The sequence below is a fragment of the Dermochelys coriacea genome, chromosome 7, assembly GCF_009764565.3.
Source record: "Dermochelys coriacea isolate rDerCor1 chromosome 7, rDerCor1.pri.v4, whole genome shotgun sequence".
NCBI lineage: Eukaryota > Metazoa > Chordata > Testudines > Dermochelyidae > Dermochelys > Dermochelys coriacea.
This window is the reverse complement of record NC_050074.1, coordinates 98,576,483-98,648,571: the sequence shown is the minus strand read 5'-3', so window position 1 is coordinate 98,648,571 and position 72,089 is coordinate 98,576,483. Positions and strand designations below refer to the sequence as shown.

At 42.2% G+C, this 72,089-nt stretch overlaps 1 long non-coding RNA gene across 1 annotated transcript; it reads left to right on the top strand.

Annotated features, from left to right (window-relative positions):
* Nucleotides 1-14,154: 14,154 nt before the first annotated feature.
* On the top strand, nucleotides 14,155-55,709 carry LOC119858945. The gene is made up of 4 exons (XR_006282809.1): nucleotides 14,155-14,218; nucleotides 51,874-52,020; nucleotides 53,449-53,563; nucleotides 54,145-55,709. It is a non-coding gene; the product is annotated as an uncharacterized LOC119858945 (long non-coding RNA).
* The last annotated feature ends 16,380 nt before the right edge of the window (nucleotides 55,710-72,089 follow it).

Genomic DNA, 72,089 nt, shown 5'->3' with positions numbered 1-72,089 from the left:
GTCGCATAGAATGTTGAGGTTCTTAAGGATTGGCTTGTTTTGGTCTTGTTTTGAAATGGGATTAGTTTGATTTTTTTGGCCTATTGTGAAAATTGGGGTGCTTATTTACCGCATGAAAGTTGGCAACTATGTCTAAGACCTCAGCTGTAATACATGCATTAGTTTCTCATAAGAAAATCATCAAGTGACTACATATTAAGGCACTCGGAGATGATGATGATTAAAGGATTGGAATGGAGGATTAAAGGCTCTGAAAATTTGTGGTTGGAGGAGTCGGAAAGAAGATGCTGAGGAAGTCCTGAGATACTACAGGAGAAATACAGGCCCAAGGGTCATGAAGATGCTGAGAAACACATTGGTGGGAGGCTTCTGGGTCTGACAAATAGAAGGCCTAAGGTAAATAGCACAGGAACTGAGAGACTCTTGCTTCAGCTTCTGAGACAGGCACGGGGGAATAAAGAACACAATAAAGATGGGTCTGTCCTGAGGAGCTGAGATATTTTGGCTGAGGTAGCAGGAAGATCATGGTGTAGGCAGATGAGTGACAGGAGCTGAACAAAATTATTAGAAGATCTGAAGCATAACAGATGAGTTGGGAAACATAGATAGGGCTACCTCAGGTGGGGGGAAGATGGGGGAGGGGCAGGGTATTTGAAAAAGGCAGGCAGCAAAAGGGTTATAAGTCAAGGAGGAGGATGGATCAGTGTGAAACAGGCAGGAGAACTCAACTGAGAAATGACCTACCCTGCCACTTTCTGAATGCTGGCTAGGAAAACTGTTAACCCTGAAGAGTCTGGAAAACCACAACTTCTTTGGGTTGTTGGATTGTAGGAATTAAAGTTTGAGATGTGGAGGCGCCAACAGACAGTGCAGCCTGTACATTTTAATAAGCACTGTCAGTGCTAATCCACCTCTGTTTTGATGTGGAGTAATTAAAATAGATAAAGGGAGTTCTTGGCTCTGTCCTTTCTCATACTAGAATAGAGGTTTCATGTCACAGTGTAAAGCAGCTGTTGCCATGAGATTATTAAAGAAGCCTGCTTTATATTTCCATAGGAAATTCCTCTTTCTGCAGAGTCAATTCATTCTCGTATGGCTCATTTACACTTCAGACACGCACACATTCCAGCTAAGGATGACATTAATGACAATAGTTTGGATGCAGCGATAGGACTGAAATCCATTCCTTCCCCACAGCCCTTCAAACCACTCTTCTAATTCAATTCATAATACAGTGCTGTGAGACTACGGTCACGGTAAAAACAATTGTTGAGAGAAGATTTCTATGGCACAGAAATTGATGACATGCCATATCAGTCATAAAACTGCCATGTGCCTGGTATACTTGATTTAATTACCCCTTTGATTCAAGGCAAAATGTGGCCCTTTATATCCCAGTCTCCAGGCAACCCAACTGAAGTCCATGTGCATACCTTCAGAAAGAAGAGGAGGATGAAATATGGTTTCCCAAGGGTGTAGGTTTGGGCGGGGAGGTTGCCACTCCATTTCTCCCTTCTTTCTATTCTTCTGCTGACCTAACCCCTCAGATCAATTTCTCTTCTTGCCAGTCACGGCAGTAGGAAGGGAAATTATGGAGAACAATGCTGAATGTGTACACAGTGTTATCAGTGGGAAGGGAAGTGATTATGTGTTGGTTCAATACATTGCTTCCTACTCTCTTGTGGACAGAATTGATGCCATGTGAGGGATTCAATAGTACTGGGACCAGCTGGCAGAAAATCAGGAGAGATGCCAGTCGAGGGTTTTGGGGGAATCTGGGATCATCTAAGTTAGCCATCCCCAGTTCCTATCCTTTTTCACACAAGTGGCTTCAGGCCAGCTAAAAATTCCTACTCATCATCCTCCAAAGCATTTTAAAGTGCTTGGGAGGAGGTTTTTGTCACCCACAAAGTGTGGGTGAGTTAATAGCCTTGCAGAATCTGGCTTTGAGAGTCTACAGGAACTACAGGTCAGAGCCTTGTCTCATCCAAACTTTTCAAAAAGTGTAAATGGCATGTCTTCTCACAGTTAATTTCTAACAGCTAAATGGTTATACTAGCTCAGGGAAAAGCAGCAAAATTGCTGGCGAAAGACAAGATGGGAGTTAATGGCTTCCATACATCTCTTGGATTCATCTAGTTGTTTCTCATTTTTGCCAATTACTCACGCTATTTCCTCTGACCCTCTCTCCTCCCCTCCAAACATCCACTCAGCATCACTTTCCATTCAGAAAGGCTGTGAATTTTGTTATATTTGAAGTTCTTCCTTAATCCACTTGTGGCAGATATAGTACTCCTGTTCATTCTACACTCAGTCCCTCTGGAGCTAAAGGGCAGAGCTGGGCTAAACTAGATGATGGTGAAAAACACCAGAGCTGGTCTACATTAACAGTCCCACCATTGCTACCTCAAATGGGGATGCAACAAGGCCAATGCAACAGTGGGAGATGTAAAGAAAAATGTCAGTGTAAAACTGCCACAAGCGACTGTAGTACTGTTGACATTGATACCATGAGAGACGAGACTGAAAGCTGGCCAGAGCCAGAGATTCTTGGTCATTGTTACAAACACACAAACCTCCCAAAGTTGGGTGTGTGTGTGTGTGTGTGTGTGTGTGTTTTATGATAATACCTATTTAACTCCAAAGTCTAATAAACACTGGATTGAAAGGATGTCTTTGTTAATGTTTCAACATTTTACCACCTATTCAATTAAAATGTGTGAAAGCTCACAATAAATTGTTCTGAAGCTTCCACGAAATCCTACTTGAGAAAAAACAAGGATGATCAGACTTGACATTCTTGATATTCCTAAAGTAAAAATATGTAGGGCAAGATCCCACATTTTTTTTTAATTTAAAAAAAAAAAAAGCATTCTGGCTTTCCGTGTACATCAAAAAGAACCAAAAAAGAAGCACAGACTCAACTTTTTTAAACAGAATTTGCAGATCTCCTTTAATAGTTGTTTGCTTTGTTTTAAAGCAACTCTCATTTTACAGACTGTAAAAATTGAGGTGTAACTTCCTCAATTATTATTTTTCCTGTAGAATCTACTTATCAATCTTAATATATAAAAACTCCAAATGCCTACATAACACTTTATACATGCTTTTTATCACAGGCAACCAGGGAGGGACTGATTCTTATTTCACGTAGAGATTTTTGTAAATAAAAAGTAGGCTTGGGAAATTCAGTAAACTTTCAGTATGGCTAGAGTCCAACTCAGTCCTGCCCTAAACTGCCAAACTAAAATAAACACAACTAAAATTATACTGTCACCCATATAGTTGATTTCTTAGAACTAAATGACATTTTAAAAACACATTACATAGCAAATATAATTGCCGTAGATTATGCTGAATATTATGAAATTTTCTAAATTAAAAATACTCTTGGCTTCAGACAATGAAATGCTCTTAGTCATTCTACCCAGGAAACTTGCACTGTTTCAGTTTGTGTGTTCAGCTGGTCTCAAAGAGCAGAAAGTGGGTGGAAGATTAAAACCTACATTGGGGGATGGCCTGATAATGCTCTGTTCTGTCATGCAGCAGGCCTAAGTATGATTTGCCTACGCTCCCTAGGTGGAGACTGACCTGAAAGTCCACAGATTGAGTTTAGTGGGACCAGGATTTCATCTCATGTCTACAAAGTGCAGAACTCTTTGGATTAAACTAATTTAAGATAAAACTGCTCTAATTTCAGATCTTGGCACACATTAAGCAGAGAGATGATCTCTAGGTAACCAGGACCCAGCTCCTTTAGGGGTTAGCTTTCTTTTTCTGCTCTAGTCTGTGCAAATCCCTCTCAAAATCTTATGCAGCTAAAATGCCACACAACATTTTCAGTACTTCTATTTTTGTACAGAGTAGTCAAGTTTGCCTGCAGGGTGCTCTGTTCTGAAGGTATGAGAAATGATGCTGTATGTCAAAGTATCAATACCGCTCTGCATATGTTGCCAAAAAAATCTTGTGCTAAATTGACCAGCAGTGCAGTAAGATTCTCCCTGCCCCAAGAGGCCCAACTTCTCCTAAAGTTCTTCACAAACTTCTTGCTGAAATCATGGTCAGCTTGTGTTTTTCCAGTCTTGATTCTATCCTTGAATACACTATTCCAGTAGAATCTCTGGTTTCAGAGCCGTGTTAGTCTGTATTCGCAAAAAGAAAAGGAGTACTTGTGGCACCTTAGAGACTAACAAATTTATTAGAGCATAAGCTTTCGTGAGCTACAGCTCACTTCATCGGATGCATTTGGTGGAAAATAGAATAGAGTAGAATCTCTGTCTCCTAGAACTTAAAGTTCACAGATCTCTTTGCCATTGGCTATTTTCAGATAGATAATCCTAGAAATGTAGGGCTAGAAGGGAACTCAGGAAGTCATCAGGTCCAGCCCCATGAGCTGTGGCAGGACCACGTAAACCTAGACTATTCCTGACACGTGTTTGTCCAACTTGTTTTTAAAAGCTTCCAATGATGGGGTCTCCATCACCTTCCTTGGAAGCCTTTTCCTGATCTTAACTATCCTTATAGTTTATTTTTTTCCTAATATCTAACCTAAATCTCCGTTGCTGCAGATTAAACATTACTTTTTGACCTACCTTCAGTGGACAAGGAGAAGAATTGATCACCATCCTCTTTATAACAGCCCTTAACTTATTTGAAGAGGTTATCGGGTCACCCCTCAGTCTTCTTTTCTCAAGACTAAACATGTACCCTTTTATTTTTTTATAACCTTTCCTCATAGGTCAGGTTTTCTAAACCTTTTATCATTTTTGTTGCTCTCCAGTGGACTCTTTCAATTTTTCCACATCCTTCCTAAATTGTTGTGCCCAGAACTGGACATAGTACTCCAGCTGGGGCTCACCAGTGCTGAGTAGAGTATGTACCTTATGTACAATGCTCCTGTTAATACAGGTATGTTCTTGGCAAATGAAAATAACTTTTGTAAAGCTTTAAAATGATCAGTGATGATTCTTCTTCCACGGAATAAACTCCAAAACAATGGCTGCTGGGTAATATGATTAGATATAAATCTGTACGTGAAAAAATGGGTCATCTTAGCAGCTGCCAGACCATGGCCTGGAGTTAAACCAATGAATGGGAGGAAGGACTTGTGACACCCAGTATATAGAAGCTCTTCTAATTTGGGTGCGCTACAGTGTGGCTGTAATTGGAGCCATTGCTATTTGTCTTTGTTTTGCGAACAGAGTATTAACACAAGCCTTTAGGTCTTAGAGCTATCCTGTGCCTGTCTCATTCAAGCTGCGTTGTGGTTTTTTTTCCCCCAACTGTCATATTTCTTTAGTGACTTCTCAATATTACAGCTTTCTTTCATAAGCCATGATATGGTGATGCAGTTTCTTCCTTCTATAGCTAAGGTTATGTACAAGCATCATTTTTATTATTGTGAAGATTTATTTACACAGAATTTAATTTATAGACTTTAAGGCCAGAGGGGACCATCATGATCATCTAGTCTGACCTCCTGCATACTGCAGTCCACAGAACCTCGCCTACCCAACTCCTGTAATAGGGGTTTGTAGAAATTAAGTGACATTATATAGAAATCAATCTGAAAACATAACATTTAAGAGAATGATATTCTTTCCATAAAATGTTTCAAGCATCCTATGGGGTTTAATAGAGAGTTATAGCTCTAAGTGATTTTAAAAATTCTTTAGAGAGGTGGTCATTCTCTATTAAATTCTATATGGCTTTTCCATAAGGGTTGTGCATTCTCATTACCTTTTAGAGTAAAAGGCCACAGTAGAGAAATTGCTAGTAATTCCTCTAGCATTTGTTGAAAAATTTCTGCTGATACATAGCAATAGCGATTTAAAATAAGTGTGAGTTTTGCAAAAGGACTTGGGCCATTCATGAAAAGGTTCTGAAATCATCTAAATATCTGTTCCAGCAATGAGTCCTTGCATTGCTTAGTCCACATTGTAAAAAGGATAAACTGTTTCTGTTCGCTCTCACTACTGCACTTACCCTGAATGAGTGGTGGATTTGTTACAGAAGTGCTTGTGTAACACCAACAAACCCTGGTTGTCATCTGTTGGCAGGCAGGATTGAACTGGGGACCTCTGGGGTTTAGTGAATGAGCCTCTACTGCATGAACTAAAAGCCAACTGCCTCTTAGCTAAGGCTGTAGAACAAACTCATTTAACTCTCTCTCTAAGTGGTCTCAGTGCCACTAGATGGGCAGAACACCACACCCAGGAGGTATGTGGGTTACACTTGCTTTCCACAGTTTGCTCACATCTACCCCCATATCAAATAGAGTTGCCAGGTGTCTGGTTTTTTACCAGACAGTCTGATCAAAAAGGGAACCTGACTGTATCCAGTCAGTACTACTGACCAGACATCCAAAGTCTGTTACTACAGGCAGGGGTGGCAGGGAGGTGTTGGGTCATCACCTTTACCAGCCCCTGCTCAGCTGGGGCCACCTCCTACCTCCACTGGGCAGCTAGACCTCCCAGGCCCGGCTCTGCAGGTGAGTCCCTCCTGACCCGGGTGGGGGGAAGAGGGAAAAGCAGCAAGCAACTGGGGGGTGGGGGAAAGAGGAGCAAACGGGTGTGGGGCTTTGGGGGGAAAAGGTGGGGCCACAGGGGCAGGGCCTTGGGGCGAAGGAGCAGGGCAGGGGCAGGGCATGGGAGGTTCCAGCACTCCTGCTGGAGCATCCAGTTTTTAAATATTACAAATTTGGCAACCCTAATGTCAAATCATTTAATTCCCAAATGCGGAAGTTGTTTTTGACTTAACTTTCATAACTCCTCTCTAGACTCATTTGTGGGGATCATGTTAACTTGTTAGTTGCCAAGAACAGTCTGTCCTTTTTAAATATGGTGTAATGGACTATAATATTTCATTAAACTGCTTGTTCTCTGGGCTTAGCTGGCTCTAACATCAGTAAAACCACCAATTAAATCACTTAAATCTGCTCTTGACATTGGTCCATTTCTTCTTTGGTATACTCATATTCTTGTCTTTACTATCTGCATTTCAAATGGCTTATTCACCTTTATAAGGGTGGCTTTAAAAAAAATAGCCCTTATTTCCTGTTTCAACACAGAGAAAAAAACAGCTCATAAGGGAGCTTCAGTTAACTGCTGACTAATTACTGCAATTTATTTGCAGATTCTGTTTCGTAGTTTTTGATTATTTCTCCAGGCCTGTATTGAGGCTGGTGAATAGATTATCAAGCTGCCATTCCTAGCCACCAGGATGGTTCTAATCCTTTCTTGCTCCTTTTTATTTTCTGATGCCAATTTAAATTTTATCCACCTCTAATCAGAAATAGTGGTGTTATCAATAGTTGCTATGGAGTGGATGAAGTGAAATACTTGATTTATGGAGCACCACCTTGTATTAGACTTACCACCCGAAGATATTCTCCTAACTATCTTTCCCTGTAATGCACCGCTGAGCAGAAGTGTCTCACAATGTGTGTGCACTCTACTCCAGAGCCCATTGAAGCCTATGGGATTCTTTTCATTGACTTCAGTGGCCTGTGGATCAGGCCCTAAGGACAGATTTTGATAGGTATTTAGATGTTGCTCCACTCAATGTTGCAATAACTAATTGATTTAGGAATCTACGTTTTATGTACAAAAAGCATTTAGCTACTTAGGATCCTAAATCCCATTAGGCTTCTAAATCAGTTAGGTGTTGCATAGATGAGTAAGGCAATGCCTAAATATCTGTTTTAAAAAAATAAAATCTGAGCCTAAGAGACTGTTTTGTTGTGGGGTTGTGTGGTGTGTGTTTTTTGCTGCTGTTACTCATCTTGAATAGTACATACTCACACAGTAGTAACAGAGGCAGTGTAAAGTCTGAGAAAATTTAAGAGGTAGGGAGGAAGGAGGGAGAGGTTGGTGGTGAGGAAGTGGGCTAGAAACTAAGATAGCAAAGGGTGGAGGGCAAAGGTGGTGGTGGGGGGGATCAACTGGCAACTGAGTTTAAAAAATGGCCAAGTGCTTTTGTACTCGGATAATAATCAAGCCAAACTGCTTATCACCATCTGCTTGTTTGGAGTTACATGGACACTGCCTGAGGATAAAAGTACCTGACATTCCTTAAGGCTGGATCTAAGATATTAATAATCAAGAACAAGGAGGTAGAATATAATTAAGGAAACCTCAGCCCAATGAGGTTCACTGATAAAGAACCAGTTTTAGCCCTGGGACAGTGTGGTGCAGTTGTGTGCCCCATATAGATCCTGAATGGTTTAATGTGAGCCTGAGAAGCCAGTTATTTTATCTGGCTGCACCTGGAAAGAGAGCCAGGTTTAACTGACCATAAAGCACAGCTGGCAGGACCAAGCTGGTGAGCGTAAGGAGAGGAAGTTTGTAGCAGAAGGGGGCTGCAGGAAGAGAGTCTGCGGTCACATTATGGGAGAGAGAGGTGATGAGGAGGAAGTCCAGGGGGAGAATAAGGCCTGGGATCCTAGCCTGACTAGATGCCAAGCGGCCTGGGAAGCCATAAAGCAGCCACTGGGGGTGCTGCAGGCCCTGGTGATGTGCCCTTGATTCAGGGCACAGATTTGGACTGCCAGGGAGAGGGCAAGCCCTGGGAGGTGTTCTGTGGAGGAATAGAATAAGGAGAACTTAAGAGGCTTAAAGGGCAAGGCTGGGTAGGAAAGTGCCCAGGGAAACCGCAGCAAGGAGTGGATTTGCACAGGCCTGGGCCAGGGGCTCCGGAACAGGGGAAACCTGGGGGCCATGGCACCGTCACTTTTAAAAGTGGGAGGGCATAGCTTTTCACCAGCCATAAGGGTGAGTGATGGGGGAGGAGGGAAGTGAGTGCAGAGGGGAGAGCAGGGCCTCAGTGGAAAGAGGCAGTGCAGGAGCAGGACTCAGGGAAGGGACACTGTGGGGGGCCTGGCCCATTGTTTGGGTTCCCGTTGTCCCCCACATTTAGGGAGCTTCTGCCACTTCTGGCCTGAGCTGCTATTTGTAGGGTCCATGGGCTGGAACCTGGTGTAGTGAGAGGGATTGGGTTCCCCTACCAGTCACTGGTAATGTGGCCTGAATCTGGAGAAGGGAACAAGGACACTAGAAATCCTTGAGGCAAGTGAATGAAGACCAGAGGCAGGGGCCAAAGACCCTCTTGTGAGGACACTGGACTCTTTATGTTGGGCTTTCTGTTACCCCAAAAGGGGAGAACTAAATCGTGACCTTAACGGAGGGCCAAGTTATGGGAAGAGGAACCACCACAGCAACAGAGTGACCATTGGCAGGCGGTGGCCAGACCGATGGCTACTATGCCCACCTGGACAGAAGGGATAGAGTGAGTGAACCCCTTAACAGTTAGGCATGTATAATCCCATTTCAAATCAATGGGTGTTTGTGTGTGTATCCAAGGTAAGAATTTATCCCAGAGGTTTTTCGACTGTCATGCCTTGCTCTGGCTCAGAAATTGTGAGCAACTGCTCTTCATGCAACACAGTTTATGAGCACTGGTAATTGCCAAAATAAATATACAGGAAAAAAAAAGAAGTCAGTTGAAGGCTTGAATATTGAAGCCTCCTATGCCAGAAGGAGTAGATTGGCCAATTGAAAAAGGATTTCTTATTGTCTGAAAGACAAGAAAGGAATTTGAAACAATGTGGTCTATATTTCTAGCTAGATCATTATGGCTAATAAGGGCTTGGAGAAAGTGAAGTGCATATGTTGTTCTTTTTTCCCTTCAGAATATCAGAAGTTTGTTTTATCTTGTTCACAGTGTTACTGAACGTAGTATGTATTAGAGAGGGGCCCGCTGCCACAAGTTCCCTCCCAGCCAGCTGCCTGCATCTGTGCTTGTTCCTCTACAGGGTAGCCTGACCTCAAGTAAGGCATCTCTGCAATATGAGATGCACCATGGGCTGCTGGGCTAAGCCCAGGACTGAGAGGAAGTAGAATGTGATCTCTAATTAGAACTGGTCAAAATTTCTGGCACAAAGTTATTTCTTTAAAAAATGCCCCTTTCCCCAAAAACTCTATATAAAGAAGTAGACATTATCAAAAGTGTGCATTTTCAACAACATTTTCCACAATATTCTAACACCTTTAACCAAATTTGTATCAAAATAGTTTTTTAAATAGTTAGTAACTTTTTTAATTTACCCAAACCCATCTTTTCTTACTGAAAATTAGGGTTTCAGTAAACAAAAGGTTTCAAAATAGATGTAGATCCTTCCATATACAGACTTTTTTAAAACAAAATCCGTTAATTTGGGGTGTTAACTATCAAATAAACTTGCTAAATGTCTGCCACCACAGGCCAGCCTTGTATATAGTGGTGAGATCCTGGTGTCTAGATTCAGTTATCCTTCAACTTGGAGTAGTCAAAAATTATTTTCACAGGTCCATCCAGAAATGGAAGGTTAGCTCTAGGGATGGGGGACTAGACCAGGGGTTTGGCTTTGGCCCCATCACTAGTATTTTTTTAGTACATGTGTGTTTATATGTAGGTGTTTCCTTCTGACTTCTCTCCTTCTCTCTCCATCAACAAAACAAAATATTTTAAAAAGACAAAAAGATGCTTCTATCAATTTTGTCCTTTTGCCAGTTTTATCAATATGGCCCCAAATCAACAGAATGGCTGCAGACTGTGGAAGATCTCACAAAATTTTCTTACAGTGAAAAATAGGTTTTAGGGAAATGGCTGTTGTTGACTGTTTTTTCATTGCTATAAAAAGCATACAAAATATTTTCCTTTGGTATGTCTACATCTTTTTCACTAAATAACTAATTTCCTTTTTCTTTTTGCTGAATAGTAGATTCTTTGCTTTGAGGTCTCAGAAAAAAATCTAATTAGAAAATCTACAGTGAAGAAGAAACAGGAAACACTGTCATCTATATAGGATTTACAGTTTAACGCTTTGGCTTCACACAATTTTCTACTGGTTAGGAAAATGGCAATGTGCAGACAAAGAATGGATACTGTAATCCTTTTTTTTTTTTCTGGAAACATATTCCATATCTTCTTCCCAAATTATCATACAAAAATCAGCATATAAAATTAATGCTCAGTAAATTTAGAACAAATAAAAGGAAATCTTCTCGCAGCCTATAATCAACCTGTGGAATCACAGGAAAGCCTCAATTTAAATACTATGGATGGATTTTTTTGTTTTTGTTTTGTTTTTTTGTTTTGTTTTTTTGAAGGGATAGGTAATTTTATAGTCAGTTATAAATATTCTTTGCTATAACCAGCAACAGAAATTAAATCTCAAGGCATCAAGTTGATTGTAGGGGTCAGGAAGGAACATATATTTTTGCACAATTCACTAAGGGCCAAGTTCTACTTCAATTTATGCTGGTGTAAATCAGAGGAACACTGCTGAAGTCAGATTGGTGCAACAGAAACCAGAATTTAGAATTATGTGAATTGTACATGAGGGCTTCACATCTGTCTGATGCATCAATTCTTGTCCTCTATGGGGAGGAAGGCAGACATTATGAATCAATGGGGTAACTAACTATAGAAAAACCTATGCTCCTATATAGCTGGGAAGTTTTTGTGGGAGACTGTGAAATGTATGCAATTTCAATACTTGGTTTTAAACCTGAACATGGACACCAAGGCCTAATATGCGAGTCCAGCCCACCTTTACAATCTCCCATTTCCCTAAGGCTTCTGAGGTCAGTTAGGCCTCTGGCACAAGCATCCATGAGGCTGTGCTAACTATTGCTGGCTTGCAACAGTTCCCAGGAACTTTTTACAATGGCTGCTGATTGCTAGCGCACAACAGTGCTCTGCCATGACACCTTCCCCATCTATGCCCCAAATGCCTCATATGCTGCGGGGGAGAGGACTGAGAGAGGTTAATGTGGATCCGCTATGCTGGCTGTATACAAAGTAGGGATTCCCCCCTGCAGGGGGAATCTTCAGATTCCTGAATATGTCGGCTTTATAGCTCTTTTGCACAGTCAGGACCTGGCCCTGAGCATGAATAAAACCAGATGAAATAATTACAATCCAAGCTGTCTAGCAAAAAAAACTCTCCTGAACACAAAGGAAGTCCACATGTTAGACATATTTGGAGTTCATCCCTCAATTCGATCAGATATAAAGTGCTTTTCCTCCTCAAGGAAACTCGGATGGAATAGGTCAGCCTAATATGAGTGTTTAAAGTTAATGAGCAGCACATTCATAGCCTTTGTATTGTTACATTCTGAGAATCTTTATCCAATAATATGGCAGAGGTATAAGGTTCACTCGTGGTGATCTTTTTTTAAACGTGTTAAATATCAGCATAATTCTTCTGTATAATGATCCTAAGTCCAACAGGGAATGATTGAGGTCTGGGAAGCATGGGCCATGTAAATACTGTTCCAGGGACGGATTTTCAGGCACTCAGTACTCACTCTCAGGGCCAGGTTTTTAAAAGAGCTCAGCACATGGGTTACTGGTACAGGTTTTACAAATGAGGCTTTATTTAGGTGTCTGTGGGAGAAGAGTTCTTTTGAAAAACTGGCCCCAGTTGAGGGTGCTGAGCCCTTCTGAAAATTCGAGGTCCAGTGTCTGTGTTTGCTTTGGCCTGTGTCTGTGTTTGAGTATCCCTGCCGTGATCTAGGAAACGCTATTTTATTCTTGTGCTCTCTGTAGCTTGCCTTGCACAAAGCAGGTGAGAGTTCTCCTTTGAGGCAGCCAGAGGGAATCCTCCTGCAGGAGGGACTTGTAACAAATATCTCCCAGGCACCTCGTACCATCACAACCCACAGCCACTGTAACACAACTGTGCTCTATTAGCTACTGGGAGAAAGAGACTCTGACTTATTCCTGTCAGATACCGATGTTGCAGCTCTGGCATTAAGCCAACATTCATTAATAATGAATGCTTTAAATGCTGTGACAAGGGTAAAATTTCTGCATCTGTATGTACTATTGTAAATTTTTTTCCATATCCTTCCATTTAGCAAACTCTTTAGCTTGTTTTATCTCTGCTACAGATGTATTTTCCCCTCTCCTCGTATCTTTTCAGTCCAACTCACTGTGGTCAGTAGAATAGGGTTATTTTTAAAAACCCGATTAATTTTTTTCCTACTGCTAGTGTTAAAAATGAATGCATAGAGAGATCAAACAAGGAGAGATTAAAGAGAGAGAACTGTAAACAGATCTAAAAATAGATCCTTGTCTCTTTAAGTCTCATGAATCTGTTGCACACAGTACAGCTTAGTTTCTTTAAAAGGAACAAGCCCCTTCATTTCTATTGATGATAAAAGCGCTGTTTATAAATCTCCTGATGAAAGCAGAACATAGTTTAAACACTGTACTGTAGAAGATGTTGGCATCTGTTAAGGATTTTTGTGTGAGAGAGTGAGTGTCAGATGTTCTAAGACTTTTTCCAAATTTTTCAAAAGTTTATTTCCAAGTCACTCTAAGCACATGGTACATTTAACATTTTTTTCAGGATTGTCTGTCTGGTTCTGAATTCCACTGCTTTATTTATTAACCAGCCATGTGTGTAGAAGAAAGAATTTTAAAAATCATAGCTCACATTTTTTTAGCCTTACCCTAATGCTTGAGAGGTATCTGTTCTATAAACAATATGTGGCAGAGAGCTCAAAGGAAATGAGTAAGCCCCTTACAGTGAAACACATTTTAGCAGCTTGCTTAGCTGAGTGCTTTTTGTTTATTTGTTAAAATGTATTGCCAAATATGGAGTGAAGCTTTACTCAGAGGAAACTGCTTCACCAAGGAATTGATTCTGTCTCACTGACTCAGGGCTGTGTAGAAGAGATAAGTAGTGTCTTGGCTTCTTGAGTTATCAGAGTCACCAAATCATTACTTTTTTCCGATGACTGTCTCAGCTCCACGGAATACCTTGTCTGAACTAGCAGGGGAAATAAAACAATGATAGGCCCTGACTCTTTCATCCATTTTTTTTCAGTTTCTCATTTCCTTTTCTCTATCAGCAGCAGTGAGAAGCTTTGCTTTGCACTCCCACCTATAAGGACCTAAAAAGAAAAGGAGTATTTGTGGCACCTTAGAGACTAACAAATTTATTAGAGCATAAGCTTTCGTGAGCTACAGCTCAAATGCATCCGATGAAGTGAGCTGTAGCTCACGAAAGCTTATGCTCTAATAAATTTGTTAGTCTCTAAGGTGCCACAAATACTCCTTTTTCTTTTTGCGAATACAGACTAACACGGCTGCTACTCTGAAACCTATAAGGACCTCAAATTCTTTTGGAGCACAGACTTGGGAACCCTGTTCTGGGACCTGATCCCTGGTGAGTTCATTTGAATGGAGGGTGCTGATCCTGACAACTGAAGAGAGACTCATGAAATGGCTAAAGCATTGTAGGGGGAGGAGGGGCTCACCTTGAATGCATCCCTCTTCTCCCCTTCTACTCGCTTTGTTATTGCTTGTAAAGGCCTCATAGAGAACAGTGGTATTTATGCCAAGCACCACTACAGGACATGACATTACTTTTAGATTCTGGTTGTTCCCCTTTGACATATAGAAGTGTGATAGAAAGAAAGGTGTGTAGGAAAAAAAGTACAAGATCTATTGTGCGTTTTACCATTCCTCCATCCTCTCAGAAGAGAACACATACTTAAGTGTGGAGGTAACAGTGTGAGTGGTTTAAAGGTATCACTGCTCCAAAAGGAAAAATATAGACAGTGGATGAAATCTTGGCCTTTTGAAGATAATAGGAGTTTTGTCATGGACTTCAGTGCAATCATCCAGTGACATCAATTACATAAACTCATGTACTTTACTGCTCTGGGTGGAAACATAAGCTGCACCACTGATGTCAGCTAGTAACCAGCCTTAGTTTACAAATGATGCCTACCATCTGCAATGTTCCAGTGGTCTGGCACTTCACAAATAAGTGAAGGCAATGCAGTAGGACTTGTTCTGTTGAGCAGTTAGTTATGGAGAGGTAGCACAGCTGTGCATCAGTGGAAACACCACCTGTCAGTGGGGATGCAAGTCTCATTCTGCACCAACGTATAACAAAAATTTTGACCACAACACAATCACGGACAACACCCTTGTGCCAAACAGATGCCCTCACATGTGTGATCACAACTCCCATTGACTTCGGTGTGTATGTGTGTGTATTTGATGGGAGGATTTGGCCATGGAGGGCTTTCGGCACAACTGTAAAGCTCCAAAGCAAAGTCCCTGGCACAGGAGTCCGATAAATATTATTCTAGGTTAATTAACTAAAGGCTATCAGTCGTCTGTGGGTATTCACAGATGAATGAAATACCCCCCCCATTCAGGCAAGGGACCTAGAGATCAGTAGCAGGTGAAGATGTTTTATGCCATTGGAAGTTCCTTGGAAGCCGTTTACTGCACAAGATGCTATCTAAATACTTGTTACTGTTGTACAGTTATTATTTATTACCCATGACTGTGTATCCATACATGTTTCCCACTGAGCACCACACCTCAGGAAGAGGCAGACATTTTCATGTGCCTCCCAGAGAGCTGCTCAGAAATTCCAAGCTACTTGCAGATGCAAAGCACACTACCATGAGCTGTAGCTCACGAAAGCTTATGCTCAAATAAATTTGTTAGTCTCTAAGGTGCCACAAGTCCTCCTTTTTTTCTTTTTGTGAATACAGACTAACACGGCTGCTACTCTGAAACCTACCATGCTCAAGTCACTTTTTGATTGTTGATTGACTAGAGTGAAGCAAGGGGTTAAATTATGCTGCCAATTTTGTTGTTTATGATGCAACTATCTCCTTTGCCTTCCTGAAACTGAAAGGGCTTAATCTGGTGTAAGTGTGGTAGCTCAAAGAAAGAGAGATCAGAGTTTCTGAACAAGACCCATAGGGGAGGAAATGGAAAATTACAGATTAAGGGAGGGTAAATCTGATTTCAGAAAAGGAAGGTTATACCTGAATAATGTAATGGAATTTTAGCTGATACCATGCTGCTTAGCTAGACAAAGCGGGGGGGGGGGGGGGGGGGGGAATAGAGCAGACAGGCACTGTATGCTATAATTAGAGTACATGTAGTTCCCTATCAAAGGCATTAGCAAAATATAAGGTGTGGAGTCATGGAAAATATGGAAAGCTGGCATGCTGGATTCAAAACTGGCTAAACAAGGGATAATCATAGCTGCTTCTGCAGGTGTATAATTGAGAAGTATCAATTATATATAGCTGGTGCATAAGAGGATTATTGAGTCACAGAAAAGCTTTCTTTGTTTGGAAGAATTACCAGTTGATGATAGTTATTCCCATCCATTCCCCATTATGTAAACATTATTTGTGTATTTATGTTGGCTTTTCATTTTTGAAGATGGAAATGCATTTGCTAAGCATATTCATGTTTCAGGACTGCAAGCAGTTTAACCACTTCACTGCTGGTCCTTCATGCCAACTGCTATTCTGCTAAGTTCCATTGAAAACAGAAGAAACAATCTCTTGTTTATCTATTCATATGTCACTAAGAATACTGTTGGTACTCAACAAATAATAAATCATAAGAAAGCAGCCGAACAAAAAGTTTATTCTGCCAACATGCATTCTGTTTTGTTTCTCCAAGCCTGAATATTAGTACAAGTATTACACAAAGACTTTGTTAAACAATTAGTATGCTTTACTATTAATTATTGAGTTCTTTGTGGTAGGGACACAATTTTCCTATATGTGTACAGCACTTATCATAATTTAGATTGCAATAGCACCCAAATTGTATTAATTTAATAGCATGACAGTGTTAGGCCAGACTGCTTACATTCTGGTTTCTAATGGTCAGAGCAGAAACCGGAATCAGGAGTTTAGCCAAGGATCAGAGGTGTAATTGGAGCTGATGGTCAGGAGCAAGGCATAGGGGCAGGAACCAAAGACCAGACAAGGATCAGGCATGGAGCAGGAGTAAAGCAGGAACGGGGAGTTGGGGCAGGAGTGAGGCAGGAACAGGACAGGAGCATAGCAGGAACAGCATTAGTTACAGAACACAGGAAATGGGCAAAGAACAGGGTCCAATGCAGCAGCAACCGCGAGTCTGTGTGGTTGCTCAGAGAATCCACCCAGATCACGTCTTGGCTTAAGTGGGTGCAAGCCAATCAGGTACTCCTGGCTTTGGGTGTTCCAATAGGACTTCCTCTGTGGCCTGACCTTCCAAGATTAGTGAGGTACTCCTTTGTCTCCCTTGGTGGCAGCGAGGCAGTATCAGAGACCTAGGGCCCAACGGTTCCAGTTTCTAGACCAACAGAAACCAGGGACCTGCACCCTTTGATCCTTACTCTGCCCACGCTCTCCTCTGTGGTGGCATTGAGCCTGGCTTGTTGGGATGATATCAGTTAATCTTTTCCACTAGCTTGGGGACATGGATATAGGCACCCAGGATCTTTCCTTGGGACTGTAACCTTCCTAGTCTGTGAGATACTGAAGGCAACCTTGCCTCAGATGGGATTCAAGGATTCCATGCACTATATAATCTTGTGCCCCTGAATCTCGACTGGTGGAGGGCTTTGTTGAGACTGATCCAGAAAGGGATTCTTTATATAGGGCTTGAGGTGTGATGTATGGAATACTGGATAGATGAAGTGGGACTATTGAAGTTACAACTTAAAACGCTACTGGATTCACCAGCTGGTAGATTTGGAAGGGACTGAGGAACTGATGGTCTAACTTCTGAGAAGGCTTGCTTGTCCCAAGGTGTTCTTTGGAAAACCAGACCTTCTGGCCCACAGCAAATGCCTGACATTTGGGGTTGCTGGTCCAGGAATCACTTGTAGGCCTTTTTATCCTCTTCCAGGTGACTCTGGAGGAAAAGTATCTTGGATATAGTGAATTCTGGACCCAATTGACAGCCTCCAGATAATGCAGTGTGGAAATGGGGATGATATCCATAATTTGAAAAGAAGGAGCTCTGTCCTGTGTAGATAAGTATTACTTTTAAGAGAATTTGATGTATTGTATCAGGGAAACTCAGTTGTCTTGATGGAAGTTAATAAAGCACCAGTACTTGATTGACCCTCACCAAATGCCTGTCAATATGGCTGTGATATATGGTAGAGGTGGACGCGTTAGGCAGAGTGTCTCCTGCCAGAAGCAAGAGACAAATTGTTGCTCTCGATCAAAGATGATTTGGTCTGAAAGCCTTTGGAGGTGGATGATGTGCACCACCAGCAGCTGGGCTGCTGCTTCATCCAAAAGCAGATGGCTGCAGGAAATGAAGTGGGCCACCTTAGTTAGTTGGTCTATGAGCATTCGGACTACAGTGTGATCCTTGGAGTTCCAAAACAAAGTCCAAAGTGATTGAGATCCAGAGTCTCCAGAGGTTTTAGGATATCAAGGGGTTTCCCATGAGGCATTTTAGTACAAACACATGTAATACAGGAGTCTCAGACTTCAGTACACATACCAGGACACCAGAAGAAATGAGCAAGAGTGCAAAAAGTCTTGAGGTGACTAAAGTAGCCTGTGAGCAAGGTGTCATGGCATATGTGTAACTGACGTATGTCACCCTGTTCCATGTGGATTGTTGCACTTTGGCCATTCCCTTCTCTGGGAGTCTTCTCAGCAGAGGTGGCTGTCTGCAGGCATGTCCAGAGAGGTCATGATGTTAATGAATTTACAGTCTTCAAGATATATGGGGTGGTTCCAGTTGGGCTCTTCATTTCCCTGGTAATATTCCCCTTTATGTGATCGGGCATCTGCTTTTGCATTTCTGGTTCCTGGATGGTATGAAAGAGTGAAGTTAAATTGGGAGAAGACTAGTGCCCACCTGGGCTGTCTTTGGTTCAGTGCCTAAGCCATCCAAAGATATTCAAAGTTTTTAGGGTTGGTGAAGACCTGTACTGGGCATCATGCTGCCTCCAGATAGAATTGTCACTTTTGAAAAGAGGATTTCACAGCAAGCAGTTCTCTGTATAGTATTTCATAGTTAATTTCAGCAGATGTGACCTTGTGAGATTAGTATGTGTAAAGGTTCAATACCAATTGGGGCCCAACCCTTTGGGACAAGACAGCACCAAGAGCCATGCTTGAAGCATCTGCTTCCACCATGAATGGCTGAGTGGCACCCAGATGTGTCACAATGGGGGCTGTTATGAAGGCAATCTTGAGCTAATCAAAGGCTCACTGTGCTTCAGGTGACTAAATGAAGTTGGCAGACTTGCGGAGAAAGGAAGTTGGGGAGGCCTTTTGCCCCAAGAAATTCAGAATGAACCGCCAATTAAAAAATGTTGAATCCCAGAAAGATCTGCAGCTCCCTGATGGGCTGGGATGCTTTCCAGTTGTGGATTGCTTCAGCCTTCTGAGGGTCCATATGATATCCTTCAGGGAGATGATATACCCCAAGAACTCAGTGGAGGGCTGGTCACACATGCATTTTTTGAGTTTCACATATAGTCCACATTTCTGTAATATTTCCAGGATGAACCAGATGTTTATTGTGACGTTAGGGATCCTCATAAAATATCAATATCATCCAGGTAGATTTCCCTGAACATGTCATACCAAGTGTTGGAAGCGGGTGGGAGCACTTGTTAATCCAAATGGCATGATCACCTACTTTCAAAGTGCCTCCAATGAGTTCAGAATGCTATCTTCCTTTTGTCCTCCACTTAAACCCTCCCCAGTTTGTAAACCCAGCAGAGGTCTAATTAAGTAAAGATTTTGGTGGATCACATTCAGTCTAATAGCTCTGAGATTAAGGGCAGGGGCTGTGGGTTTTTGATTGTTATTTGATTCAAAGCCTGATAATTTACACAGAGGCATAGCATTCCATCCTTCTTTATCACAAAAAGGACAAGGGTCCCTACCAGGGAAGTGGCTAAATAGGTTTTCTTGGATGTGTAGGCCCAAAGGGCTTTCAGTTATGGTTCTGACATAAGGTATATCCACCCATCGGGAACATGGTTGTGGATCTATGTGTCAATCATAATTCCATTGTGGAGATAAAATGTCTGCATTTTTCTCTTCAAAGACTTCCAAGAAGTCTTGATACTTGTTAGGGAGCTGCGGGACGGTGTCCTGTGGGCTAGGCCCCAAAGGCCTGGCTTTTCTTCCCAAGTGTCTCAGTCCTGGGTGTAGCTTTAAATATAGGGCTAGAGAACGGGACTCAGTGGGTTGCAGGCAGTAATTGAAAGAAAAAACCATCTTTTCCATCAGGAAATAATGGGGTCATGCTGCACCACCAAGCAATGTCAAGAATCAGGGAAAGTGCAGTAAGTGGATTGCATTTAGTTGCATAACATCTCAGTGTCCCTAAAAATCAATATCTAAGGGCACAGTTTTGTAGGTCACCAACCCTGAAGACAAGGAACACATATAGTTTTGACAGGATACAGCCCACTCTTGGGCTGGTGGGGGCTGCACAAGGCTACCTCGGCATTGCTGAAATTTGCTGCAGCCCTGGAGTCAATCACTGGAGGTGGAAGGGTGTGGCTAGATCCAGGAGGCACATCTGTATCAGAGCTTAGACATGAGGAGAAGCCCCTCTGGTCTCAGATCACGTCTGGGTACCCTGTCAGGAGGTAGTACCAGGATCGTACTGTGAAAACTAACAGCTCCCTTTACCTTGCCCTTCCCCAAGCCAGCTCCCCTTACCTTACCTGGCCTTAAGTTTCCAGGCAGCTTTCTGATCAAGCAGGAGGTGAGCATGTGTCTAGATGCCCCACAGTAGATATACAAGTTCATGCAATAGATATACAAGTTCCCCTAATGTCATCAGTGCCTTTCTTCCAGGGTCAGATGGCAGCTTAGGTCAATCAGTATTGCCTCAGGGGTTGATACACATGGCTTTGGTTCAACATACAGTGATGGGAGTTGACCCACACTCTTCTCTTTTCTTTCTTTCTTTCTTTCTTTCTTTCTTTCTTTCTCATAATTGGGCATCAATGCAGAGAGCTATGTCTATGAAAGCATTCATTTGGGAGAGGCTCTTGACATGGGTCAGTTAATCCTTCATCTCTTCACTCAAGCCTCACCATATCTGGTGTGATTTGGGCTGCCTTATTCCTTTCCACATCTGCCACCAGTCACTGAAAGTGAGTGGTTTATGTGGTGGCGGGTCCCTGCTCTTGCCAGAACTTCCACAGTGCCACTTCAATGGTATGGGCTCAGTGAGGGTCGTTGAATATAGCAGAGAATGCTTGTATCAAAGTGTCCCAGTTGGTGAAAACTGCGCTAAGAGGGACGAAGCCCAGTCCAATGCTTCCCTTGTAAGTAGGCTCACCACCAGTCACCATTGATCAGAGATGGAATCAGAGTCAGGAGTCAAGGCAAGGATCAAAGCTGTAATAGAAGTCAAGGGTCAGGAGAAATGCTCAGGGGCAAGAACCAGAGACGAGGCAAGGACAGGCATGAAGCAAGAGTAAAGGAGGAATTAGAAGTGGGGGCAGGAGTGGAGGAGGATTCAGGGGTTTGACGCACATCCTAGGAGACAGGCAAAGAGCGGCATCTGATCCAGCAGCAACAGGGAGCCTGCACAGTTGCTCAAACAACTCATCTGGGTCACTTCCTGGCTTCAGTAGTGGATGTGAGCAAATCAGATGCCCCAGGCCTTAGATGTTCTCATAGTGCTTTCTGTGGGGCTTGACCTTCCAAGATTAGTGAGTTGCTGCTTCATCTGTCTACATTTGTGGGGGTGATGGAGTTTCGGTGACCTAGGGATCCCACAGACCTAGGTTCTAAGCCAGCTGAAACCAAGGACCTATGCACTTGGATCCTTTCAGATAGATCTTGTATTTCTAGTGGGAGCTCCATTTTCCTCCCTTGGTGCTTACCCATAACACTGGAAACAAAGGGTACAAACTTAAGAGGGGTTGACTGCTTTCTTTAAGCAAGAAGAAAATCCCTCTTCCTGAAAACATTACTTTAAAAGTTCTCAAGCTATTTCCAAACAGATCGGCCTTTACATGGTAGCAATGATAGAAACATTTAGGAATTAAGGCCTAGTTTTTTAAAGGTATTTAGACTTTCTGTGAGACTGAGGATCCTAAGTGCCTCTGTCACTTTTGGAAATGAGACTTAGGCCCCTAAATCACTTAGGCCTTGCAAAGCTTAGCGGCACAATGACTAAATACCTTTAAAAAGCTGGGACTGAGTCTTAGTAAAGAGTAGGCTTCTGCAGTCATGACCTGCTGTGGTAGCCATGTTCCTCTGCAATAATTAAACTACCAAACACAAGAGTGAGGCTAGTGAGTGTGGGAGACAGATCTCTTGTAGCTGGCTCATGATTCTGGAACTAATTGCTGAAAGAGATCAAAATGCCCATGTATTTCTCTGTCTCCAGAATTATTTGGTAATATATTTTTTAAAATCCTCGTAATAGGAGAAAGGTGAGTAGAGAATAAAACACAGAGATCTGTGTATGTCACTTAAAATGTGTAAAGTGATGAGTTCTCAACTCCCACTGATATCAAAAATCTAGTGGTTGATGGGGCTGTGTATTTTATACAAGCTCTTTGCAAATAAGGGACTTTAATAGTTATCAGTATTTTGGAAAATTATTTATGGATTTAATATGCAGTCAGACTAGATTGTCATGATGGTCTCTTCTGGCCTTAAAGTCTATGAATCTATGACATTTTAGAAAATGAAACTCTTTTAAAAAAATAAGTAATAAAACAATTAAGAAATGTTGCTTGGCCTAATTTAACAGAATGTTAAATCCAAGATGACATGTGTCAACTGAATTTCACACTGCTACATTTTTTCCATGCAAGTTATAAATTGTGGTAGAAAATAACCCATTCAAGCTGGCACTGGTGGTCTAGAATCTGTAGCAATGAGCTGCCAGTTGATGTGAATGACACATAAGGCAGAATTGTAACTTTCTGTCACCTGTAATTTTGTTTCACATGTAAAATCCAAGGTCCAGCTGAGTTGTAGATTTCAAACTGTGAAATATCTTCCATAACTACATCTTTTTAAAAAAACCAGTGAAGTTCTGCATAGTGTCTGAATGATTTACTATTCCATTCTAGATGGGATGGCGTGGCTTTACCCACAACTGCATAATCAGAAAAGGAGTATATGTATCTAATAATCTGTTACACTAAACAAAACAAACAAAAAGTAAAATCTAAGCACCAATTCTTCCTAAAATAGAAAACTATATGGCATAGACACTATTAGATGCCAAATTTTAAGTAAATCTGATATGCTGCAGAAGGCCAGACAGGATCAGGATCTATAATAGTTGTGTTCCTATCTGATGGCAGTCTGGAGGCTGTTAGTTCATGGGACTGAATGTATTTATTTTTTTTATTGCTAAAATTCAGCTGTTTTACAGCTTTAGTTATGTTGTTACTGTTTACTCTTGCATGTATTTGAATGAAAGGGTAACTCAATGTCATTGATAATTTAGTCCTGGCAATTGTAGCCATTTTGTATTATCACACACAATTGAGCAGACCTGTAAGAAGGTAAATAGAGAGCCGTACATTCTTAAATGTTTTCTGTTTCTGGCCTTCTCTGCTCTGAAGGAAATGCTGAATGTAGTCCAGCTTTGTCTAACTTCCCTCTGGATGCTGTTATCAGGGCTGTTACTAGCAAATATTATTAAATTGCAAGATTAAACAGCTGAAAAGTTTCTGGATGGACCTTGACCAGGCTGGGGCTATTAGGAGTTTTTCAAAAAGGCATTGAGGGTAAATGGTGAGATTTTCACTGGAGAAATAAAGTGCATTGCCAAAGTCAGAGTCAAGACTTCTATGAGCCTTTTAATAGGAAGTTGGCTAAATTTAAAGGTATTAGTGTAAAAGGGAACTATGCAGAATACTGAGTCTAAAATTAGAATTATTAGCTTTTTTTTTGGTTCATGAGTACACATGCTGTCCCTCTGCTTTATCCATTTTGTGTGAGCAGGGATGATACTGATATACTGACTCACTTTAGGGTTGTCAGTTTTCTAATCGCACAAAACTGAACATATTAGCCCTGCCCCTTCCCTGAGGCCCCACCCTGGCTCACTACATTCCCTGCCCCTCAGTGGCTTGCTTTCCCCCACCCTCACTCACTTTCATTGGGCTGGGTTGATGCAGGAGGTTGAGGTGTGGGATTGGGTGAGGGCTCCAGCTTGGGGTGCGGGCTCTGGGGTGGGACCAGGGATGAGGGGTTTCTGATAAGTATCTCTCCTCACTTGGTGTCTGGCTGCTGACCTAGCATTTTTCTCAAAGTCCTCACAGCAGAAAAGGAGTTCCAGGGCACAGAAGGCATTTTTAGTGCACAGTAAGAATGTCCACATAGTGAGTTAGTGCAGAGTAGTCAGTGCACTGTAAATTCACACCCTAGCTTGAGGCACACTAACTTCACCATGTAGACAAGCCCTTACTCTCTCAGCCACTGTTCTCTGAGAGTCTCAGTTAAGAGTTGGGAAAGAGGGTAGGCAGACGTCTATTGCTCTTGCCAATCTGAGGATGCTATTGCCTTGAGTCCCAGTCTGGGAGTGGTTGCTGGTCAGAGGTCTGAGGGTGTGGCAAGGAAGGGAATTCTCCTTGAGTGACTCACCAGAAAAGCAATCAGCAGTGTCTCTCCCTTAAGAGTTAGTGTTTGTAACAAGAAAGTAAAAATTTAACACATGCAGAAAGTAAAACTGGAAAACCACCTAGACTGGGGTTCATCTAGTCCAGTAACCCCAGGGTGGAGAGCCTAAAGCAAACTCCCCTCTCTTTCCCATACAGCCATTACTATGACCCTGAGCTAAGGCAGAGGAAAGCTGACCTGAGTAACTCCTCATTCACTGGGTACCAGGCAGTGCCCTGGCATGCTGTCACAGCTTCTTCATCCAGCAGCATGGCAGCAGTGGAACAAGCTCTCCATACATGCTGCTTTCCTTGGCAACATGACTGATGGCAAAATACTGCTGTCTCGGGCCTCTTTCTGACACAGCTCTGGTGTAAAAGAGAGGGAGGGGGAGCTGGTGAGAGTACCAGCCAACACCTTCAAAAAGAGGAGCATGGGAGTAGCTAGGGAGCCTTCTGTGAACAGGGGGGAGAAGGGCATCTTCTGAGAGGCAAGCACTTCCCTCAGTTCCTGAGTAGCTCTTGAGAAGCAGCACCCAGCTACCTGCAGCTGTGTTTGATTTGTTTGGATGAGGGAGTAGTAAAAGTAAAAGTTGGTAAACAAACCAACAGTTGGTAAACTATTGGGAGGTTTAGCTCAAAACTCCAAGATTCTCCGTGTCATGTTATATAAGTGAACATCTACCGAAGTCTTTCTAACCCTAGATTACATGGTAACAACTGAATGAAACTTAAAGAACACCCAGAGTTCTTTCAAAATAGATTGTTTAAACAGTTAATGTTAAAACAACCATTAACTCCCTTCCTTTTCCCTAAAACAATACAGTGGCCTTCAACAAGCCTTTGCACAATTGCTGCTTTAGGGTGAGGTCTTGATCCATCTAATTATGTGCAGAAGAATTAGGGGGCATAAAGCAACTACATATGGCCCTATTCATGGGACTTGTAGAAAAGCCACAATTTAGTCTTCCTCCTTCCTCCTGACAAACCATACTCTTAAAACTTTTATTTCTCTTATTTTGAATTTTGATGAATGGTTCCAGTGTTAATTGCTGATTTTCAGTATCTGTTGGTCCACTGAATATATCTTCCAAATGTGCTACTTTATCTAGGCACACAGGGCTGAACTTTGCAAGCCTCAGTAATAATTCTATGGTTAAGATTGTGGGGAGCTTTTTACTTGAAACAGAACCAAAATCCCTCTCTCACACACTGAATTTAGTCTTCACATTTACTACAACTTCTTTCCAGAGGCAACTGAATTTTCTAAGATGTTTTCTAGATAAAATACTTCCTAACCGTTGCTAGAGAACTTTAAAATCATTCATATTTCAAACTGAGCCCCATGCATCTGCTGTTCCCCCCTCACTATTGCCAAGCAACCAAACAAACCACTCCAAACTGCATACCCTTTCCATTTTAGTATACCAAACCTTAATTCTGATGTTAGACTTCCTCATGGAGAAATAACAAATTATACACTTATACAGGTGTATCTATCTGTAAAATATCATCATCTGTCTGAGGCTGGAGTTAAGATTTTTCATTTGAATGTGGGTGTGAGAAAATAGATATGTGCTTTGTGTGGTGGCTTCAGATTCTCAGAGTGTATTTTGGTATCATGATGTTTGGATGAAAAGGAACGGGAGCTGAGGTTAGTGTGCGGGTGACTTAGTCTAATGCAGGGGTGGCCCGAGAGACATATCTGGGTATGGAAATTGTATGGGAGCGGGCCATGAATGCTCATGAAACTGGAAGTTGGGGTGTGGGAGGGGGTGAGGGCTCTGGCTGGGAGTGCAGGCTCTGGGGTGGGGCCAGAAATGAGGAGTTCAGGGTGCGGGAAGAGGCTCTGGGCTGGAGCAGGAGGTTGGGGTGTAGGAGTGTGTGTGCGTGAGGGCTCTGGCTGGGGGTGCAGGCTCTGGGATGGGGATGAGGGTTTGGGGGTGTAGGAGGGTGCTCCAGGCTGGGACCGAGGGGTTCAGAAGGCAGGAGGGGGATCAGTGCTGGGGTGGAGGAGGGGGACTGGGGTGCAAGAGGGGGGCAGGCTCCAGGCAGTGCTTTCCTCAAGCAGCTCCCAGAAGCAGTGGCATGTCCCCTCTCCGGCTCCTACATGGACGTGTGGCCAGGTGGCTCTGTGTTCGGCCCCATCTGCAGGCACCAACCCTGCAGCTCCCATTGGCCGTGGTTCCCAGCCAATGGGAGCTGTGGGGGGTGGCACTTGGGGGGGGCAGTGTATGGAGCCCCCTGACTGCCCCTAAGCATACGAGCCAGAGAGGGTACATGCCGCTGCTTCCGGGAGCCGTGTGGAGCCATAGCATGTGTGGAGCGTGGGCAAGCCCCAACCCTGTTCTCTGGCTGGAGCACTGAGGTGGGGCAAGCCCCAAACCCTGCTCCCTGGTGGGATCTTGAGGGCCAGATTAAAAATATCTGAAGGACCCGATGCGGCCCCCGGGCTGTAGTTTGCCCACCCCAGTCTAATTTTTGCTAGTGTAACTCTCATATCAGAAACCATAACCCTAAGTTACCAAAGTTTTTTGTTTGGTTTAAGATTGAGTTTCAGTCTGAACTCAGAATGTTCTTTAACATCTTGTTTTTGAGGTTTAATGCCAAGTTTAATTATCTTTTAGTTTTGTGGTTTCATAGAAATCATGAAAGCCTTCTAGCCACTACTGTCGTTCTTAAGACTGGAGCAGTATCTGATAAAAAGTGCAAATAGCTCCAAGTGCTGCTAAGAGACTCAGACGTTTCTCAGCAACTACCTATCTGGCCCATTGGAATGGCAGCAGTATCACCCTAGGGCTAAGGAACTCCTTTGGGCTGGGAAAGAGTGTAAACTTCCCCTCTTCTTGTCCATTTCTTCTGGTTGATCCATGGAAATAATACTTCTCCAGTGGATTTTGATGATTAATAATTGGTTAATAATTACAAAGTACTTTGAGATGAAAAGCACGACATGCTAAGTATCAGTATCATTTCACACAAAAACCATAGTTTCCACTAACCACATACTGCCAGCATCTGAAATAGAACTCACAATGGTTCCAAAAGAATCAGTCTCTAAAAGAGAGTGACTTCTGCTAAAAGAAGATCTCCACTAGCTATAGAAAGAACACCTGTGGAGATCTGATATAGTCCATCCACGAGAGGCCAGTGGTTGTAAACAGAGACCATTAAACTTTTCTGTATATTATATCCACTTTCCTGCAGGGGTGGATTTACACCTTGCGTGCCCCTAGGCGCAGCATCTTCAGCTCCCCTCTGCCTACAGCTGGCCTTTGTGTTGCAAAAAGTTTTAGAGCAGTATGGCACCCGAGGGCACATGCCTACCGTGCCGAATTGGAAATCTGGCTGCATGAGTTTTTGTTTGATGCAGAAGAGAGCAAATGAAGGATTACTGGGATAAGGAAGACTGTCTAATTGTGAACACTGAGGAAATGACATCCTATCATAGCCACTGTTCTTAGCACCGTTAACACTGTTGCTATGCCTTCAAGGTACCCTATGGAATGAACGTTGATGCAGAAGAATTTTGCGTGATGCATTATCCACTATAAAAGGTAGAAGCAGCACATTGTGAATCATCTGCTAGTCTCATTTTAGTTTAGTTACTTTACCACACAGCACATGGGGGGGGAAGGCGGGGGAAGACCCATTTTTTCATTTAGGACAAAATCCATAATGAAATATCAGTCCTTTATAGTTTAAGCTTCACTGCTGCCAGGAAACCACTCAAATATTCATTAAAAAATTAAAGGACTAGTGACAAGGGTAACCATGTAGAGGCATTCATTAGCAGTCTTAAATAAAAAATCCAATTTATATTTTTCAGTCTAGAAACGCATTTTGTGAAATGTTATTTTTTAATAAAAAATAAAGTGTACTGTAAAAAAAACAAACCAACAAATGCTTAGACACATTAACCAACCAACCATGCAGCAATCAACCAAAAAATACCATCTGATAGCTATGATGCAGAAGCTGAATGTACAGTCAGGGCAGTGAAACAAGCAACCAAGTGGATATTAATGAGGTAGGGTTTTGGGGTGGCGGTGGGTGGGGTTAAACTGTTCCTTTTTAAAATATATATATTTAAAATTCATTCTGAAATCTTGACATGAACATACTAATTACAATCTGTCACTGAAAATCATCACATTAAGAAAAGGAGTACTTGTGGCACCTTAGAGACTTTATTTGAGCTACAGCTCACTAAAGCTTATGCTCAAATTAGTTAGTCTCTAAGGTCCCACAAGTACTCCTTTTCTTTTTGTGAATACAGACTAACACAGCTGCTACTCTGAAATCAATCATCACATTGTTCACTCTACTTGTATGTTATAGCTCTTTCCCCATACTACGTGTCTAGATTGCAAGCTCTTAAGCCTATTATGACATGATGAATGCTACAGAACTGTCTAGAACAGGGGTGGGCAAATTTTTTGGCCTGAGGGCCACATTGGCGTGCAAAATTGTATGGAGGGCTGGGTAGAGAAGGCTGTGCCCCTGCCCCCCTCAGAACCACCCACCCATTCAATCCGCCCTGCTCCTTGTCCCCTGACCGCTCCCTTCTGGGACCCCCACCCCTAACCACCCCCTGGGACTCCACCTATTATTTATCCCCTCCCCACCCCCGACTGTCCTTCCCCCACCCCCCGCAGAACCTCTGCCCCATCCAACCGCCCCCTGTCCCCTGACTGCCCCCCCCCCCGGTCCCCTTACCATGCCACTCAGAGCAGCATGTCTGGCTGCTAACCTGCCCAGCCAGAGCCAGACATGCTGCCCTGCATGAGTGGCAGCCCTGCCACCCAGAGTACTGCCCATGCGATGGCATGGCTGTGGGGGAGGGGGGCCGGGGCTATCCTCTTAGGCCAGGAGCTCAGGGGCAGGGGAGGACAGTCCTGAGGACCAGATGTGGCCCGTGGGCTGTAGTTTGCCCACCTCTGGTCTACAAACATAAAATAGAATAACAATGATTTTTGAACATTTGGTGTTGGCAGTACCAAGAACGATACCAGTTGTGGACTAATTAGCCATGCCCGTGAGATTCACCCACCATGCCCATAATCCCTCTCCCCTCCCAGGGTGCCAATTGGGAGGGGCAGGGGACAGCAGAAGCCCCCCCGAATTTCATACAGGAGGCCTGCAAGCTCCCAGATGGATCTCTTAACTACAGCACGATGAAGTGAGCTGTAGCTCACGAAAGCTTATGCTCTAATAAATTTGTTAGTCTCTAAGGTGCCACAAGTACTCCTTTTCTTTTAGTGTGAAATGTAAGTTCTGCAGAGGAGAGGTGCCCCTGGAGCAGGGAGTCAGTATTTTGTTTACAAAGAGAGGCAGGGTGATTAAGATAAGATGGGGCTGGTGATTAAATTAAGGATCTGGAAGTTAGCCTGTAAAAGAGGAGTCCCTCTGTGGAAGGGGGAGAGGTTATTTTAGACACAGGGGACTAAGAAAAAATACAGCCAAGCACCGAGCCTAGGTTACATTCAGAAAACGGGGAGATTTGGGAGCGTAGGTGAAAAGAAGGGGGTCAAACCCAGAGCAGGGCTAGGAGTGTACAGAGAAGTTCAACTCTATCTGTAGTACTTATGGGGCCCCATCCCCATCACTAAGCCTGGGCCTCACAACGTCTAACCTATTTCTCCTCCCAGCCCCTCAGTGAGGTAGAGCAATGCTGTTATCTCTATTGTACAGATGGGCCACTGAGGCACACACAGAGTAAAGGCCAGATTTTCAAAGGTATTAAGCACGTAGTGAGATTTTCAAATGCATTTAGAAGGTTTGGTGCTTTGTAAACCCCAATACATATCTAGCTGTATCTTTGGGTCCCTAAAAACCTTTGAAATTCTGTCTTTAAAGCACTGGCCTGGGGTCAGAGAGGAAGTCCATGGGGAGAGTAGAACCCAGGTCTTTCAGGGCTAGCTCCTTATCCAGCAACCAACCTCTCACTCCTGCATGCTGCAAAAATAAGAGGACTCTGATAGATGGGAGCAAAACCAAGGTGGCCATTCTCTACAACTCCAGCAAATGGTCCCAGGATGGATGCTATGGTTGACGGTATAAAAAGCATCACAGCAATTAGGAAGGCTGGAGAATGAGAGTCAGATGAGAGGAGATCACTTAACTCCCAAAGGGTGGCAGGTTCTGCCCCATGCTGGGTTGAACAGCAACGACTGCTTTGCAATTTTACATTTTAACTGAATATCATTTTGTTCAGTCATTTTTTGTTCTGAGTTAGAGAAAAGGAAGGAATGAGAAAGTATCAGATGCGTTTATGCCTCAAATTCTCAGGGTTCCAGCTGTATTCAGGCCAATTCCAGAACAAAGAACAGAAACTGCATCACAGAGTCCATAAAGTCGACGATTATTGTCATGATTTGCATTATTCACTGGGCACCATCTCTGTGCTCGGCACTGTCCACAATATGCCAGAAAATCCAGTCCCTGAGCCAATGCACATAAGATGTGTAACTCTGGATAAGATGGCTCAGCTATATAAGTTTGAAATGTATAGTTATTGACCACACGTATTATCACATGTTGTTTATATCTATAAGTGGAGGCACTGATGGCAATATAAGTTTTAGTTGATAAAGAACTAGACGATTTGACCCTTCAACTTTTTTTCTAAAGGACGAGCTTCCCAGAGCTCCTGTGCCTGTTTGTTTTCCTTTCCTGCCTGCAGTGGCCCTGATATCTCAGTTTTTTTCTCAACTTTTTAAAATATAGAATTTTCTTTAAGTATTCTCCTGTGAGAACTGCAACTCAGTAGTGTTGTGTTTAAGAGCCTTCTGGAAAATAACTAGCCTTTAAACAGAAGTAAAAGCAGTTTTGCCAATCTCATGATTTTTGTTTTCCTTAAAGCCCCAGCTCTTGGAGTCAAGTGGATATGGGATGATTTCAGCCTTCATTCTTAAAGAAAAATGAAGTTTCTAGTCCTCATGGCTGTGTAGAAAGCTTCAAAATGTGACCCCAGTGCACCCCAAAGGCTCAAAAAGTAGAAGGCAAATAAAAAGAACCCCAAATCTGTTTTATATAATCTCATGATTTTAAAGCCAATCTCATGATTTTTGAACATTTCTGATTGGCAATACTGTGAAAGTGAGTTGAAAGTGTCAGTTTCACTCCTGTTTAAGGTTAAAAGAAAAGGAGTACTTGTGGCACCTTAGAGACTAACAAATTTATTTGAGCATAAGCTTTCGTGAGCTTGACGTCTGATTTGTGTCCATTTATTGTTTTGCGTAGAGACTGTCCAGTTTGGCCAAGGTACATGGCAGAGGGGCATTGCTGGCACATGATGGCATATATCACATTGGTAGATGCGCAGGTGAACGAGCCTCTGATAGTGTGGCTGATGTGATTAGGTCCTATGATGATGTCCCCTGAATAGATATGTGGACAGAGTTGGCAACGGGCTTTGTTGCAAGGATAGGTTCCTGGGTTAGTGTTTTTGTTGTGTGGTGTGTGGTTGCTGGTGAGTATTTGCTTCAGGTTGGGGACTGTCTGTAAGCAAGGACTGGCCTGTCTCCCAAGATCTGTGAGAGTGATGGGTCGTCCTTCAGGATAGGTTGTAGATCCTTGATGATGCGTTGGAGAGGTTTTAGTTGGGGGCTGAAGGAGATGGCTAGTGGCGTTCTGTTATTTTCTTCGTTGGGCCTGTCCTGTAGTAGGTAACTTCTGGGTACTTTTCTGGCTCTGTCAATCTGTTTCTTCACTTCAGCAGCTGGGTATTGTAGTTTTAAGAACGCTTGATAGAGATCTTGTAGGGATTTGTCTCTGTCTGAGGGGTTGGAGCAAATGCAGTTGTATCATAGAGCTTGGCTGTAGACAATAGATCGTGAGGTGTGGCCTGGATGAAAGCTGGAGGCATGTAGGTAAGTATAGCAGTCAGTAGGTTTCCGGTATAGGGTGGTGTTTATGTGACCGTTGCTTATTAGCACCGTAGTGTCCAGGAAGTGGATCTCTTGTGTGGATTGGTCCAGGCTGAGGTTGATGGTGGGATGGAAATTGTTGAAATCCATGGTGGAATTCCTCAAGGGCGGCTTTTCCATGGGTCCAGATAATGATGATGTCATCAATGTAGCATAAGTAGAGTAGGGGCATTAGGGGATGAGAGCTGAGGAAGCGTTGTTCTAAATCAGCCATAAAAATGCTGGCATACTGTGGGGCCATGTGGGTACCCACAGCAGTGCCACTGATTTGAAGGTATACATTGTCCCCAAATGTGAAATTGTTATGGGTGAGGACAAAGTCACAAAGTTTAGCCACCAGGTTTGCCGTAATGGCCTAATCATATCAGCCACACTGTCAGAGGCTCCTTCACCTGCACATCTACGAGTGTGATATATGCCATCATGTGCCAGCAATGCCCCTCTGCCATGTACATTGGCCAAACTGGACAGTCTCTACGTAAAAGAATAAATGGACACAAATCAGATGTCAAGAATTATAACATTCAAAAAACAGTCAGAGAACACTTCAGTCTCTCTGGTCACTCGATTACAGACCTAAAAGTCGCAATATTACAACAACAAAAACTTCAAAAACAGACTCCAACGAGAGACTGCTGAATTGGAATTAATTTGCAAACTGGGCACCATTAAATTAGGCTTGAATAAAGACTGGGAGTGGATGTGTCATTATACAAGGTAAAACTATTTCCCCATGTTTATTTCCCCCCCCCCCCCACCTCCCACTGTTCCTCACACATTCTTGTCAACTGCTGGAAATGGCCCACCTTGATTATCACTACAAAAGATTGGTTTTTTTTTTCTCTCCTGCTGGTAATAGCTCACCTTACCTGATCAGTCTCCTTACAGTGTGTATGGTAACACCCATTGTTTCATGTTCTGTGTATATAAAATCGTCCTACTGTATTTTCCACTGCATGCATCCGATGAAGTGAGCTGTAGCTCATGAAAGCTTATGCTCAAATAAATTTGTTAGTCTCTAAGGTACCACAGGTCCTCCTGTTCTTTTTGCAGATACAGACTAACACGGCTGCTACTCTGAAACCTGTTTAAGTTTAGTTTCTAGTCTATTATTCGTAGGGAGGTAATAACTCTAGAGCCCCAAGCAGGTGCAATATAAACTCATGGGGCCTTGCCCTAGTAATATGTTTCCAAAGTTAAATGATCTATTCCAAGCTTGTTGTCGTTCTATCATAGATTCATAGATACTAAGGTCAGAAGGAACCATTCTGATCATCTAGTCCAACCTCCTGCACAGCGCAGGCCACAGAATCTCTCCCACACACTCCTATGAAAAACCTCACCCATGTCTGAGCTATTGAAGTCCTTAAATCATGGTTCAAAGACTTCAAGGAGCAGAGAAGCCTCCCTCAAGTCAACCATGCCCCATGCTACAGAGGAAGGCGAAAAACCTCCAGGGCCTCTCCAATCTGCCCTGGAGGAAAATTCCTTCCCGACCCCAAATATGGCAATCAGCTAAACCCTGAGCATATGGGCAATATTCACCAGCCAGATACTACAGAAAATTCTTTCCTGGGTAACTCAGATCCCATCCATCTAATATCCCATCTCAGGGGATTTGGCCTATTTATCCTGAATATTTAAAGATCAATTAATTACCAAAATCCCATCATACCATCTCCTCCAGAAACTTATCCAGTAGAATCTTAAAGACAGATAGATCTTTTGCCCCCACTGCTTCCCTTGGAAGGCTATTCCAAAACTTCACTCCTCTGATGGTTAAAAACCTTCGTCTGATTTCAAGTCTAAACTTCCTGGTGGCCAGTTTATACCCATTTGTTCTTGTGTCCACATTGGTGCTGAGCTGAAATAATTCCTCTCCCTCTCCTGTATTTATCCCTCTGATATATTTATAGAGAGCAATCATATCTCCCCTCAACCTTCTTTTAGTTAGGCTAAACAAGCCAAGCTCCTTAAGTCTCCTTTCATAAGACAAGTTTTCCATTCCTCGGATCATCCTAGTAGCCCTCTCTGTACCTGCTCCAGTTTGAATTCATCCTTTTTAAACATGGGAGACCAGAACTGCACACAGTATTCCAGGTGAGGTCTCACCAGTGCCTTATATAATGATACTAAAACCTCCTTATCCCTACTGAAAATGCCTCTCCTGATGCATCCCAAAACCGCATTAGCTTTTTTTCACAGCCATATCACATTGGCAGCTCATAGTCATCCTATGATCAACCAATACTCCAAGGTCCTTCTCCTCTTCCATTACTTCTAATTGATGCGTCCCCAACTTATAACTAAAATTCTTGTTATTAATCCCTAAATGCATAACCTTACACTTCTCACTATTACATTTCATCCTATTACTATTACTCCAGTTTACAAGGTCATCCAGATTCTCCTGTATAATATCCAGATCCGAATTGGCAATACCTCCCAGCTTTGTATCATCTGCAAACTTTATTAGCACACTCCCACTTTTTGTGCCAAGGTCAGTAATAAAAAGATTGGTCCCAAAACCAATCCCTGAGGAACTCCACTGGTAACCTCCCTCCAACCTGACAGTTCGCCTTTCAGTAGGACCCGTTGCAGTCTCCCCGTTAACCAATTCCTTATCCACCTTTTGATGTTCATATTGATCCCCATCTTCTCCAATTTAACTAATAATTCCCCATGTGGCACGGTATCAAATGCCTTGCTGAAATCTAGGTAAATTAGATCCACTGCATTTCCTTTATCTAAAAAATCTGTTACTTTTTCAAAAAAAGGAGATTAGGTTGGTTTGGCACAATCTACCTTTTGTAAAACCATGTTGTATTTTGTCCCATTTACCATTGACTTCAATGTCCTTAACTAATTTCTCCTTCAAAATTTTTTCCAGGACCTTGCATACTACAGATATCAAACTAAATCACTTTTTTGCAGTTCATCTAGATTTTTCTACAATTGTTTCAATTGTTGTATTCAAGAGTTAGGTTTAAAATTTTAATGTATATTCTTTGTTACTAACTAGTGTTACTTAAGTGACTTGACACAAGATGTAACGACATGTTAGTATTGGAGCTCAGTGAGTCTAATATTTATTAAATCCTTTTTTTATATATATAGGAATATATAGGAATATATAGGATACAGTGGTCCTATCAGCTAATTTCTAAGTTATCTGCAAAAAAACCCCTAGAGTTTTCAGGTGCCTAAGTAGCCATTGGAATCACGGTTAAAGTTGCCCCCTCCCCCACACATCTGAAATGGCGCTCCTGCCCACAACATGATGAACTGCGGAGATCTGTCAGAGATCTCTGTCGCATAAGACAAGGCTATGGAATTCCCATGCACAGGGTTTTCACTGCTTTCTCTCACACTTCACCATCATGCAGCAGTTCTCAGGTTTTAAGCTTCTTTTGGACTTTCTAGGGGTAGGTAAAATATCTTAGGATTTGGCCTGCCTATATTTGCCTAAAACACTGGGAGGCCTGTCACTTCTCGTCACCACCTTTGAAACACTGCCTCTACCAGGAAGGATTTTAAAGAGCATTGTTCTGGCATTGAGCAAATTGATATGTGGACGTCACGGCTGGGAGTTGTTTAAGGGCTGATGTTTCTACAAACAAGGGTGTTCAATATGGCTGTGTGCTCTTGGTTGAAAAGTAAGGTAGGTTGTGGAGACAACCCTCTAGTCCCAGGACCTTCTGTGAGAGGAGAGTCTCACACCTCATCTCCTCTTCCCTCCTGAGCAGCAGATCAAAGAGTTGCTGGCAAGGAACTCAGGGAGGGCTCCTCCCCGCCCCGCAGCAGTAGCAACCGGGAGCAGGAAGCTCGGCATTCAAGATTGGAACTCTGCCACTGAGTTCCCAGCAATGATCTCTTCCACTCTGCCATTATTCATTTTGTTTTGGTGAGGGAAGTGGGTGTTTCATCCTTCTACTCTCCTAGCAGCTCTTCTCTTCCCCCTTCCCCCCGAGATTAGGAAAGGTCACAAGTAGGGCCGATCAAAAATTTTCCATCAAAATGGGTTTTCAGTGGAAAATATGGTTTTCAACACAACTAAATTTTTCTCAAAAAGTGTTTGGTTTGTATGGAAATGTTTGACATTTTGTCAAAAAAAAAATCATCACCTGGAAAACTTTTGGGTGAAATCTTAAAAACTTCAGTTCAGCAATGCCACTGCAGTGTGTCACTGGATTTATAATTCACGTGCCTCATGCCCCCATTTCTCTCTATAGGCCAGGTTCCACAGCTGGACTACATCTCCCAAGATGCACAACAGACATGGGACTTTCCAGATGAATGGCAGCAATTCAGCCAGAGAGGAGATGCAGTCTAGCCTGACTCATAAAGGAGAATAGGGAAGCACAGGGGCACCCGAGCTACAACTCCTATGAGGCACTGCAGCAGCATTTCCCAATCAAAATATTTGATTTTTGGCTGAAAAGTAAAAAAAAATTCTCTGGGGCCAAAAAAAAAAAAAAAAAAAACACCTCGGACCAGCTCTAGTCTTAAGGGCTCCTTCCTATCTCTCCTCTATACCTGAAGAAGGGGATGAGGATTTGCCCCTATCCAGGCACACCCCTTGACTACTCCCAGTATCTAAGGGGAAAGTGGTTCAGCCCAGATTTCCCTCCCAAACACCTCTGCCAAAGTTCCCTCTTTAGGGGAGGAAGGTATTTTCTTCAAAAAATCACCCCAGGAGACGAAGTAGGAGGGCATGGGGAGTACATGAATCATCTCTCTCTTCCCTGGTCTTCCAGCTGCAAATTGGAACAGAGAATTCATTATATCTATGTCTATAGGTATAGATATCTATGTGAACAACTCTAGGCATTTATTCACTCTGTCCCTCACTCTTACAAAAAGGATGCTCAGTGGAAAAATGAGTGAAGCCAATATTAACATGCTAATTATAACTGCTTCTCATAAGCAACTCAACTTGCTACAAAAGGAATGAGGGGTGTTTGTCCTCTGCATTCTCCTCTGTGAATTTTTCCACCAGCAGGCTCTCCTTGAAGAAACCTACTTGAAAAAGAAGAGGCAAGTGCTCTGGATTTGTTTCCTTGATAGGGAGGAATGTACCCCAAATTATTTTGGATCCAGGCAAAGAACAGAACAGTATGACCAGAAAGGCAAAGGAGGTCTTGCTCCATGTGTGGCAACTTCTACTTATTTTAATTCTCACTAGAAACAAAAACATGCATGAAAGGAACTGTTTTAGAGAATCAGGAATAACGTGGTCTCTTCTAATTCAGAGCTTCCTTGTGTGGGTTACTACAGGGTTAATTCTAACTATGACTTACTAAAAATGATGTAGTATCTTGTGATTCCAGATGGCAGATCTCTGAAAACAGTAGTGTTGCAGTTTGCTCTGTGCAGGAGTTTTGAATCAACTGCTGTTTTGTTTGTTCCTCGGTTTATTACACCACCATTGCTTTTTCAGCCTGCATTAATTTCTTAGGAGTCTACACATGCTATACACGTCCATCTCTAAAGGGGCTTTACCCGCTTTACCTCAGCCTGAGCCTTCAATTACACCAACCTGAATTTTCCCTAGGAACCCTCTGAAATTCTGTGCCTTTGCTTATTTTATGCATTCTCGTCTCTCCCCCATTTCAAAAGCGGCAATTGCTCATGCAGTGTTTACAATGTTGCCAACTCTTGCCATTTTATTGCAAGTCTCACAATATTTTGTGGTTTAAAGCCTTAGCTTCCGAAGTCGTGATTATTTAGAGATCTCAAGCTTACTTTTTTTTTTTAAATGAAAGTGACCTGTGCACCCCAAAGGCTTAAAAACCAGAAGGCATTAAAAAAACCTCAGTGTTTTTTTTTTAATCGCATGATTTTTTTATTTGGGCCAGTCTCATGATTTTGGGGACCTGTCTCATGGTTTTTGAACACTTGGGTTGGCAATACTGCATTTAACCCAAGTTTTGTCAGTCATCCAATGTAACCCAATGCATCCAGAAACAACACATCTCTTAGACTGTTAGCTTTTGGGCAGGCGCTGTCTCTCACACCATTTGTATGGTGTGTGGCACAACATGGTTGTGATCCTGGTTAGTGTCTTTGGGCATTATCACAATACAAACCAACAACAGCTTAACTAAGATAATCAGTCTCCCCAGACGAACATGTCTAGACCTGGTATGGATCCCTGTAATCTTAAACTTCCACCATTTACCTTTTGGCTTTTTTTAAATATCTGGAGTCTCTAACTCTGCTCACGGATCCCTCTCTCAAGCCCATTTCCTGTGGTCCCCAATCTCTTCAAGTGGCAGAGATACAAACTCTTTTTGCAAGCTCTGATTCATTTCAGATCTGGATCTCTTGGCCACTGCCTGCTCCATGTTTCCTCTAATTAATTCTCCACAAAGCTACCGTGCCCTGCAGTGCTGTATAATTATAATTATTTCATATTTATATTCCAATAGTGTCCAGAAGCTTAATCAGGATTGGGATCCAATTGTGCTATGCAAATACATACAGTGTCTCTTCCCTGAGGATCTTACAACCTAAGAAGACAAATGACATTTGAAGGGTGAGGCACAGAGGGCTACAGTCAAGTCTTTGCATCTATGTAGCTATATAGCAACCATTATTTTTTATTACACCCTTACAAACAGATAAAGTACTGTTGCATGAACTATGTTTATCTGCTCCTTAAGTCAGCATTGAGGAGAGGATACTGGCCTTATGGATTTTAACTAACTAGGAAAATTGGCAAAAAGAAAAGGAGTACTTGTGGAACCTTAGAGACTAACAAATTTATTAGAGCATAAGCTTTCGTGAGCTACAGCTCACTTCATCGGATGTAGTGAGCTGTAGCTCACGAAAGCTTATGCTCTAATAAATTTGTTAGTCCCTAAGGTGCCACAAGTACTCCTTTTCTTTTTGCGAATACAGACTAACACGGCTGCTACTATGAAACCTAGGAAAATTGGTTAAGCCAGGGTTTCCAAAGGCAAGCAGGGTGAGAATGGTATTTTCAGGCCCACTGAAATTAAATTGATGCATTATGCTCAACAGCTCAGGACTACATTACAACCTACTGAAATAAGAATTCCCAGTGTATTGATTTACTGTTGCAGGCAGCCATACAACAATGTCAAAGCAAATGGTTCTCCTGTGAAGCCAGTGATTTTCCAGCAACGGCAGCAAATGGAAATGCACAAAGGAACCACAAGGGACTAGCTATTATATGAAGCAATCATTTCTCTTCCTGAAAGGAAAAGCAGTAATAGCATCCCATAATGTCTCTCCTAAAGCATAATTCAATAATTAATATTTGCCTTTCGTCATTTGTATGGTATAATAATGGCAACTTAAAATGGGGATCCCGGAGTAGGCGTGGGTTCTCCCTGATGGAAAGCATACATTTTTGTTAAAACTATATTATAAGATAAATGACTAGCTAGAGGATTCTTTTACTTTTAGGGTTACTTAATCCCTGGGAACCATTTCCAGGTGAGAGTCTAAGTCAGTTCTTCTCTATAGAAATGTGTTTAGTGAGTACTGGGTCTGACTTGTTGTGCCTGGTCTGAGCAGGGAAAAAAGTGAAAGGGGGAAATAAAAAAGCCCTTCTGAGCAGTGCCTGTCAGTCTCTTGGAACTGCTACAGCCAGTTGCTTTCTTTCTTTGGAGCCCTGCCTGCTGCAGACGTATTAGGCACCAATTCTTGCATCAGGTCTTTTTGTAATTTATTTTTAAAACTACAAATGACCATGACCCTTGGCATTGAACCAGAAACGCTCTGATTATGTGTCTTTGTAAAGCTACAGCAAGGTTTATATATGTGGTAACTACTATTGTACAGTATGTGCTGTCCCTGCCAGTGTTTCACAAAGTGTCCTTAGCACACAGGATGTGCGACTGGTAAATAATCAGTTGAAACATTTTTCCTTTTTCTTTTCAGATGCATGTTATTCTTATCCTCCAGACCCTCCTTCCTAACCCTTTATATGCCAAATCCTAGATCAGCACCCAGTGATATTGACATGATTATAGACAATTATTGTGGGCTTCTTAGTTGCACAATGAAGCACATAAAATACTGTACCTGTTCCTAACAGGAGATAAAAAATACCAGACCTCTACAATGAAGTACCAGGGCACAGTAATCTAGACCCATTCTACCATTCAGTTTCAGATTCTAGTCCTTGTTGCAGACACTAGATTGAACTATAGTATTCCTAAAATATAGGCTCCTTTGAGGAACATACTTTGGCCATGTTGGGTGGTGGCACTGAAACCTATCACAGAAGTATTGCAAAATGAGCAGCATTTCCTGCTGATGATTCACACAGATATTGCATTTGGCTCCAAAGATAGTGCTTCCGAACCCAGAAAACAGCTAACTTTGATCCATCTAGGACACCCACCATAGATCAATGTTTTCTGTAGAACAAACATTTGATTGCTTTATGACCGCGTTACGTTTACCTTGTGACAGATAATAAAATCAGGTTTCAGACATATTTATATGCAAGTTAAGTTGCACATAAAAAGTCTGTATATTCTTGTCATAGTCATATATTCTAAAGCCAGAAAGGAGTACAGTTATTATCTAATCTGACCTCCTTATAACACGGGCCATGGAACTTCCCCAGAATAATTCCTGTTTGAATTAGAGCGCGCACAGAGAAGAGCCAATCTTGATTTAAAAATTGGCAGTGATGGAGAATCCACTAAAGCCTTTGGTAAATTGTTACATGATTAGTTACTTAACTATTAAAAATGTATGCCTTATTTCCAGTCTGAATTATTTAGCATCAACTTCTAGTCAGTGGTTCTTGTTGCAACTTTGTAGTACCGTATCTCTAGATAGGTCATAGAGGCCTGCATTAATATTACAAAAAGAAAAGGAGTACTTGTGGCACCTTAGAGACTAACAAATTTATTAGAGCGTAAGCTTTCGTGAGCTACAGCTCACTTCATCGGATGCATTGTATGCCTGTATGTAAATGCATCCGACGAAGTGAGCTGTAGCTCACGAAAGCTTATGCTCTAATAAATTTGTTAGTCTCTAAGGTGCCACAAGTACTCCTTTTCTTTTTGCGAATACAGACTAACACGGCTGCTACTCTGAAACCTGTCATTAATATTACAGTCTCGTACTTTCATAGTTTTGGCTCCATTGTGCTGGCCAATGTACACACAGAGAATGTTAAAATGTTTTCTGGTCTAAAGAATTTACAGACTAAGGAGACATCATCTCCTTTCAGATACATGGTAATAGGTACCCAAAAGTGAAGATTTAGATAGGGTACTACACAAGTCCCATATACTCATTGACCTTTTGAGCATCCCCTTTTTGACAAGAATATAAGCTGATGCTGAATGCAATCTATTGGAACACTTTGCTTGATTCTGCATTGTGCAGTATAATGGAGTGCTTTGCTAGATTCTACCTTGAATTGTAGGAAATATTACAGTTCAGTGTTGTGGCAAGACTTGTCAAGCTGGAAATCTACAAGGAAAATATCTATGTGATCTGAGACAGAAAATGCTTTGCTGTATATCCTCCATTTAAATGTCATTACATACAAATGCATCATGTATGCTAATTACTTTTTCAGTTTTGTTCCTGAGTTACCAAGTTGCCCAGCATGCTCTGTGTTGGCCTCAAACTTTTTGTTATTGATGTGGTTTTTCAGACTTCCATTCTTTGCTTCCATGTTTGTGGATTATTATATGAAGTTGATGCCTAGATTTATATCTCATCCTCCACACCTTTCTTCAGGATACTCAGTAATGTTAATTTGTCTGATGGGGTTTAGATGACTCAGAGCTTTTGATGCACTCAAGAAAGCAAGATATAATAAAGATTTCGTGTGCAAGAAAAAGCAGCTCATCTAAGTTGTAGTTATTTTTTAAGGTTGTGGCTAGTATTTCCTATTTGTTTTTTAAAAAGTTACCTTATATTTAAGATTCCCTTGAATTCAGTTTCAAATCCTGATATTTTTAGCATTGCTATTATTTTACTGTTGTGTTTATTCTTTTTTATTAATTTGTGGAGACCCCATCCCTGAGGAATCTGGGTATTCTATTCAATTAAAGATGTATCAGGTATCCTCTGAAAGAATCTTCTCAATTTTCCTGCACTGCTTGGCTACTCTTTTTCTTGTAAAGTCTATATGTACATAATAATCTGAACTCCTTCTGTGTACAAATTTAGGTGATTTGAAATAATCTCCTTTGTGTGAAACAATAAGGGAAGAACAAGCCTGTTCGGCCAAAACACTCGCTGACTCAAAGCTTGGCACAAAACAGAAACTTTATTGAGGTTTAAGATAGTCAGTTAACTTTTCCTTCAGTTATTTTCATTTCCAAACATACCTCAATTACCTGGTGACAGCCAAGATTGGAAGGGAGTGGGCCAAAATGTGACAAGGAAAGCTGTTCCTGTGAAACTGCCAGCCCAGCTCTGAAGACCCAAAAGGTTCAGCTATGATTTGAAGAAGAACACAAAGTTGGGGTGCTCCTTGAGCCAAACCTCTGACAGTTCTCCAATATCTCTCTCTGCCCCTGGTATTTCTAGAGTCTATCAATATATCTGAAATAATCTAGTCATTTCAGAGGTGATTCTGAAACTGCAGAAGTTGAAAATGTGAGCGCTATGCTCAAGTTCAAGAAACATAGTAGTTTTAGGTTTCAGAGTAGCAGCCGTGTTAGTCTGTATTCGCAAAAAGAAAAGGAGTACTTGTGGCACCTTAGAGACTAACAAAGTACTCCTTTTCTTTTTATAGTAGTTTTAGAGTTGAATCTTCCTTTTGCAGCCTAGGATTATCATATGGATACCATCACAATGCTCACACATTGATTTATGGATAACAGATTGATATATTCCGTGCCTTTGAGACCACCATAGTAGATTACTGGAGTGCTCTGATTCTAGGACTTTCTGATAAGTACATATGCATATAGAGCTTGCTGCAGCATTTTGAGTCCATCAGTTGAACTAAACATGCAGAGCAAATGTTTCCAGTGTTGAAGAATGTGTATGGCTTTTTTTTAAACAGTGTTTTTAGTACAAACTAGTATTTATTGTTTAGAAAGTTTCCAAGCAAATGGCCCTCAGTGTTGTTCAGATGCACCTTACATTTCTTGATCTTTTCATTCCCCCTGCCCACCCAAAACAACGAAAATGGTTTTCACTTCTACAAATAATCTTTTCTTTGAAAATGGTACCTCTGGTACATATGGTAAATATAATACCATGCTTTGGGGGTGGGAGTTCACCATTATTTAATGCTAAAAAAATTGTGCTTACTGGTAGCAATGGTGCTCTTTTGCAGATTCACAAGTTATAGAGTAAAGTTTTGTGGAGTTTTGCAAACTGAAAATGAGTGGTATCTGCCCCCTTTGCTCCCCATGTGCCTAGGAATATCTAGAAATCTGTGCAGTCGAGTTATCTCCTTCCTGTATAGCATTTTGGTCTTTAAGATCTTACCTGACTATTTGCAGCCTAATGATCTGTGGATGGAAGCCCATGCTCATGGTGCCTTTTGTTCTTTCCTTGGAATGATCAAGGAACAGCAGACACCCCTCGACCATGCTGACATTACCACGTTTAAAAACAGAGCAACAGATTCCACTCTGATGGTGGAAAGCGTCTAATAACACACTTGAAATGGCCCCTTGAGAATTCTTCTTATGCAGGTGGTGTAGACCTGGGATAGTGGCTCTTACACCATCCCCCTTTCTGGTCTGTACAGGGGCATGACTAGTACCAAAGGGACACTGGTTGGGTTATTCCTATCTCCCAGTGATCCCCAGCTGCTGAAATGACCAACCAGGGCTATGAGCTGCTAGCGCAAGATGGAGTGTCTTCAGGCTGCTCTACATCCCATTGCGGACCGGCCTGGCATCTGGCAGTCCAAAGATTGGAACGAAGCCAGGGTGACTTCGCACCACCTTCCTCCAGTGCTGTACAAAGGCTGAACTGGGACTTGGTGATTGGAAAGACTGTTGTTCTGCTTTAGAAAGAACAAAACTGCTGATTTAAAGCCAACTATGTGATGACAAAACCAGCTCTGACAAACGTATAACTGAAAAAACCCGTTCAGATGAAGTCAGTAAGTTAAGATTTGTTCTGACCCTCAATGCAAGTGTAACCAGAGGTTTTTTTGTTGGTGGTTTGTTCAGGGATTTTTTTGCTCTAACTTTCTTGTTTCCCTGGTTGTAGGGGATGAGGCAATTTACGAAGAAATTCAAAATCAGACGCTCATACCATATTATTTACTCAGGAGACCAGATGAGCTCATTTAGAAGAAAACTTCAGACAACTTGCCATGCCAGTTAAAAAGTAGCTGGGTGGGGATGAATCAGGCCTCTGCTTGCCCAAAGCTAGAATGCATGCTAAAAACACATAAACATAATGGCAGTGCACTGTTTTCAGCTGATAACTTCAGCATTGCTGTTTGAGCAGCTCAGAGCCAAGCTGATAAGTGCTGGGAAATATCAAGCTGTGACAAGATGCAGAGAGCTTACCCTGGATCCAGAAAATGCCCCTGGGGTTGTGGAGCAGAGCACCTCGGGGCACCAAGGAACTTTGATTTAAAAGGCAACATCTGTAACTCCCATTGACTCCAGTGCGAGCTCTAGGTGCTCACCATCAAGAAAATCACATAATGAAAAAGCTCTTTAAAAGCAGGCCACTTGTAGGCAGATGGGAAAGGCATGGTAGGGAGCTAGGTGGCTGCAGGGATGGCAGATAGGCTAAGCTATGTGAGGGGTTGATTTTTGTTATAGTCCAGGTGAGCCTTTTTGTTTTGTTTGAAAGCCTTTTGCCTATTGTTAAAGATCAACTGTGATGAACACTCAACGTGTTTACGTTTGCACCTCGCTAGGGGTTAGGGTGCATTAAGACTGCATCTCTGTTCTGCTTGCTTTGATATTTGAAATAGCAGGGATGTTACACTTCCCTTGCTTTGTTGAAGGGAAGATATATCAGCACAATTGTTGGAGGGCGACACAAGGCTGAAACCTGAATTACCACTTCCCCTCTCTCATCTAGAATGGGGAGTCAGAATCTATGACAATCTATTTTTCCTGGTTTTCTCCCTCAACCTGCATTCCTGGCATGAGCTCCCTGAGCAGAATGGCTGGCCTAAGAGGGGCAAAGGAGTAAATCAATCACTCCACCATACAGCCAGATCCCTCCTGCTACTTGTCTGCCAAGTCAGAAGTGTGAGCAGAGTTGTCATTGATGATGCTGACACAACATATCAAGATCAGGATTCACCAGACTCTGGCTCTGGGTGACCTTGAGAAAGTCTCTTAACTTCTGTATATCTGCCCATCTGTAACACTGGTACAGTAATTATATGCTTCATGTCTCCAGGAGAGAGTACAGTTTCATTATTTGTTTTAAAGCACTTTCGTTCCTTAACCAAAATAGCAAAATGAATATAACAGATTCAGATTTTGAAAACTTCAACCTCAAAGCCTCCTTTCTATCAATAAGAATATGCCCAGTTTTCTTCTTTTTCAAATCTGGCTTCTCTTTTGCTTTCCTGTCCAGCACTGACTTCCAGGCAATAGCTTGTCTATGCACTAATGTCCTGCCCCACTGTTAATGAAATTTAGCATCTTATCTCTTTGTGCTGCCACGCTCTGGCTAGATGAGTTTTCCACAATAACCTCCCAGACTAACTTATTTACACTCGTTGATACTGATCTTCCTGTCCCATCTGCTAATCCAGGACCTGATTCTGTATCACTGATTCACATGAGCAGTCCCTTATTCAATGGAGCTCTCACATGTGTAAGAGCAGTTGGGTAAGGCCCCTAGTCACTCATACAATTTCTTTGAATCTGGTTGCACTGTTTCTCCTTTCTTTGCCCTACTATACATGTTAGTATTAGAAGCTGTCATACTTGGATGCCTGGAGGGGTAGAGATCCAGCAGTAGATAGGGAGGGGATACTAGGATAGGGAGAGCAAAAAGAATAAAAACATTAAAAAGGGAAAAAATACACAGAAAAAATAAAATAAAATAAACAGTAAACTCCAAGAAGAGAATGAGTGTGCAACCACTGTACATGGAGCCAGGGCCCTTAAAGACAGGGAAACTATCTGCCTATACGCTGTGAGATTAAGCATTCCAGGATGGGCATCGCTGCTAGTTTATCTATAAATTTACCTCATAAACTCATAGAATTTAAAGACAGAAGGGGCCATCTTGATAATCTAATCTGACCTGCACATTTCAGGCCACAGAACCTCACCCACCCACTCCTGTAAAAGACCTATAACTTCTGGCTGAGTTATTGAAAAACTTCAAGTTACAGAGAAGCCACCATTTACTCTAGTTGAAATCTGCAAGTGACTTATGCTCCATGCTGCAGAGGAAGGTGAAACCTCCTAGGGTGTCTGCCAATCGGACCTGAGGAAAATTCCTTCTCAACTCCACATATGGCAGTCAGTTAGACCCTGAACACGTTGACGAGACCAAACAGCCGTACACTTGGGAACGAATTCTCTGTAGTAACTCAGTCTTCCTCGTCTAATATTCTATCATCAGCCTTTGAGGATGTTTGCATCTGGCAGTCAATGCTTCTACATTACTGCTATAAAAACTCTACAGCTAGGGCTTATGTTTTGGGGGGACATTAATTTCATTGGGGGGGGTGTATTTTTAGCAATTTTTGAGTTCTATGTTAACACCAGGGTGTTTCAGGGCTTTCTCTTTGTATGTACACACAATACTGTTTCAAACTACACTACGTTAAAGTACACTAGACAACCTTTAGTGCACACCAGCAGGGTCTACACGACCCAACCAATTTGCAACATGTTAGTCATTGTCTTTTGTATGGCATTTTAAAAGCAATAGGCTGGATTATAATTGAATCTTGAGAGTCAAAAGCTATTCTAATGCTTCTGGGGTAGCTAGGTGGATTCCACCTTGTGCCACTACTGTAGCATGAACAGGACAGTTGCCCATGTTATGTCGCATGGCTTGTACCTCACCACAGTCACAATTTGGTGAGTCTTTGAATTTCCATTTGTGGAGGAGATTCTCACACCTTCTGTGTGTTGTCCGAACGTGGTTGAGTGCAGTCCACTGCCTATGGGAAAGGCAGAATCCCAGGAATTCTTTTGTTGGCTCTTTAATCAGGTCTTTGTTTGTGATGTCATGAGCAGCCCGCAATTCGAGTGCTGGTGTCCTTTCTGTTGGCCTGTAGCATTGACATGTGCATCCAGAAAGGCTTCCTGGATTTGAGTCAGGAGGGTGGCCCTGAGTTGAGATTTTGGTGTATCTGCTGGCAGCCAGGATTTTGTTGTACTCCTGGACCACAGCAGTATCTCACCTGATGTTGGCTGGTGTGATGCCCATCAAAACTGAAAGCTACAGTATTGGCATAGATCCAAGAGAACCGCTAACAATCCAGAGGGTGGCATTGATTTCAGTGTCAATGAGATTGGTGTGGGAGCTTTTGCACCAAACTGGTGTGCAATGCTCCACTGTTGACAAGACCAAGGCTTGGACAGACAATCAAAGCATGCATGCATCACGTCCCCAGGATGTGTCAGCAATCTTCTGGGTGATAACCCTTGTCTTTGTCTTCTTTTTGGTGTTGTTATGGTGTTGGCAATAGCTCAGTGTCCATTCAAGGGTAACCCCGAGGTACCATGCATTGTGGTCATGCTACACATGTTAGTGTGCTTTAAAAATTACACCCCTGTAGTGCTTATTACTTCTCCATGTCAACAAGCCCCTAGATTTAAGTTGGGGAGCAGAGACATTGCTCATATAAACAAACTGGCCTGGGAAAGGGGTGAAGTCAACACAAATTGAGTAACCATTCTCACTCTTTTTCCAGTGTTTGTTGGATAAACACCAATTTCATTTTTATTTATTGATTAATTGGGAGTGTTTATCAGTTAAAACCCAAAAGCAGATACCTTACCTATAACCCACCCATTAAACGTTTTGTTAAAACGTTTTTACTATTTACAAAGCACCAAATATTTTAAACATGCTCAGCAAACAGCACCAGACGCTTCCAGTGTGTTCTATGTTAACAGATACATTCACAAGCAAAACACATGAAGCTGAGTTAAAGGTTTCCAAAATGTAAAGGCACCTACCTCAGAGGTCTAAACCCACTACCTATGGAATAAAGAAAAGGAGTACTTGTGGCACCTTAGAGACTAACAAATTTATTTGAGCATAAGCTTTCGTGAGCTACAGCTCACTTCATCGGATGCATTTGGTGGAAAAAGTTTTTCCAAAAGTTTTTCCACCAAATGCATCCGATGAAGTGAGCTGTAGCTCACGAAAGCTTATGCTCAAATAAATTTGTTAGTCTCTAAGTGCCACAAGTACTCCTTTTCTTTTTGCGAATACAGACTAACACGGCTGCTACTCTGAATACTCTATGGAATATATCCTAAATGTGGGATGTTTGACTGAAGGGTTTTGGTTCAGGAGGTCCTCCATTTTGGGGACTTTCTTAATCACTGAGGGGAAGATGCATTAATCTGGACCTGTTGCTTCATATATCTCTTATTTTATTTTGAACATATAATCCTCTCCTCCTCCTACCTTTTACACAACACACATTGCACACTCAGATCTCTCTCAGTCCCACCTTCCACTCCATTATTTTTCCCCTTCCCTCAGCAAAAGCTGCAAGACAGAAGTCTTTAACAGCTGGAGCTAATTAAAACCGTTTAGCACCTCCTTTTTTTTTTTTTTTTTTTTTTTCCTATGGAAAGATGAGATGGAGAACTTGAAAGTCTGCTAGTCTGGTAACTGAAGTGCAGTGTTTTGTCAATAAGTGCATCAACGTTTATTATGAACCACCAGTTTCAGGTGTTCATGATCAGTTCCGCTTAAGTTCACAATAAGAGCTGATCAGATATGGAACAAACAGTATTGGTGAACATCCATTTGAATTCCAAATAGGTTTTTGTTTGATAACCTTCATAAGTCTTCATAATTAACTTCTTCTGAATGGGGTTTTTGTTTACAAAAATGTGTAAGAAATGGCCTTTCTTCATATGCAGATAGGATATTTGTGAATAAACCAGATTATTTGTTTGCTGTTCTTTATTCATTATTAAAACTCATTGTAAATTTTCCATTGTAAAGTATTTTCACTGGAAAATATAGTGCTTACTAAATTTTTATATTCCAAGAAGCAACATTTTGAAATGAAACATTTTGTTCCAAATCAACGTTTTGTATTTTATTCTGTTTCAAAATGTCAAAATTGTTTGTTTAGACATTTCTTTATTGGAACATTTGGGAACTTTTCAGTATTTCTTCTTTTCATCATGATCTGAGAGAAAAACAAATGTCATAATGATGGAATTTTCCCGAGGATGAAAATTCCATTTTCCTGCCATCTCCATTCATTATTTGTCATGTGTTAGTTGGAGGTTCAATGTTACATTTGCACAGCACAGAAAAGAAGAATACTTTGCCCTTATATAACATTTTTCACCTGTAGATCTCAAAGTGCTTTACAACAGATAGTAAATATTGGGAAACTGAGGCACAAAAAGTGAAATAGTTTGTCCAAGCAGATCAGTGGAGGAGTGAGGAATAGAACTCAGTCTCTTAACTCCTATTGTCTTATCCACTAGTCCAAAAACATTGCCTTATTCTCAGCACTTAGGAGACTGCTCATACACCATTGACAATGAACAGCAAATAGTGTAAATGAACAGTTCATGAGCAACCTGTAGTGTGAAAATTGTTCATCTCCTTATTTGGTTCATATTTATGTATAGTAACTACAGACTTGATGTGGCAATGATTCACAAACAGAAAAAGGAATATATTTGTATTGTGGTTTATTTGCAGTGTAGAGTCTGATCAGCTCTATTCATAATGCAGAATTTCTAAAGTAACTGTGTGAGATGATTATTTCCTGGGAATTTAATATTAGCACTTCCACTGTCCTCTCTAAAGCATACTAACAGACTAGTCAGTATGCCTTAGACTAGTTAGTATGCCTTATAGCAATACAAATGGAGGTTTGTGGTTGTGTTTGAATGGCTTACATGTGACTTAGTACTTCACAAGAAAGGATTAAACATTTATAGGAAAAGAATGGCATCTGCAGTTATACTAGCTAAAATAATAATGATCATTGCTACCAACCCTCATGCTTCAGGGTACATGCTGATTCCCCAGAGCGGCCAGGAAGAAAATTCTTCCATGTCATAGTAATGCCCTGTTAGGTGTTTTGTGAGGATCTTACACCTTCTTTTAAGACATCTGGCACTGGCCATTGTCAAAGACAGGACATCAAACAAGGGGCCAAATTTCAATCTTGCTTACACTGGTTCAACACTGATGTAAGTCCATTGACTTCAATGGAATAGCGCCTAGTTTACACCACTGTAAATGAGATCTAAATCTGGGCCTAGATGAACCAGTTTTCTGTTCCATACGTCAACTCCTAAATTCTTACACTGTGTAGGAGCCTCACAGGCTTCTTTTGTAAATCATTGGCTTGTTCATGTTAGTATTTATGAAGTGAATGCAAAAACTGCCTGGAAAAAAAGGCCTTTCAGTACAAATGCCTTTGGAATCAGCTATTTGGGGCAACATTTTATAGCATGGGGAAACGTAATATTAAATGTGTTACAAGGTGGGAGTGAAGATGAGAAAGTCGGCAGCTCGTCCAGTAAAATATATTACTTCACTCATATTGTCTCTCTAACATACTGGGACTGACATGGCTACAACTACACTGCATATGGCAGAATGATAAAGGCAATTGTGCAGAGCATTATTGCTGCCAAGCTTATTAGCCATATCTCATGATTCATAGAGGGCTCCTTTCTAAGGAAAATAGCTAATGATTTCAGTAACAAAGACCGGTACCATATCTCCAGTTATGCAAACACATTACATAGTATCGGGGGGGTGGGGTGGGGGGGAAATGCCAGAGAGAACAATCCAAATTGTTATTGGCAACATCTGTAACTGAACCTCTGAGGGACTGAGCTTTTCCTCCAGGCCAAAATGTGTGAAATAGACAATGATGTGGTCAGAATTGTGATTATCCTGCAAGTTAATAATGCTTCAGTAAAACTCATTACAGAGCTAATGCATTAAGGCACAATTCTTTATAATTCTACTCCACACAGAATAAATCATGCTGGTAAGTGTCTCATTTCAGCCGTGGGCATCTCCCACTGCACTAAGCTGATGAGCCCTTAAGGAGAAAGAAAAACATATTCCTGTTGTGAAATATTCTGTCTGTATTCATTTCATTTGCTTATTCTGCAGGAGGCCTGTTTCCTGCACTACAGAGTGAAAAGGATTTCCTTGTTGAAATGTCACCATAACAAACACCTGCACACTATGTATTGTGGCTTTGTTGTGTTTTCTTTTAACCCTTGAGTGGCTTTTTGATTTTTTGAAAGAGTTAAAACAGGGGCTGCCCCCCAAATTGAAATCCAAATATTGTTTTGAGGTCTAAAGAGGCTAGAATACTGGTTTTAGCCCTTTGTTTTTCATTTTCACATGTCTCTGACTATCTAGGTTCAATCAGAAATAGCACATTATTGCAAGAAAGACTGTTCTCATGGTGTTTGCATCCTGCTGGAATCACTGGACATCTGAGAAGGAGGAAGCCTTTTCTTACATGACTCCAGCAGATGCAAAAGGTTTGGAGGTAACTTAGATAAGGTATGTAACTTATCTGAATCCTGGAGGCTTATGGTATTTACACCCATCCCTACCTAGAGGCACAATCCTGCTAACATGTATGTATATGACAATGAGACTATTCACAAATAAACTTATTCACATGCTTTTCTGTGAATAAGCAGGCAGACTGAGGTGTCACAGAAACACCACAGGCAGTTTGAGGTAACCCAACCTGCCTTGTATACTCTCAAAACCTCAACAAACAACTCCAGGTTCTATGCATGGAATCAAAACCTGTAAGCAGGCACAAGACTTCCCTGAGGTATCTGAGTAAGACCATTTAAGTTGTACCCTCAGGACCAATCATGAGCTGCACTGGGACAATTTTTGTCCTCAGTATTTTACCTTACTGTTGAAGCTCTGTACTGGCTGACAGTTGAGATGGGAGTCACCTACACTAGCTATTTTTTTTACCCTTCATTACCAATGAGTAGCCCTGTACCCATGGAAGCACTCTTATAGACCTGAAGCAGGTATTTTCACCACCAACTATGTCATTTAGCCCTGCTGCAACAATGGAAATTTTTAAGGGAAAAAGGCTCAAAGAGACATAGCCTTGGTGTCTGGCCTTGAACTTGATTCTGACTCCCATAGGGTACACTACTGCTTCGACAGCCATGGTTTTGACATGTCTGTGCTTAGATCCTACTGTGATTAGCACCTTAAAAATACCGTAGATAGAAACCATCCCACCTGGTTCCCAAGGGGGTAGTGTGAGTAAGTGAAACTGGTGTTGAAAAACATTTGCTTAAGAAATTGCAATGATGTTCATTAGCATTAGGCTGATCCAGTTATACAATTCTCAGCAGTCAGGGAACACTGATTTTTTGTTCTTGTATATATCTGTAAGGTGGGAAGCCTCATGAAAAGCTAGAGTCAGGGCTGATCTGCATCTAAAATTTAGGTTAACTTAGAGACGCAACTATAGTGTCTGTAGTGTACACAAGCCCTAAGACTCCCTCCTTCCCTCATGTGCAAATAAAGCTTTTTCCTGCAGTCTGAATGCTGGTAAATATTACCTTAAGGCCATCCACACCTACTGTTTGGGTTTAGGCAATAGCAAAGAATTCAGTCTGGCTGGTCATTAACTTTGCACAGAATAAGCAACTTTAGAAAGCAGAACTTTATCAAGGCAGATTATCAAAATGGCCTTTAAATCTGTACTTATAATTTTTCATGTTGATGACATTGGACATGAACATTTTGGGTGCCAAAATATTCAGAATAGCAAGATCAGTGTGCCTAAACACGTGCTATTTTCACATACAGCGCTGAGGTTAGATATGTCAGGAAATATGAGTGCCCAAAATTGGAGGTCTGAATGTGTAAGCAGGGTTGAGGACACTTTCAAAATCAAGGCCAGACGTGTGTTGTTATAGCATCAGTCTCCTTTCTGCCTGTGCTCAGGGTATGAGAAAAAAGCTGCACCATAAAAAACACAACTGGGAGGTTACTGATTAAAAGTGAAGAATACAAGACAGGAACAACTGTTAGGCTAGGCAGTTGTTGAAGATAATTCAAGGTGAGCTCAAGTTCCCTAGCTCACATATAGTACAATGTGTTCTCAGCACAGAACCAAGCAAGCCATCTGATTGATTGTTGAATTAGATTTATGCAGTAAAAATATCAATTGTTTGAAAAAGGAAAGGTTCAAACCTTATTTTACTATTTTACTGAGAGATTTAAACTGGCTGCAGTTACAGGCAGTCTTGCAACACATATAAATGTCTAAGTGTAAGTCCATTACATTGTGTTACATTTTTATGTCATTCAGTGTCTTAGAGAAGGGGGAAATATAAGGCCTGGTCTTGAGGTGCTGAGCTACTTCATTCCCCAGGGACAATCAGCATCTTGCAGAAATTGTGCCCTTAATTTGCCTGCAAAGTATTTCTTCAAAGAGAGTTTTAAAATGGCAAAACAAAGTTATCCAGTTCTCTAATAGGAATGACACAGTTAAGCTCCCCTTGCTGACTTATCTGTGCTGTAACTGTGAAATAAAGTACGTGAACATATGGGACCTCAGGCAGGGAAATTGGGTACTTGCTATGTAACCTTCACAAATCAGTTCATTTCTCTCTCTCTCTCTTTCTCTTTTTTAAATAGCATCTGAAGCAAGCTGAATTGAACAGCAAGTAAACAAATGAGAAGAACACCCCATCCTTCCTCTTATTTGAACGCTGTGCAGTTAATGGAGAATGTGATCAACCAGTCCTTCCCTTGATGCCAGGGCAAACTCTTGTTAATTCACGTTGCCAGTCTTCTACAGAGCAACAGCACTACTTGCCCTTCCACTTGCCTTTTGTTTGGATAGCTAGTGGCACTGCTCAGGGAGAAAGTAAGACGCAATGGATCTAAATCTCACACCTGGGTGGTATGAATGGGTGTTCTGCATACACTGTCCTGGGAGGACAGGGTATCACTGACATTTTGGTTGCTGCAGTAACTCCACTATGAACAAAAAATCTCTTCCCAGTCAGTACACAGAGAAGAATATGAAGAAGGTGCTTTGCAGTCCCTGCTATATTGTGCTGTTTGTTGTAAAAACAGGATAAGTAACAGCCAGAAAAAGATGGAGTTGAGGGTTTCTCCACCCCCAAGTCTATTTATCCCTCTTGTCCTCTGAGCATCACCTTTCAGATAGCCAGCTAACAGCATCTGTGAGCTGGAGTTCTTTGTACCTTTTCCCTAGACCAGAATTATCCACCTTTTCAAAACACAATTTGTGAGATCTTCGGTTAGTGTAAATCAGCACAGATGAATTGATTTCAGTGCTCTGCATAAGTCTGGTGACTTGCATTGACTTCAGTAGAGCTAGCCAATTTACACCAGCTGAGAATCTGCTCCCATAACACGAACTCTTTTAAACCTGTACGTGTAACCTCAGTTCTTTATTCAGTTCTTCCTAAGGCACAACTCCAGTTGAAGTCCATCATTTTTGCCCAAGCAAGGGCTGTTGTACACCAGAAAATTAAATTGACCCTAGCTATGTTGCTCAGGTTGTGAAAATCCACAGCCCTGAGCTGAGCTAAATTCTCCAGTAGTCAGTGCTAGGTTGATTGGAAGAATTCCTCAGTCGACCTAGCTCCTGCCTCTCCAGGAGGTGGACTACCTTTGCAGACAGGAGAACCCCTTCCACTGGCATACATAGTGTCTATGCTGAAGTGCTACAGCAGTGTGGCAGCAGCAGTGCAGTTGTGTTGCTGTAGCATTTCAAGTGTAGACAAGCCTTAAGTAAGAAGTAAAGAAGTGAGTAAGGACTTCAGGTTTGGGAGCCTTTTTTATTGTTATTCTTTAATTATATATCTTGTGAGTCGTTCACTTCTTGGATGTTTATCCATATGAAAAGTTTTGCCTGACTCTGCATGCTCAAACAAAACCAAAACTATTGCCACAAGAGCTGTGAACTCAGAGATACAACTGAGGAATCTCTGAGCCATTGAGAAGCCTCTCTGAATCTCTCTCTATGTCAAATTCATACCCATGGTAATACATCTGAGTGAGACATCTGCACAATTGGCTAGCTAGAGACAGTTAGGTACCAAAATATCTACCCTGTCTTCTGGCAGGCATATTACATCACTATCCAAAGTATTGCACATTTCTGAACTAGTCTGGCCTATCTTTTTTTTTAAAGCCTATTGCTGTAAAATATGCTTCAACACACACACACACACACACACACACACTAAACAAAAGCAACAAAAGTTTGTCTTGGGTTTCAGTTCTCCTGATAGAATATCCCCCAAATTGGATATAGAACCTATACTACAGCTCCAGGGAGAGCTGAGTAAGTTAGCAAAATCAGAATCTAAATGGAACAAGTGTCTTTTCAGTGTTTTTTAAGGAGAACAGTGGTCAGTCACTTTGATGCTGACAGACTACATACTTAATGTAAAGGGCAGGTTGCTTGTACATTAGACATACAATGAGCATGGCTGAGCTATATGCTGAAGAAGAGGCTTTAGGTGTCTGCAAAAAACAGAAACCACAGTGGGTGGCATTAGCCAACTCCCCTCTTCTTAATATAAATGAATGAAATGTATTTGTCAGATTTTTGAAAATACAAGGGAATTGTGTTGTCCAAAGAAGCTCACAAGGAAAATCTCTATTGTTTTACAATGAAGAAATAATGGAAGAAGCACCTCTTTAATGAAAGCTTGTGATTTAAAAAGAGTGGCCTTATATAGTGTATTCCTGTTTCAGAAATAGTGAGGGTTTCCCATGGTTCACCTCACTGGAGCCCCTGTAATTGAGTTTGCCTCTAAGAAACAAGGATCAATTTTATTTTTCAAGTGTACATGTGTTACATGATTTAAATCTAATATTTTAACCTGTAAGCTGAGTTGCGGATGAATTTATAACAGAGAGGACTTGCTATTGGATTTCGTTTTTGATTGGCTTATTTATTACGTATGCAAATGTTGATATGAATGGCTACATTGATCTTTGAAAAATGAATTAATGAAATTAAAAATACTTTTTTAAAAGGGTGAAGTAGGAAAGGAAGGATAGTGAGCCATGCATATGTGGGCTATATTACAGATACTAGCTAGATTTTAGCTTTCCTAGTTTATCATGATTTACTTTACTTTTTTGTGATTGGTTTTGTTCTATAGGAAGGTTGAATTCCTCTGTTAAGTCTCTTATTCTTTTCTCACAGTCCCAACAATCTAAGCCAAGTGATTCTCATTGTCATTGTTAAAGCCCCATTATTCTGAGGATGAGCAGAGTCCCGTTCTGTCTAGTCACTATTCCAATAACTTCCAGAAACTTGCAAGACTAAAACCCCTGAAAGGTGTCAAAGGTACAGACTTACTGCATAACGATTGGACCCAGTACAGGGCTCTCTCTGCAGATCAAAGATATGCCTTACAAAATGAAAGATTGTGAGGAAAAGGTTACTGATTTGGAAAGCATGTCTTCTGGGCATGATGCCATCCTCATGTCTTTGATTAAGTACAAGTCACAACCTTAACCTAGAATGGATGAGCAAGAGATTTAAATCCTCAAGAGAGTCCTAATATGCACTGAGTGAATTCAAAGTCCAAAATACAAACTCCTGGCAGATAAGATTCACCTAAGGAGAGTTCCCAGGAAACAAAATATCATTGCTCTGTTGGATGGGGGCAGGAGGAGGGGGGAAGGAATCATTAGCTGAAAGCGTAAGCTGTCTGAAGACTTTATATGAAGAACTGATTTGTGGTGAATCAGTCCTGAAGCACTCTCTTGTGCAATAGGCAATCAGTGGGAAGAACATAGTCATTCCCCTGGGAACACCCTCAAGTAGCATCTTATCCACTTGGCTACAGTTGGAACACGCCCAAAGGAGCAGAGCATGTAGGGTCTGCCGTACATGTTGACTATCTTCCCATTTCACTGTGCAGGCAGCAGCACAGAAACGCTGTCTGAGCACTCCCCAGGATGCCATGTATATTGGAGTAATATTCAGACTGAAGTGCTGCTGTCTGGACTACTTTTCTATTCCTAGAACAAATCAAAATGATTTGAAGAACTTGAAAATATTGGATCAGAAGATTTGGCCTGTTTCTCAGCAAGTGGTTATGTTCCCTTGAGTGTGGTCCACAGAACCCAAACTTCCTGCCCTTGTCTCATGGACTGTTAGCTGCAAACGTTTAGTCTTCCTTTAGTACAAGAAAAATTTCAGTTCAATACAGAATACTGACAATACGGTCATAACTGATTACAAGATATCTTAGATTTTCAGAGAGACATTTGGAAAGCATTGCATGGAGGGAGTTTGACCACATGATTACTGTTCCCATCAATGGTAAATGACACCTAAATATCCCATGGCTACAAAGTAGGGAACTCTTGCACCTTATATTTCAACTTTCATGAGAAAATGGAGGAACTTTGGGAAAGTCAGCAGCTCTTGGTAAAAAGGGACTATTCTTTAGCATAGTCTATCCTGCTAGATTATATAATGGGAATAATGAAATCACACCATGCTGTATTTTTAGAAATAGCAAGAGCCTTGCTCCCTTTTCTATTTTTAGATCCTTCACCATTTTACAACTAAATTTTTATAAATTTCCAATCCTATACCTGTAGTAAAGGAAAGCAGGAAAGTGTTACAAGAGTTAGAAACATTAGAAACTTCCAAGAAAAAAAGAACTCATCAAGAAGTCCACTAAAATGATGGGTTCTAAATTAGCTGTTAACACTCAAGAAGGAGATTGAGTTATTATTGAGCAGATGTTCTCAGAGAGTTATCCACAATGTGCAGCGGCAGTCAAAAAAGCTAACAGTATGTTAGGAACTGTTAGGAAAGGAATAGATAATAACACAGAAAATAACATGATGCCACTATATAAATCCATGGTATGCCCACACCTTGATTACTGTACAGAGTTCTGGTCACCTCATCTCAAAAAAGATATCTTAGAATTGGAAAAGGGAGAGTGAAAGAAACAAAAATGAATATAGGTATGGAACAGCTTCCATTTGAGGAAAGACAACTCAGATGGAATATCATCGAGATCTATAAAATCATGAATGGTGTGGAGAAAGTGAATAAGGAAGTGTTATTTACCCCTTCACATAACACAAGAAGCAGGGGTCACTCAATGAAATTAATAGACAGCACATTTAAAACAAACATAAGGAAGTACTACTTCACACTGCAAAGTCAACCTGTGGAACTCTTTGTCAGGGGATGTTGTAAAGGCCAAAACTATAACAGGGATCAAAAAAGAATTAGTTAAGTTCATGGAGGATAGATACATCAATGACTTAGCCAGGATGGTCAGGAATGCTACCCATGCTCTCGTAGTCTCTAACCCTCTGACTGCCAGAAGCTGGGCCTGGATGACAGGGGATCACTCTGTAATTGCCCTATTCTGTTCATTTCCAGTGAAGAATCTGGCACCAGTCACTCTCAGAAGATAGGATACTGGGCTAGATGGACCACTGATCTGATCCAGTATGTCCATTCTTATTTTTTAAAACACTGTAGGGGCAAATGGAGGTCGGGGGTGGGAATTCCTTGGGATTCAAAGCCAAGACCAAGAGTGCTCATGTTGCATCTCGGCATATAAAATACCAGATACACAAGCCGTCCATTGACTTTCAAATATGTCAACTATTCTAAAGAAACAAACTGTTCAAAGAATTATCCAAACAGCTTTAGCTTCATCAGTATCTACATCATCATCAATTGCATGGACTTCTTTGGCTTAATACGATTACTTTATTGTGATGGCAATCCCTCTCCTCCTCTTTTTTTAATTCTTGTCATTAACAGGAATTCACATCCCAGATGTGCTGGTCTGGCTAAGCTGTGCTCAGTGTAGGACCAGGGACCATTAATGTCACCTTTGCATTCCCATTATCCTAAAACCAGCTGGAGGCTGGTCCAGCTCCTGGTTTAATTCAGTAGATCCTGAATGTTTAAATTAGAGGAGCTGTGAGGTCATTTCAGCAGCCAGGGATTATCATACCTATGGATGTCCTGCCCAGGTCCTATTTCCCCAGGGACCATGTAAGGAGAGGGTGTGAAATTGCTATAGAAGTCCCACAGCACCCACGGGGAATCCTCATTGGGCCCTTAAATTGTAGCTTTGACTACTTTGCAAATATTAAACCTACATTTCCAAATGGATTCAGTCTGCTCCTGTATCTGGTAACAACAGATGAGGCACATTGCTGTTCTCCTACAAAAAAAAAACTGCATTAGAAGTGAACTGCAAAGGGAAAATCTGTTAGCAATGTGTAGCATTGTCTGAATTAGAGAAATTTACTGTTTTTGTTCCTCTTAGAATGCTTGTAAAGCACAACAGCCAGAAGTGCTCCCAACACTTAATGTGCATGCCAGATATTGGTATTGTTTGACTTAAAAGCTGTTTCAATCTCAACTGTTTCAGTTTTGTCGTAGATGAAGGTGGATAGGGCGATAGCATAGGTATTTCAAATAATTCCCCTAGTACAGTCCTAGTGAACCTGCGGCCATTCAGAATCTACTGCTCTTGGGAGCCATGGTGGGACAGGTACCAGTGCAATAAAAGTGTTTTAGAAGGAAGAGCAAAACAGCAATGGTTCAGATCACAAATCAGCATAGCAAAGGGGCCATAATATAACCCTTAATACTTAAACCAGTTTTATCACACAGTCCACTATGAAGGGATCAATTCCTTAATGCAGACAGGCCTAAGTCTCATCAACCTTTCCCCTCACTCCTTTACTGAGGACTGGTAAAATAGTAAGTGTTTGCTTGTGATATCAATACTCCCTCAGTCCTCCAAAGAGCTCTCCATCAAAAATAGATAAGTCCAGAAAGACCTGATGTTTATAACAATAGAAAAATAGCAGAAGATTAAAAGAAACCATTCTGAGAATGCCTTTATAGCTCCTAAAGGAGAAGTAAATGGTAGATTTTTCTTTTGCAGTTCTCCTTGAAGATATGCAGGAAAATTTGTTGTTGTATGAAACACTTTCTTTATCTCTGCAAACTCTTTTCCTTTATTTCTGCTGCAAACATTTGCTAACTATAAATAAAAGAAATGTATTGACACTTGGGAGGGTCTTAGTTTGGAGAGCTTGTTCTTAGCAGCCAAATACAGGTTGCAGCTAGCAGTTAAGTGAATGCCCATAATATGTTGATAAGCATCTTTCTTTAAAAATGTACTTTGTACTTTTCAGATAACACAAGTGAAACAAAATCTGGCTCATGGTAATTCAATTACTACTTTTGTTTTTTTGATTAACAAATTGAATAATCCCATCATAATGAGACAGATCATCCGACAGCTCCCTCCTATGGAGTTCTGGCACCTGTCTCTGAAGCATCTGGTGCTGGTCACTGTCAAAGACAGGATCCTGGATTGGATGGGCCTCAGGTCTGATCCAGTCTGGCAGTTCCTATGTTGTTATTCAATTGTTTCCACATAGCTTAAACAAAAGCACCTTTGTTCAAGATATATTTTGAGGTGGTTCTGTTTTCTAATGAATATTGTCACCTACACTAAATGTCTGCCCCCCAATTTGTATTGACTTTCTTGAATTGCAAAGAAACCTAAAATATGCCATTAATAACATACAGCTCTTTATTTTTTCAAATAAAATGCATAGGAGCTCCCTGGAAATACTCTGATATTGCGATTTTGTGTGCATGACATAAGTTGTTTTAATTCTTTATTTATTTTATAGAACATGGACTACATTTTCTACTGTATCCTGAATGCACTTAGCACAGCAGAGGAGGGGGCCAATGAATCAGCCAGTTGCAGTTTAGAGCAGTGTGGGAGCTGTTCTAAACTGTAACAGCTGGCGATGGTCCCCTAGGGCCCATATGCTAGCTGCGAATAGTCAGAGCTTTGCTTGGCTTTGCTTACACTACAGGTGTATAAATAAGGACAGAGTTTAGCCATATGAAGTATAGATTTAGATGAATTTTTCTTACTAGATCACACGTTGCAGAAACGAACTACAGCCTGGTGCCTTTCAATATTAGATCTCCGCCAGCTGTTAGGCAGGCAAATAATGGGACTCCATTAAGTTTCAGTAAATCTCAATTTCCATCGTCACTGGGTTCCTGCAGTGCTGTAAGACTAGGACTAGAGAGTGGCACATACAGTATGTTTGTTGGGTTTAACATGCTGTAAGTCATGTATAAATTACTCTGCATTCAAAAACCAATGAAATCCCACTTTGTCCCTCCCCTTCCTTCCATGTAGTTGGGATTCCATGGGTGGGACTTGCCCAGGCAAGGAGAGAGCAGTGTCAGAGCATGACCTCCCTATGCAGCATTATCCCCTTGGAAAACACCGATGAAGTGAGCTGTAGCTCACGAAAGCTTATGCTCAAATAAATTTGTTAGTCTCTAAGGTGCCACAAGTACTCCTTTTCTTTTTACAGTATAAGTAGAAATTCATGCTGGGTGTAAAAGCACTGAGTTACACAGAGCTTTCTACTCATTGTGATTTTGGTTGCCCAGAGATAGTCTGACAGGACAGTTATGTGCCTGCACAGGTAGGTACCCCAGAAATCCATAGACTGCTGCAGATCCCCTAAGAGGAGATGCAGCAGGACTGCACTCCACACTACTCCTGTACTCTTTATGGTGACCGGCAGTCACCTTAAACCCTTGGCACTCTTCAGGGCCAGCAAGTAATTCCTCTTTAGCATCTGGTGCCTGTGTTTTGTGTAGCTGCAAAGCCATGGAAACATTCACATCCATTTTTTTCTCCTGTGAACTTTATCTTTGGGAGGAAACAACAGGGCCCCGGGATTGTTAGGGTCTGATTTTTTTTTTCTTCAGAAGCTCTAAACAATCCAGCTCCCATTGATTTGAATTAATGTGATGTGTAACAGCCCTGGAGATTTTAAATAATGGCTTTCTTCATTAAATGTATTCCTAAATTCCATCCTCTTATCCTGGAATCAGAACACAGCTACTTTCTCACTTCTCCCTACTCTAGGATACTGTCATCTCCCTGAGCAATTTGAAAAGAGTGCTGGGCCTATAAAACCTTGTAGTAATAGCCAACTGTCCCCTTCTAGCAGCCTTTATCTGTCTTACCCCAAATCTGCAGCCTACACTCAATGTCCTTATTGCAATTTAAGGCAGATACCATCAATGCTTTTTCAAAGCTGTTGAGTGTTTCTGATTGGCATCCAACCACACCATCTGAGAAAGGCCACATGACATGACTTTGTCTGGATTTTCATACATCCTAAGCAGCTAAAATAACTGTGAAAGGGAATTTATCACTGAAGCAAGTCAGTTTCCAAGCTGGATGAATAACAGACGACTGTGAGCGCAGATAGGAGAATACCTGAGTCATAAGGGTATTACATGGTTGTTACAGGAGCACAGTCACGCTGCTGTAACACTGCACAGTTAGCACTGAATGAGGGCATTGTCTGTACTCCCTGTGCCATTGGGGTACTGTGAGTTAGGGGAACATGTGACTGCTTTAACTTTTCTTTGCCCTATCATGAGATTAACTCTCCCCCATTCTTGAGCAGGGGTGAGTGGAATCTGAGGCTGGTTTCTGAACTACCATGCTGAAATTGTTTTAAGGCCTCCTCAGCCTGCCTTTCCTCAGCCTGCCCTTGCAGTCAGCTCTTTGGGGCTGTGCTGCTGTTTGGACTGCAGAGGGAAGCAGCCCTCAGTAACTCAGGGGATGGTGTGGTGTTTCTGGCACATAGCCTGGGAGGAAGTGTGAAACATGAGACCATGAATGCCAGCAGCCAGTCCAAGATCTGGGAACACATAGAATCATAGAATATCAGGGTTAGAATCATAGAATCATAGAATCATAGAATATCAGGGTTGGAAGGGACCCCAGAAGGTCATCTAGTCCAATCCCCTGCTCAAAGCAGGACCAAGTCCCAGTTAAATCATCCTAGCCAGGGCTTTGTCAAGCCTGACCTTAAAAACCTCTAAGGAAGGAGATTCTACCACCTCCCTAGGTAACGCATTCCAGTGTTTCACCACCCTCTTAGTGAAAAAGTTTTTCCTAATATCCAATCTAAACCTCCCCCATTGCAACTTGAGACCATTACTCCTCGTTCTGTCATCTGCTACCATTGAGAACAGTCTAGAGCCATCCTCTTTGAAACCCCCTTTCAGGTAGTTGAAAGCAGCTATCAAATCCCCCCTCATTCTTCTCTTCTGCAGACTAAACAATCCCAGCTCCCTCAGCCTCTCCTCGTAAGTCATGTGCTCTAGACCCCTAATCATTTTTGTTGCCCTTCGCTGTACTCTTTCCAATTTATCCACATCCTTCTTGTAGTGTGGGGCCCAAAACTGGACACAGTACTCCAGATGAGGCCTCACCAGTGTCGAATAGAGGGGAACGATCACGTCCCTCGATCTGCTCGCTATGCCCCTACTTATACATCCCAAAATGCCATTGGCCTTCTTGGCAACAAGGGCACACTGCTGACTCATATCCAGCTTCTCGTCCACTGTCACCCCTAGGTCCTTTTCCGCAGAACTGCTGCCGAGCCATTCGGTCCCTAGTCTGTAGCGGTGCATTGGATTCTTCCATCCTAAGTGCAGGACCCTGCACTTATCCTTATTGAACCTCATTAGATTTCTTTTGGCCCAATCTTCCAATTTGTCTAGGTCCTTCTGTATCCTATCCCTCCCCTCCAGCGTATCTACCACTCCTCCCAGTTTAGTATCATCCGCAAATTTGCTGAGAGTGCAATCCACACCATCCTCCAGATCATTTATGAAGATATTGAACAAAACGGGCCCCAGGACCGACCCCTGGGGCACTCCACTTGACACCGGCTGCCAACTAGACATGGAGCCATTGATCACTACCCGTTGAGCCCGACAATCTAGCCAGCTTTCTACCCACCTTATAGTGCATTCATCCAGCCCATACTTCCTTAACTTGCTGACAAGAATGCTGTGGGAGACCGTGTCAAAAGCTTTGCTAAAGTCAAGAAACAATACATCCACTGCTTTCCCTTCATCCACAGAACCAGTAATCTCATCATAAAAGGCGATTAGATTAGTCAGGCATGACCTTCCCTTGGTGAATCCATGCTGACTGTTCCTGATCACTTTCCTCTCCTCTAAGTGCTTCAGGATTGATTCTTTGAGGACCTGCTCCATGATTTTTCCAGGGACTGAGGTGAGGCTGACCGGCCTGTAGTTCCCAGGATCCTCCTTCTTCCCTTTTTTAAAGATGGGCACTACATTAGCCTTTTTCCAGTCATCCGGGACTTCCCCCGTTCGCCACGAGTTTTCAAAGATAATGGCCAAGGGCTCTGCAATCACAGCCGCCAATTCCCTCAGCACTCTCGGATGCAATTCGTCCGGCCCCATGGACTTGTGCACGTCCAGCTTTTCTAAATAGTCCCTAACCACCTCTATCTCTACAGAGGGCTGGCCATCTCTTCCCCATTTTGTGATGCCCAGCACAGCAGTCTGGGAGCTGACCTTGTTAGTGAAAACAGAGGCAAAAAAAGCATTGAGTACATTAGCTTTTTCCACATCCTCTGTCACTAGCTTGCCTCCCTCATTCAGTAAGGGGCCCACACTTTCCTTGGCTTTCTTCTTGTTGCCAACATACCTGAAGAAACCCTTCTTGTTACTCTTGACATCTCTTGCTAGCTGCAGCTCCACGTGCGATTTGGCCCTCCTGATATCTTTCCTACATGCCCGAGCAATATTTTTATACTCTTCCCTGGTCATATGTCCAACCTTCCACTTCTTGTAAGCTTCTTTTTTATGTTTAAGATCCGCTAAGATTTCACCATTAAGCCAAGCTGGTCGCCTGCCATATTTACTATTCTTTCGACTCATCGGGATGGTTTGTCCCTGTAACCTCAACAGGGATTCCTTGAAATACAGCCAGCTCTCCTGGACTCCCTTCCCTTTCATGTTAGTCCCCCAGGGGATCCTGGCCATCTGTTCCCTGAGGGAGTCAAAGTCTGCTTTCCTGAAGTCCAGGGTCCGTATCCTGCTGCTTACCTTTCTTCCCTGCGTCAGGATCCTGAACTCAACCAACTCATGGTCACTGCCTCCCAGATTCCCATCCACTTTTGCTTCCCCCACTAATTCTACCCGGTTTGTGAGCAGCAGGTCAAGAAAAGCGCTCCCCCTAGTTGGCTCCCCTAGCACTTGCACCAGGAAATTGTCCCCTACGCTTTCCAAAAACTTCCTGGATTGTCTATGCACCGCTGTATTGCTCTCCCAGCAGATATCAGGAAAATTAAAGTCACCCATGAGAATCAGGGCATGCGATCTAGTAGCTTCCGTGAGTTGCCGGAAGAAAGCCTCATCCACCTCATCCCCCTGGTCCGGTGGTCTATAGCAGACTCCCACCATGACATCACTCTTGTTGCACACACTTCTAAACTTAATCCAGAGACACTCAGGTTTTTCCACAGTTTCGTACCGGAGCTCTGAGCAGTCATACTGCTCCCTTACATATAGTGCTACTCCCCCACCTTTTCTGCCCTGCCTGTCCTTCCTGAACAGTTTATAACCATCCATGACTGTACTCCAGTCATGTGAGTTATCCCACCAAGTCTCTGTTATTCCAATCACGTCATAATTCCTTGACATCACCAGGACCTCCAGTTCTCCCTGCTTGTTTCCAAGGCTTTGTGCATTTGTATATAAGCACTTGAGATAACCTGTTGATCGCCCCTCATTCCCAGTATGAGGCAGGAGCCCTCCCCTCACAGACATTCCTGCCTGTGCTTCCTCCCGGTATCCCGCTTTCCCACTTACCTCAGGGCTTTGGTCTCCTTCCCCCGGTGAACCTAGTTTAAAGCCCTCCTCACTAGGTTAGCCAGCCTGCTGGCAAAGATGTTCTTCCCTCTCTTCGTAAGATGGAGCCCGTCTCTGCCCAGCACTCCTCCTTCATGGAACACCATCCCATGGTCAAAGAATCCAAAGCCTTCTCTCCGACACCACCTGCGTAGCCATTCGTTGACCTCCACGATTCGACGGTCCCTACCCAGGCCTTTTCCTTCCACGGGGAGGATGGACGAGAACACCACTTGCGCCTCCAACTCCTTTATCCTTCTTCCCAGAGCCACGTAGTCCGCAGTGATCCGCTCAAGGTCATTCTTGGCAGTATCATTGGTGCCCACGTGGAGAAGCAGGAAGGGACCTCAGGAGGTCATCTAGTCCAACCCCCTGCTCAAAGCAGGACCAATCCCCAACTAAATCATCCCGGCCAGGGCTTTGTCAAGCCTGACCTTAAAAACTTAAAAGGAAGGAATTCCACCACCTCCCTAGGTAACACATTCCAGTGCTTCACCACCCTCCTAGTGAAAAAGTTTTTCCTAATATCCAAACTAAACCTCCCCCAGCTCAACTTGAGACCATTACTCCTTGTTCTGTCATCTGCTACCACTGAGAACAGTCTAGATCCATCCTGTTTGGAACCCTCTTTCAGGTAGTTAAAAGCGGCTGTCAAATCCCCCCCTCATTCTTCTCTTCCGCAGACTAAATCCCAGTTCCCTCAGCCTCTCCTCATAAGTCATGTGTTCCAGTTGCCTAATCATTTTTGTTGCCCTCCGCTGGACATTTTCCATTTTTTTCACATTCTTCTTGTAGTGTGGAGCCCAAAACTGGACACAGTGCTCCAGGTGAGGCCTCACCACTGTTGAATAGAGGAGAACGATCACGTCCCTCGATCTGTTGGCAATGCCCCTACTTATACATCCCAAAATGCCATTGGCCTTATTGGCAACAACAGCACACTGTTGACTCATATCCAGCTTCTCATCCACTATAACCCCTAGGTCCTTTTCTGCAGAACTGCTGCTGAGCCATTCGGTCCCTAGTCTGTAGCGGTGCCTGGGATTCTTCTGTCCTAAGTGAAGGACTCTGCACTAGTCCTTGTTAAACCTCATCAGATTTCTTTTGGTCCAGTCCTCTAATTTGTTTAGGTCACTCTGGACCCTATCCCTACTCTCCAGTATATCTACCTCTCCTCCCAGTTTAGTGTCATCTGCAAACTTGCTGAGGGTGCAATCAACTCCATCCTCCAGATCATTAATGAAGATATTGGACAAAACCGGCCCCAGGACTGACCCTTGGGGCACTCCGCTTGATACCGGCTGCCAGTTAGACATGGAGCCATTGAACACTACCCGTTGAGCCCGACAATCTAGCCAGCTTTCTATCCACCTTATAGTCCATTCATCCAGCCCATACTTCTTTAACTTGTTGGCAAGAATTCTGTGGGAGACCATGTCAAAAGGCATGCTAAAGTCAAGGAATAAGACATCCACTGCTTTCCCTCATCCACAGAGCCAGTTATCTTGTCATAGAAGGCAATTAGATTAATCAGGCATGACTTGTCCTTGGTGAATCCATGCTGACTGTTCCTGATCACTTGCCTCTCCTTTAAGTGCTTCAGAATTGATTCCTTGAGGACCTGCTTCATGATTTTTCCTCCTCCTTCCCTTTTTTAAAGATGGGCACTACATTAGCCTTTTTCCAGTCGTCTGGGACGTCCCCCAATCGCCATGAGTTTTCAAAGATCATGGCCAATGGCTCTGCAATCACATCTGCCAACTCCTTTAGCACTCTTGGATGCAGCACATCCAGCCCCATGGACTTGTGCTCGTACAGCTTTTCTAAATACTCCTGAACCACTTCTTTCTCCACAGAGGGCTGGTCATCTCCTCCCCATGCTGTGTGGCCCAATGCAGTAGACTGGGAGCTTACCTTGTTTGTGAAGACAGAGGCAAAAAAAGCATTGAGTATATTAGCTTTTTCCATATCCTCTGTCACTAGATTGCCTCCCTCATTCAGTAAGGGGCCCATACTTTCCTTGACTTTCTTCTTGTTGCTAACATACCTGAAGAAACACTTCTTGTTACTCTTCACATCTCTTGCTAGCTGCAACTCCAAGTGTGATTTGGTCTTCCTGATTTCACTCCTGCATGCCTAAGCAATATTTTTATACTCTTCCCTGATCATTTGTCCAATCTTCCATTTCTTGTAAGCTTCTTTTTTGAGTTTAAGATCAGCAAGGATTTCACTGTTAAGCCAAGCTGGTCACCTGCCATATTTACTATTCTTTCTACACATCGGGATGGTTTATCCCTGTGACCTCAATAAGGATTCTTTAAAATACAGCCAGCTCTCCTGGACTCCTTTCCCCCTCATGTTATTCACCCAGGGGATCCTGCTCATCAGTTCCCTGAGGGAGTCAAAGTCTGCTTTTCTGGAGTCCAGGGTCCGTATTCTGCTGTTTCATTTCTTCCTTGGATCAGGATCCTGAACTCGACCATCTCATGGTCACTGCCTCCCAGGTTCCCCTCCACTTTTGCTTCCCCCACTAATTCTTCCCGGTTTGTGAGCAGCAGGACAAGAAGAGCTCTGCCCCTAGTTGGTTCCTCCAGCACTTGCACCAGGAAATTATCCATTACACTTTCCAGAAACTTCCTGGATTGTCTGTGCAGTGCTGTATTGCTCTCCCAGGAGATATCAGGGTGATTGAAGTCTCCCGAGAACCAGGGTCTGCGATCTAGTAACTTCCGTTAGTTGCCGTAAGAAAGCCTCATCCACTTCATCCCTCTGGTCCGGTGGTCTATAGCAGGTTTCAGAGTAGCAGCCATGTTAGTCTGTATTCGCAAAAAGAAAAGGAGTACTTGTGGCACCTTAGAGACTAACACATTTATTTGAGCATAAGCTGTCCTTCCTGAACAGTTTATATCCATCCATGACAGTACTCCAGTCATGTGAGTTATCTCACCAAGTCTCTGTTATTCCAATCACATCATAATTCCTTGACTGTGCCAGGACTTCCAGTTCTCCCTTCTTATTTCCCAGGCTTCTTGCATTTGTGTATAGGCACTTGAGATAACTCGCTGGTCGTCATGGGTGAAAGAGTGTAGAGGAGGGAAGGGAAGGAGAATGTGAAATGGAGGGGGGAGATGAGGATGAGTATGAGAAAGGAGTGAAGGAGACATGAGAGGTAAAAGGGCTACATCTATAACCTAGGATGGGATCGCAAAGAAATAAAGACAGAGGGTCAGATCTTGCTGTACAGCCAAGCTGCGCACGGTGCAAGTTAGGAGGGAGAAAAGCTCACCATTGCACTCCCCTTAATCCTGGGCCCATGGTGTGCAGGGCCAGTCCCCTGGCAGATGTTAGTACCTAAAGGCTGTTAAATTTATACCAAATGTAAAACCACCCCTAGAGGCTAAACCTGCAGCCGTGGCCTCCAGGCCATGAATTGCTCCTTTTGCTCTGATCACAGGATCTTACCCTGCTATGTTGAGTACTGAGAGTGGGGCTGATGTTAAGAGCCTCTGTGCTATCTCTATACCACAGAGGATCCTCCTTGCAGTGGGTGATGATCTAGTTCCAGATGCTTCTGGTTGGTGCAGCATGCAGTGGTGAATGAAAAAGAGCCAGAGGAGAGAATGAAGAGACAGTGTTAATTTAGCTGCAGTGTCTGATGCACGAATACATTTCAATCATTAACAATTATAAAAGCCTTCTGTGAGATTCGAGCATGACACCCCTTGTAATAAGAATGTACAGAACAGGCAAAAAGACACAAAAAAGTAATCACGACAGAAACAAGCTGCATATGTCAATGTGTATCAAACCATGTACCTAACAGAAAAATGTCTGTAGTGGATGTAGCTAGAAACATCCACTGCAGAGATAATTAAACTGCCGATACTAGGTTAGATTTTCCCCAGAGCTAACATTTTCCAGAACTGGCTTAGCTCTCTGATTGCTGTGGAGTTTGTGTTTGCAAGTTTTGTTCTTGAATTTTGAACCTGTAAATATGAATTGCAGGTGCAAATCAAAATACTTCCACCGCTAACTGCCTGATTTGCACCATGACTATGTAACTAAAGCACAAATACTCTGATTTGCACCTGTGGCTGAACTGTGGTATAAACTGCACCCCAAACAGGGTGGATGGGCCTTTGGGAATGTGACCACTATTTGAGGGAAGATGGGGCGCATTGCACTTCCAAACATATGGCAGCATGTCTGTCAGAGCTTCTTGCAATCATGGTGAAGGGATTACTTTACTTATTCCTAAAACGAAGCCACTTATGGAGTAGAAGGCACAGCAGATTAGGGTAAAACTGAGGAATACACTATCCAATTGAAATTAGGAGGGAATTAGAGAGGCAGAACATAATTACCTAAGAAGGAAATTGGCCAGGACACCATACCAACGTTAACATTGGACCTGTGTGAAATGCAGCAGTCTGTTTGTAAAAAATCCCTGCAGATCCCATTTTTGCTCTGTGGTGTTCCTTGCTTTCAGTATAAAAGTACAGACAAGCTAGAGCTGGTCCAAAAACTGGGAGGAATTTTTCACTTGTCAATGTTTTTTGTCAAAACGCTTCAATTTTTTTTAACCAGCTGCAATACGAGCTTCAAATTTTAAAGAGAAAGAGCCCAAACTGCTGTGTTTTGCCTCGTAACAATCTGAAACCATGCAGAATGACTGAGTTTTGTATGGCATCCAAATGCTGGTAAATATGGCCTGTATTTCAAATTGGGAAGAAACCAAATCGGGGCATTTCCCCAGATTATTAGAGTTGCTACCTCTGAGGTACAAAAAAATGGGATATCCAGAATGATCTTGAGCCCATAAAACTTGACAGCTGGTAGTGTGCACTGAGCACTCTTATTGATTTCCCAGGCAGCTACCTCAAAAAAAGGAATAATGCTGGGAAAACCTGGAGAGGTGGCAAACCTGCTGGTTATAAATTCCCTCATGTAGGGACCTCAACTTTTGCCAAAAGTGTCATAGGATCTATAATAACCACAAGGTTATTACAAAGGTTTGCCTAGCCTCAGTGCAAAGGCACATGATGGCAGAGTGTTTTCAGGAACAGGGCCTGTTCCGTTGACAAAGTTTCATCTGAATTGATAGGTGTAATATGGCCCTCTAGTGGCCATTGGCATAAGTGAACAAAACTAGTGCAGTACCATACCCAGTGATGATTTGGAAAGATTGTCTGATATTGGATTTTTATGTTTACTTTGGATATTAGTGTTGCTCTAACAATGCTATAGTGAGAGCTGCTAATTCCATTATAAGACCCTTCCTTTCAGATACATATAGATGATGTTTTGGAAGGAAGGCATTTTCCACCAACTCATTATTCCAAAACAGAATTTTTTCTACAATGAGGAAATATAATAATGCTTTATCAGGATGAACCCAAAGTGCCTGAGGGGTAGGGAGGCTGTTTATTACACAATATGTTTGAATACCAGATTACAGAAGAATATGGGAGTTGGGAGGGGGAAACCTAGAGATTAAATATCCCTCTTTGGGGAGTCTAAGCAGCTTTGCTGATGGGGCCTAACATAGCAAAGGTAACAGGCCCCTTTTGCCTGTCCCAGGCTTGCAGAGGAAATGAAAAAATTAGGGGCCCGGTCCAAAGCCCATTAAAGTGAATGCCTCTGCCCTGTGCTGCATCCCATTTTCTGAAGAATGAGATATCTATATAATGGGAGGCAAAGCAGACACTGAAACTATGCCTATCCTTGTATTTTGCATTTTTCCTTTCTATGGAAACCTTGGTGGATTGGCATTTACCTCCCTCCTCAACTG